Source organism: Rhinichthys klamathensis, unplaced genomic scaffold, assembly GCF_029890125.1.
Source record: "Rhinichthys klamathensis goyatoka isolate OS25496 unplaced genomic scaffold, OSU_Roscu_1.1 h1tg000019l_1, whole genome shotgun sequence".
In the NCBI taxonomy this organism is placed as follows: Eukaryota; Metazoa; Chordata; class Actinopteri; order Cypriniformes; family Leuciscidae; genus Rhinichthys; species Rhinichthys klamathensis.
In genome coordinates, this window is record NW_026606570.1 from 1152550 (window position 1) to 1224638 (window position 72089).

General features: G+C 39.9%; 2 long non-coding RNA genes across 2 annotated transcripts; one reads left to right on the forward strand and one right to left on the reverse strand.

Moving 5' to 3' along the window:
• The first annotated feature begins 16996 nt into the window (after positions 1-16996).
• Positions 16997-19606, forward strand: LOC130072952 (uncharacterized). The gene is made up of 4 exons (XR_008804190.1): positions 16997-17036; positions 17567-17680; positions 18116-18223; positions 18704-19606. It is a non-coding gene; the product is annotated as an uncharacterized LOC130072952 (long non-coding RNA).
• A 7863-nt stretch (positions 19607-27469) lies between these two features.
• LOC130072955 (uncharacterized) lies at positions 27470-29588 on the reverse strand. The gene is made up of 3 exons (XR_008804191.1): positions 29520-29588; positions 27935-28001; positions 27470-27853 (listed from the first exon to the last, which is right to left on the reverse strand). It is a non-coding gene; the product is annotated as an uncharacterized LOC130072955 (long non-coding RNA).
• Between the last annotated feature and the right edge of the window lie 42501 nt (positions 29589-72089).

Consider the following 72089-nt stretch of genomic DNA (forward strand, 5'->3'; position numbering starts at 1 on the left):
CCGCGACTTCGGATTCCAGACTAGGAAAGATTGGTGGCTGGTACCCTAAACTACTCTCAAACGGAGACAGGCCCGTGGACGACACTGGTAATGAGTTATGCGCGTACTCAACCCATGAGATGTGCTGACTCCAAGAGGACGGGTTCTGTGAAGCTAAACATCGCAACCCTCGTTCTAAATCTTGGTTGGCCCTCTCCGTCTGTCCGTTGCTCTGGGGATGAAAACCAGAGGAAAGACTGCCATTCGCCCCCAGCAACCGGCAAAACTCTCTCCAAAATTTGGATATAAACTGGGGCCCTCTGTCAGAGACAACGTCCGTCGGGAGGCCATGAATCCGAAAAACGTGGTCTATGACAGCCACCGCTGTCTCTCTGGCTGATGGTAATTTGGGCAGAGGGATGAAATGAGTTGCCTTCGAGAACCTATCCACCACGGTTAAAACCACCGTGTTACCCTGTGAGGCAGGGAGGCCTGTGACGAAATCTAGCGCAATGTGTGACCAGGGTCTCGAAGGCACTGACAACGGTTGAAGGAGCCCAGCCGGAGGACGAGTGGAGGTCTTACAGCTAGCACAGACGGAGCAGGTCAATACAAAACGACGAGTGTCGCGAGCCATGGTCTGCCACCAGAACCGTTGTTTAATGAGAAAGATGGTACGATTAACTCCCGGATGACAAGCTAGCTTGGAACAATGACCCCACTGGATAACGTTGGACCGCAATCTCTCTGGCACAAAAAATCGACCTGGTGGGCATCCGGGCGGAGGCACTACCCCATGTAAGGCAGTGCGGACCTTCGACTCGATCTCCCAGGTCAGCATTGCCACCACACGACTCTGTGGAACGATGGACTCGGGAGAAACCGGGCGTTCAGATTGGTCAAAAATGTGGGACAATGCGTCAGGTTTGATGTTCTTGGAACCTGGACGGTAGGAGATGGAAAAATCGAATCGACCAAAAAAAAGTGCCCACCGAGCCTGCCTAGAGTTAAGATGTTTGGCGGATCTGATGTACTCAAGGTTCTTATGATCGGTCCAAACGATAAAGGGTACCCCCGAGCCCTCCAACCAATGACGCCACTCCTCCAAGGCTAACTTGACTGCCAACAATTCTCTATTACCAATGTCGTAGTTACGTTCGGCAGGAGATAAGCGATGAGAAAAATACGCGCACGGATGAACCTTGTTGTCTGCGGGGGAGCGTTGGGAGAGAAACGCGCCTACCCCCACCTCTGACGCGTCGACCTCCACCACAAACTGACGAGAAGAATCAGGGGCAACCAGAATGGGGGCTGAAACAAAGCAGTCCTTGAGTTTGGAAAATGCAGACTCCGCTGAACTAGACCACCTGAACGTCGTCATGGTGGAGGTCAAGGCGGTCAGAGGCGCGGCTAGTTGGCTATAGTTGCGAATAAAACGTCGGTAAAAATTGGCAAAGCCCAGAAACCTCTGCAGGGCCTTGCGGGAGTCTGGGGTTGGCCAATCTACCACTGCCTGAATCTTGTCGGGATCCATACGCATCCCCTCAGACGACACGATGTATCCTAGAAAGGGAACAGACTGTGCATTAAAAACGCATTTCTCCGCCTTGACATAAAGCCCATTCTCCAACAGCCTCTGAAGCACTCGTCTGACGTGTTGAACATGTTCCTGGAGAGACGAAGAAAAAATCAATATGTCATCCAGGTAGACATATATGAACTGATCAACCATGTCTCTCAACACGTCGTTGACGAGTGCCTGGAAAACCGCGGGGGAGTTGGAAAGCCCGAACGGCATAACCAAGTATTCAAAGTGCCCCCTGGGGGTGTTAAAAGCGGTTTTCCACTCATCCCCCTTCCTGATGCGGACCAAATGATAGGCGTTACGAAGATCCAACTTTGTGAATAAGGAGGCGCCCTGCAGTCTCTCAAAGGCTGAAGACATCAAAGGCAAAGGATAAGTATTCTTTACCGTGATGTCGTTCAACCCTCGATAGTCAATACAAGGACGCAAGGAACCGTCCTTCTTACCCACAAAGAAGAATCCCACCCCTGCGGGGGAAGAGGAAGGGCGGATGAACTTGGATGCCAGAGAATCAGAAATATATTTCTCCATGGCCTCCCTCTCGGGAACGGAAAGAGAGTATAATCTGCCCTTAGGCGGAGACGTACCTGGCAATAAATCTATCGCACAGTCATAGGGACGATGAGGAGGAAGAGAAGCAGCCCGAGACTTACTGAACACCTCCTTCAGGTCGAGATATTCCTCGGGCACGTTAGACAGGTCCACCTGCTCATCCTGCAACACAGAACAAGACACAGAAGAACACGCAGACACCAAACAAGACGCATGACAATTCTCACTCCAAGACATGATAGAGCTCTGCCGCCAGTTAATGTGAGGGTTATGGAGGGTGAGCCAGGGGTGCCCTAACACCACAGGCACAAAAGCAGAGTCAATGAGGAGAAAATGGATCTCCTCAACATGGTTGCCAGAAGTAGTCAAACTCACCGGTCCGGTGGAGTGCGTGACGGGTGACAGGAGTTGACCACTTAGTGCGTTGACAGATATGGGATGAGTGATGGGAATGATGGGAATACCCAGGCGCTGTGCCAGATCTCGGTCCATAAAACTCCCCTCCGCTCCAGAGTCCACGAGCGCGTCACAGATGTGGTGAGAAGTGGCCCACTGCAGTCTGACCGGGAGGAGCGTCGATTCACGGGAGGTTTTCTCAAAAGTAATGCCACCCGTCAGTAACCTCCTCGCTACTGACGGGCCTTGGCTTTTACCGGGCACTTTGTGGCAAAATGTCCCCCGGTCCCGCAGTACAAACACAGCCCCTGGGCTCTCCTCCGCTCCTTCTCCTCCCGGGAGAGCCGAGCTCTGCCCAACTGCATGGGTTCCGGGTCGAATGTAGGGCCGACCGCATCACAGGAAGGTGTAACAGGATTATTCTGTACGTCTGGAATCAAACTCCTCTGCATGATCAGATCTCGACGTTGCAGTCTTGAGTCCACTCGAATGGCTAAATCAATCAGACCATCTAGTGCTGCAGGTAGGTCCAGAGTGTAGATCTCAGCCTGGATGCGGTCGGCCAACCCATGCAGAAAGATGTCCCACTGCGCCTCGCTGTTCCACTTGCACTCCGCGGCCAGTGTCCGGAACTCGATGGCATAGTCCGCCACTGATCTGTGACCCTGCCGAAGGTCTGCCAAGAACCTGGCCGCCTCCCTCCCTGAGACTGCGCGATCAAAAACCTTCTTAAGTTCTGCGCCGAAGGACTGGAAGGACGTCAAGCACTGATGCCCTTGCTCCCATACAGCGGTTCCCCACAGCGCCGCTCGTCCAGAGAGTAGTGTGACTACAAGGGCTACTTTGGATTCTTCGGTGGGGAACGATGACGGCTGGAGAGCAAAATACAGTGAGCATTTAGTCAGGAATGCACGACACAGTTGTGGCTCACCCGAATAGGCAGCAGGAGGAGGTAGACGAGGCTCCGGACTGTTGGAAGGCTGGGCCGGGGGTGGAACAGCGGGTGGTGGATTAGGCGCAGCGGTCCCGTGGGCAGGCTCGGTTCTCAGCTGCTGTAACTGGGAGGAGAGTTCTGCCATCTGCGCCACCAAGGTCTGAACAGCACGACCGGTAGCTGTGATCTGTTCATCCTGCCGATCGAAACGTGCATTGTTTTCGTTCAGTATCTCACGTAGCTCGGCCATACTTGCTGGATCCATAACGTGGTCAGATCGTTATGTCAGGGTAGGAATCACAGGATCCAATTGCAAGTAAAAAGTATTTATTAATAAACACAGTGAACAGTGAAACTGGAGGGCTGGTGAAGTCCTGAGTCAGACAGCTGAGCCTTGGCAACGCAGATGACTGCAGTGGGTGAAGCGTGGTCCCGGAACCCAGTACGTCCGACACGAGCCAGATAATCCACTGAAGCAGAGTGAAAACGACACAGACCAGAATCCACTGAAGTGAAAACGACACGGATCAGATAATCCACTGGAGCAGAGTGAAAACGACACGGACCAGATAATCCACTGAAGCAGAGTGAAAGGGCTGGCAGAGAGCTGCAGGAATCCGTGAAAACAGGAACTGAGGACGAGACTGAAAACAAACATGAGACCCGAACAGCACCAGGGAAACAACGATCTGACACTGAACATGACAAACACAGCACTACATATAGGACTCACAAACGAGGTACACCTGCGACTGATCTGATTGCTCGTCAGCACAGCTGACGCTCATGGGCAATCAGATCAGAGCAGTAACACACAGAATGAGAGTGAACCTGTGAACCGTGACAGATTACCTGTCTGAACTTGAACAATTACACATCAGAAAGTGTTGCTTGGTAGCTCGATCCGAGGCCAGCTCTGTATTGGCCCAAGTTGAGGAAACAGTCGGTGAAATGTTTGGAAATTTCCAGAGAAAATAAAATTAACCCATTGTTTCTTCAGAGGCTCAGATGAAGGAACTAAAAAATACTTTTCTGTTCATGTGTACATCCAAACACTGAGCAACTGCCATGATTCGGCTGCGCAGTTCCGCCTGGCATTGAGGGCTGGTATATGCAAATATTTGGAGGCATACATATTAATGATCCCGACTGTGACGCAACAGTCGGGATCATTAATATCTACGCCTCCAAATAGGGTATATGTGGAGATTCGCCTGTTTTTCAGGGGTGTTTTTCAAAAACGAGATTTAACTAAGAAGGAGAAAACAATGGTGTTTGAGACTCACTGTATGTCATGTCCATGTACTGAACTCTTGTTATTTAACTATGCTAACATAAATTCAATTTCACATTCTAGGGCACCTTTAATTCACTTTAAGTTTCACTTGTTCTTCATCCTGTTTTGTATTTATAGGTAGAACTCTCTCTTGTGCTGTGGTGATTTGACAGTCATCCCTGGTTGGTTTCCAGCGAGCTGGGTCGTCTGGCCGGCGTTACCAACGCTTGCCATGCGTGAGTCTCGGACTCGCGCAAACTGCGACATCAGCAATTTGGCACTCCAAAAGTAGTCAACCACGCCCGCCGCACACCAGGCAATTTCGGGACAATTACCCGAACCGAGGCCCGCAGAAGGGCCACTCTTTGAACTTCAAGGAGGGTTCCGGGGAAAACCCACTTTGCTGTGCGGTCTGGCAGTTTGACACCTTGGTGTTGCCGGTTGTGTTTAAAGTCGCAGGTTGTTTGAGAGGGCGCACCTTGGTACAGATGAACAGAGGGGCCCGGGGACACTTCGGTCGAGTGTTTGGAGACGACGGAAAGATTGACCACAACACTGGCTCCAACCAGAGTGACCTCAATTCACCCCAGGCAAGCTAAAATAAGGTAAAATCCCATTCACTTAGTATAGGCCACAGAATATTAGATATTCCCCCGATCATTTAAGTGTTTGGCCCATCTCCTCTTCTCCAAGCCACACATAGTAGGCTCAGGCCTCCTTATTCATTTTACTTCAATCTTTTCCATCTTGCTATTTTTCTTTTCTGTTGTGATCTGTTCCTTTCAGTTCACCTAGAGACAGAACCTATGAGAGACACCAAGGAAAGCTAAATAACAGATTGACAACCAAGCCGTTAGCGTCAACAGATGACCCACTAGGCTACTGCCCTGTCAAAATCTTTATTTAGGCCCCGCACTGACCTATGCAAATTGTCCCCACATAACTGTCCAACTGCCTGCATCAGTTAGCCGAAATTCTCATAGACGGCATAGGCCATATTAGTATTATAGCTCGTAAACCGTAGAACGAACTTGCATTGGTCTCTTTGTGTGTGCTGTGTTCCTCTCGCCTACAGTGAGCCAGTATGTTCCGGTCTTCCAGTCCCGCAGTCCACTGGGGGAACCTCGAGACATGGCTGAGAGCCATGACGACCACCTTCCTGCCCAAGGACGCCGGTGACTCAGAGCCCCCGAGCCAAGAGCAGCTGGACGCCAACTTGGACAAGCTGATGGCCCACGATCCGACCCAGAGCTACAACTACAAAGACTGGGCCAAGAGTATTGGGAACCTTGCTCATGCGCTCGTCGCCCAGGCACGTCTCAGCGAAAGGAACAACAACGACCTGGAGCAGGAAAACGCAGAACTAAAGCTTCAAGCTGAGGAGGCCCGGAGGAACCAGGCCCAAACCCAGAGTCGTCTAGATCAGCTACTCCTCGAGACTGAGGACCAGACCGAGGAAGAGGATGAAACAGACCCAGAGCTACAGAAGGAAGTGGAAAGACTTCAAACTGCCCTGTCTGATCTTCGTCTGGACACAGACCGAAGAAAGCAGTCAGAGAAAGAAACCTGAGAGGAACTCAATGAGAAACTCCGACAAGGTGAAGCTCTCCTTGCAAGAGCAGAGACTGAACTAAAAGAAAGAGACGCTAAAGCCAAGGCTTGTGAAAAACACTTACGAGCGGCCCGAGCTTAAATCCATTAACTTATTCAGCACAGAGACAATCTAATTTACGAACTTGACATTGTTCACAGAGAGCTGAAACACTCGTATAGACTGCAGAGTGACCGGGAAGGGGAAACAGAGTTTCCCCTGACCAGCCGGTCCATACCTTTCAGCCAAGAACCCAGAACTGAAAAGGGGGGCGAAAGCCCACTGTTCAAGACACCACCAGCCAGCCCACAAGAACCCCTGCCAGCAGCGAGGGGGGAAGAGTCCTTCCAGAGAACCCCTGCCACTAACCACGGCAGGGCCCCCAAAGAACTTGACAAGCTGGCCAGAAATATCCCTACGTTCACTCCGAACCCTGCAGGAGGCCACGACGTGCCCGCCTACCTGCAAGACATTGACTTTCACTTACAAACTGTTGCCAACGTGACCACTTGGGACAGATTGTACCTGCTCAGAATTGCGTCCAGTCGTGAGGCGCGCAGCTTCCTAGACCGTCAACCAGAGACTGTCAAAACGGACTACCAGCAGCTGCGACAAGCCTTCATCCGAGAATTATCTGATCCAGAATCAGACCAAGGGCTCATCACTGCCATGGACCTTAAGCAGGCCCGACTTGAAACCCCACAGACCTTCTACGGCCGGCTCCGACAAGGCTACTTCGGAGCACGGAACCAGCCAGGAATGGAAGAGGATGTCAATTTCAGAACTCTGATCCTTCGAAATCTGCATCCCACAGTGAGTCATCACTTAGGTGTCCTGGCCTGCCCACGTAGCATGAATACCCAACAGCTACAGGACTTGGCCCACAAAGCTTACACCAAGCAAAAGACTGTGTCTGAAAAGACTGTGGAAAAACCTCACACTCTACCCTGTCTCTGAGGACTACTCAGAGCTGGCTCTAGAGGGCGCCCCACAACACCACAGCCCTTTTAACAGAGACTCAAAACCGTTCCAGGCCAGCAGAGGGCAGCACAACCGTGAGGGTGCTCGTCCAAGGCACCAGAGCGAGCGCTCTGAAAGATTCCGACCCCCATCACCAAGAACCCCAAGCCCAGAAAACCGGCCATGGAATCCCCCCTCTCAACATGCCACTTACGAGCCCAAGTTTCAGCCCACATCAGATAAGAACCGTATGGCCCCGTCAGAGACGGCAGGGATCCTGAAGGTGCTGAAAGAGCTTCTTCACATGAGATCTCACAAGAGAAACAAGAAGGATGAACCCGACATCCTGTGTCTAAGTGTAAGACCAAGCACCCTGAACACTGCTTGTCAGCCACAGACCACAGAGCTAACCGTCACATCACAAAGTGACAGCATCACCCAGCCACCACAGCTGACAACTGCACAGCCTGAGCATGACAGCACAGTGTCCCACAACTGGGACCAAAGTCCCGAAAGACCAGGAAATGCTGATCTGGCTATCCTCCTCCGCAGCGAACCACACGAGACCGGCCCTAACCGCCCATCGATCACCACACCAGCCCCGACGCCAAGACTTCTGGGTAACCTGATCAAAAAGGGGGTGGCCCAGAAACTCTACCTACCCATCACTGTGGACAATGATTTGAGCCTTGAAGCCCTGGTAGACACCGGCACAGACATCACTTTGATGTCAGTTCAACTCTTTGAAAGACTCAATGCTAAAGCTAAGAGCCAAGATCAAACTCTTACATCTCAAGCGTGTGAGCTGAATGTGCAATCCTACAGCCAGAATGACATCTGGCTCAAACAGGTAGCTCCCATTCACCTGACAATTGGTTCTATGAGTCTGATCCACCCTGTGTACATCTCACAAATGAACACCCACCCATTTCTGATTGGCCAAGATCTGCTAGATCGCTTTGAGCCCTTACTGAAACTTTGGGCTCAAGTGCGAGAACCCCTCCCCCTCCAGTCACACAGGTCACCAGAGCCAAACTGGCAGGTCACAGAGGTCACGAGAACTCCCGCAGAGCCAGACTGTCAGGTCACAGAGTTCACGGGAACTCCCACAGCCAGCCATGAAGACACAGACTCAGCACCAAATGGAGGTTCGAACTCGCTATCCTGCACCTTCCAGCTTACCAAAGACTATGACAAGCCAATGAAGACTATGAGAAACCACCTCTCATAACCCTCCAACCACCCACGCACGCCATCTGAACCAACCGATAACCGGTGCCCCAGACAACTGCAGTTCACCAAGCACATGCTGCGTGCACGGGACAACATTCCGTGTTATGCACCTGGTGACATCACTGCGCCAAGGCTTGTGGTACCACAGTGCAAAAGGGGGGTCATGCCAGTGTATGCCATGACGCACCATGTGCTGCACACCGCAGCACCAGAACACCGAAGCAAGTGGCATAGCGGCGTCCTCGAAGCGAAAAGACTGTCCTAACCAACCAAGGACGACACTCGCTGAGATCTTTCCTCCCTTTCTCTCTCCCCTTTGTTTTTTCCAGGATGCTGCTGTGGGTCGCCATCCTGTGCCTCCAGCTAACCAGAGGACAGCCGCAATCGGACATCATCTCACCAGGCCCGGCATCAGGCATCGTCCTGAGGGAACAACCGGGACTCCTGAACACCAACTGCAGGACCCACACCCGGAAAAGTGTATGTTCGACTCGACCTCCGCAACGTCTACAGAGCACATTACCCCAGCACAATAGCCCAATACAGCTGGGCCGGTGCCCGATGGACCGAGGACTCCCTCACTCACACTGAGGCCAATGTCGAGCACATGCTCAACCAACTTGAGAAAATGACTGTCACACAAGCGGAGTTAGGTGCACACAACCGCCGCTCCAAACGGTTCCTGGGAGCTTTGCTCGGAGCCGCCGCTGCTGTCGGAACTCTGTTTAACATTGGCATGTCCAGTGTCAATGCAGTGAACCTAGCCACCGTGAGGCGTCATGTGGCTGAAATTCAAACTGAGATCCCACTGATAAAAGAGCAACTCACAACACAGAGTGCATCCCTGCAGACCATCGGCAAGACATTGAAGGGAACTGTGGTAATTCTCAACACCCACAGCGTTCTGCTGAACCAGACAGTGAACTCCATGAAACAGCTGTTTACTGTCTTCCAGAATGACTTTGCTCAAACTCAGCTGGTCACAGCCTTGATGACAGACATGCTGTGGGAGGTGAGCTCCTCCATTGACAGCCTAGCCATGGGTAGAATTCCACCGCTGTACCTGGTCCCGAACCTGCACATGTGCACCTTGACCAAAGACATTCACTATCTCAGCCCTAGCAAACCCTTCCTCAGAGACAACACTGACGGAATCTGCGGTTTGCAGCCTATGCTCCAAGACACACGCTGCCCTGCTAAGGCCAAACCTCGCACTCAAGTCACCGAGACACAAGCAGAGATTGTAGGCGACAGGTGGCTCGTTAACACTCCTGTGCGCACAGCTACACTCACCTATGAACAACATGACACTGCCACCCGTGTCACCTTGCTCAACCAGAGCATGTGGATTCAAGTACCGAAAGGTGCCATCCTCCACCTGGATGACCTGGCATTGTACCATTTTCCAAGCGAAGAGTACGAATCAGAACTGGAAATCCCATCCTTCAAGAACCACAATTTCACCCTAACTCCAGAACTGGAATTGTGGATTGCAAAAGGGGGGTCCCAGCTAATTGACATTGCTCCTATCGACACAGCCCTCCAAGCTTTGTCTCGACTGCCCATCTTGACTACCTCACCTGTTGTCCAATCCTGGACTGCAGCTGACACTGCGCTGTGTATCTCTACGGTAATCAACTACACCCTGACACTGGGCTTGCCCTTCCTCCTGTACAGGAGGCTCAACGAGATGCGAACATCTACAGCCAAGCTCACGAAAGCCGTGTCTGGAGTTTTCCGACGGAACCCCCAGAAAGAGGATACCACGCCAGAGACCCAGCCCTAATGACCACCTGCTACACGACCATCATGATTCACCTGCCATCCGCCCATTGTGATGATTGTCGTCCGATGATGTCCACACAGGGACTTCGTCCGATGAAAAGGGGGACTGTAGGGTATCTGGACTGTGTCAGTTGGGACTCATTCAATTCTACATGTAGAAAAGCTTTTAACATTTGACTCGTGTCTAGTAATTCACCAGCGAGCGCCAGAAAGTCTGTTCCTAATGGCGTTCATTGACACTTTCATTGCGAAGGTGAGTTAAAACAAAACACCCCTAAAACCAGCGATGAGCCAGCTTCACACGACGTTATCATCTCAAAACCTTCCCCCTTTCCGGCAAGAAGGAATTCCAGGCTGAATGTCATTGGGCAGGTTGCTCCGAAAGAGGTGTGGACTGTTTTTCCTTAAAGGTGACGGTCCAAGCAACTGCTCGCTCTCTTCCTCGGCTCCTTCTTCCGGTGTTGGACGTCTCCAGTTTGTTCTTTCCTTTTAGTCTTATGTTTTATTTTGTTAAGTTTTGTTTTTCCTTTTCGTATTCTACTTTGTTTATTTCCACAGACGAGTAATGAACTTAGCCTGAATTGTTTCTTTGGTAACTTTACGTCTTTACGTCTAAGACCTTTAAATCTTCGTTGAAAGTACGCGCTCCGGACCATCCGCAGACCACGTGACGCTCCGACGGAACGCCACAAACACGAAGACGCTTACTCACGCAGCCTTGTTCAGCAACATAAGAGAACCATATATGCAAGTATATTCGTGTTATCGAGCTTTAATGCGTTTATGATTCGATATCTTGGTGTCTCTCTGTCTCAAGGGTTTACGGTCTGTAATTTGCCACTCTCCTTCGGGATCTCTCTCTCACTCTCTCCCTGTTTCTTTCACTTTCAGTTTCTTTCAGTGTCCTTTTGCTGTTTTGTTGTTTGTATATACATTTATTCCATGTATACGTAGGTTTCATTTTATTAAATACATTATATTCATTGGATTGACTGTCTTGTGCACATTTCAAAGTCCCTTTAATGTTGCGATCAAAGCTACTGATCAAATTTATTGATACTTAAAAAGGTATTGTTATAGAACAGGCAAGTTAATCCTCGTGGCCAGAGGAATAGCTTCTCTTGAAAGTCTATAAAGGAGGATAATTTTGTGAGGTTTGATGGAGATCGAATGATCAGGTTTGCTGGACAAGCATTGACAGAATTCGATTATAAATTAACCCTCTGGGGTCTAAGGCATAGCTGTCAACATTTGGTTGTCAAAATCCGGGAGACTTGTAATCAGCAAAAAGAAAGAAATGCCACCGAAATTTCCTATTTATTAAAAGAAAAAATATTATTTTTAAAGTTTGAGTTTTCCTACATCTTGAAACGTTCAGGTTTATAAATGGGGGTAATCTTTGAAGGATGAACAAATGTTTTGGTCATCACATTAAAAATAACATTTAAATATAGGCCTATATTTATATAATATTTAGATAATATTTGAGTTTTGAAGTGCTGGAAAAAGATGTGTGAAGTACTTGAAAGCATTTCACTATTCCAGCCAAACTTCCATGGTTACAGTTAGTGTTACTACAGTAAATCCATGAATGTTGCTGATCTGTGGACTTAAAGCCTATAACTAGATCATTCACGGCACAATGTTTCTCCTGGTTTCCACGTCAGAGCTGTTTGATCTAATAGAGATCTACGGTTAATAATGGAGAAATTTGAATGCTTCTCGCTAGATCTCGCAGCGATGTTATTACTTCAGTGGCGAATTCAAATGTTTTCTTCACTGGATCTCTTAGCGCTGTGTAGTGACATTGTCGCTTGATCAAGATCGGCTCGCGCTTGCGCTGCACAGATGTTGCTGGTCCGAACTGATAAACGGTCCGTGAAGCACAATATAATGAGTAGCGCAGTTTCGTTCCTCTTTCATTACGCTTGCCATTTGATGTTGCGCAACGTTGTGGTGGTCGCGCCGTCGCGGATTTTGTCGGCAGGAAAAATGGTCCAAGGAATCGTTCGGTTTGTATGCGTACCGAACCGGAAGCCTCGTACCGAAACGGTTCAATACGATTACATGTTCCGTTACACCCCTAATTGTGTGAATATAATGCATTTAATACAAGATCTAGCAACATATTGGTCCGATTATTCAAAAAGGAGTTTGGGCCATGCAAATTACGGGAGTTTCCCGGGAGAAATAACAAACCGGGAGGGGTCTGGGAGATAGGGCTAAAAAAATGGGAGAAACCCGGGAAAAACGGGAGTGTTGACAGGTATGGTCTAAGGGTTTTTTGGGGTCCTTGAGATGTTTGGACATGCACTGACATTTGTGCTTTTTTCAGTTGCTTATAAACAAATTACTGGCAAAGGTGTAATTACACTATATTTAACACAAATAGGGCTACCATCAGTGATGGGAATAACGGCGTTATAAATACACGGCATTACTAACGGCGTTATCTTTTTCAGTAACGAGTAATCAAACGAATTACTGTTTCCCCCGTTACAACGCAGTTACCGTTACTGACAAAATAATGTGGCGTTACTATAATTGAACTCACTGAAGCGGTTTTCATCCGAGTAGGCTCTCTCTCCGCCATAGGACCTGCAAAGTTTTTTCTCTGGTGTGTGTGTGTGTGTGTGTGTTTATAAGGGGCCGGAGTGGACAAAAGCGAAGCGAACGCCGCGAGTGCGCTCAACACTGCAACAATGCGCGAGAGAGACCGAGTGTGTCCGAGAGCGCGCTCAACAGTTGCGCAAGAGAGACCGAGGGTGTCCGAGCATTATATAGTTCGTTTATAAATAAATGACAAATTTCAGCATTAGAATAATCTCTATAGCCTATTGGTATCATGTGCAACGTTTTAATTAATGTACATGGTTATACAAATAAAATAAAATAAAATAACCTGCAGGGAACGTTCTGGGAAGGTTATGAAAATAAAACCTAAAAATAACAGGGAACGTTCTGACAACGTTCTCTTTAGGTTATAAAATAAAACCCGAAAATAACCTGCAGGGAACATTCCCAGAAAACATCTTTGTTTGACCGGTTGTAAACACGTGCGGCAAACATGCCTAGAATTTGGCTTAAATAACCTTTGATGATGACGTTCTCCGTAGGTTATTAAAATAAACCCCAAAAATATTATATTTTATTATTATTATATTTTTTTTGGTAAATTGTTCAGTATTATATTGAGAGAGCACTTCTTGTTAAACAGTTTACTTTTGTGAGGTAGAAAATACTTAGGCTACAGTATGTCTAATAGTTGTGAAGTTGTGTAACAGTTTTAGCATTTTAATATGCACTGCAGAGTATATTTTTTATTATTATTTATTCATTTTTGGTACATTTCTTAAGTAGCATAATTTATTTTTAAACTTATTTGTTGGCCAGTTGTGGTCTGTGCGATATTAAGTATAAACCGTCTATTATGTTTTATTGTTCTACTATAGTAATGATAATATTTAGAATAATATATTGAATTTAACAGGTGTCTCTCACATTGTCCCACAGCAACATTAAAATAGTGTAGATTAGTGTTCAATGTTTTATAATAATAATTTATTCTATTAAGTGTCCATTTCATTCATTTAACATATTTAATACTGGGGGCATCCAAGTTATTTGACATAGGCCTATTTGAACATTTTTTTTTAAAGTAACACAATAGTTACTTTCTCTGGTAATTAGTTATAAGGATATAACTCAGTTACTAACTCAGTTACTATTTGTGAGAAGTAACTAGTAACTATAACTAATTACTTTTTTTAAGTAACATGCCCAACACTGGCTACCATAATATGTGAGCAACATGTATGTACATGTTTGTATTTTTGAGAGAATATTGTTTATGCATGGTTATTGAAAAAACTAAAACTTAAAGTTTCTGAAATAAGGCCACAAAACATACTAAATATGTGTCCACAAGACTTTTGACTAATGGATGTTGTTGCCTAGAGTTTTTTCTTCAAAATGATCTGAAAATCATCATGCCTAATTATTCACATAAAACAATACATTCATTTCAATTTTATATGACACTTTTTGTTTGGAAAGGCTGTAGTGGCAATTTTAATGATATTCATTGATCTTTAGTAAAATATAGATGATTCAAAGAATGTCACATGTGTGTCTCACTTGTAGTGAGAGAAGATTCTGTTTATGTACCTGGGGAGGCAGAAGAGGGAGACACTCCAGAGAACAGACGAACAAGGACCTCTGACCTAGATGTCAGAAGGCCATTTTGGTGCAGGGGGGCTTATTGGGCCAACTAGTGACGTCTATGGAAAACTACTGGGAGGAAGGCTCTGGGGCGAAGAAGGCCTTGAAACTAAGATAAAAGCTAGTTCAGTCTGTCTGGGGGTGTGTCACTCTTCTGCACAGGGTAACAACTGTGTATTAGACTGCTCCTATTCTTGCAAGAATAAATACTTCTATTTTATATAATTTGACTCTGAGTGTCTCTTACGCAGTGATGTTTGTTTGAGATGAATTTTTGCCACAACAAGGCAATATGCGCAGGGGCAGAACTTGCTGTGATTCACACCTGAGAAGACAATGGGCCCGCATAATGAGCGCATAATGGGGCTGCATACTAATGGGGCTGCATACTAATGAGCCTTTCATTCAGGTGTGTCACTGAGCCACAAGAATGCAAGGACAAAATATATATATATATAATACAAAATTGGTTCACAGTTCCAATTTTTTTCTTCTTCAAATTGTGCTTGCAAATTGTATAATATCCAAGGTAAACAAGTAGTAAATACCCTACATTACCTGTCAATTTGATTGATTGACAGGTGGGCGTGTCTATCATTTGATCTTCCCCCGCCCCTTCCGGTCCCTCCCCTTCCTGTCCCGCCCCTTCCGGTTCCGCCCCTACCTGTTACCTTTGACCCAGTTACGCCCCATCCGGTTACCTTTGACCTAGTTCCGCCTCTTCCTGTTAAACTTTCTGTCAAAATGATGGATGGTGACAGTTTGTTTAATCGTTTGAAGTTAGTTTGAGATGTATTGGCCTTTGATGTTACAGTTACAAAGTGATGTGATACTTATTTTTTTCAGCGCATCCCCTCACTATGCCTAAGCTTATCATAGCAGGTGTGTGTGTGAAAGTGATAAGAAAAAACTGTGAAAGTTTATCTGACACAAACGTAAAAAATAAAGGTATTCAGTGAAGCATTTCAGATTAAAAAAACGGAGCCATTAAAATTGTAAACAGTTAAAAATGTATTAGAGTTGAATAATATAAAACATACAGTTTATGTAAAACCTCACACAAAAAGTTGAAATAAAATGATCTCCCTCTGCCTCAAAACATAGGGAGCGCGCGTCTGTGTATTTCCCCCTCCCTCCCACTCTCACTCCCACATTGCTTGGGGCGCTGGAATTTTATCTGACTAAAGTTGAAAAAGCATTGTGTTCATTTTAAATTATATAAAATAAAATATAAAATACAAAATAAATGTCTTACTGAACCAATTATTTCAAAATAAATAAATAAATACATCTTGCATGTTTTACAGAGTTGGAAGAAAAAATCACACAGGTAGTGCCTGCCAGCATGGACAGGGTGCATGACAAATAAGTGATATCATCGCTGTTTTCGTACCACCGGTAATAAATTACTTTTAATTCATAAGACTTATTTTCAGGAGTGACAGTTATCAGTGAAATATGGCGCTCGTGTAATCAAAAGGTCTGCCTAGCCCCTGGGAATGTGAATTGGCCTTGAACCTAAACACTTCCATTCATAGAGTACTGAAAGAATATAGTGGACACACAGCTCCGCCGTTTTCCCATAGTTTTACTGTAAAAGGCTATAAAATAGCCAAGACACATGGACATGTGCCATACCCCATGTCTGGACCAAAAACTTTTGCACCTTTGACCACCTCATCAAAAATGCAAAACAGTGACTATTTTCTCTATACTTCATTTATGCTACGCTGTTTTAAACAATACTATTGCTGTTTATCTGTATTATGCAATGATGTTTAATTTGAAAAATTGTTTATACATAAGGAAAAGACGGTATAATTCATTAGTGTTTTAAATAGCCTAGGCTATGTATTTGTTTTATCCGCATTTCGCTATTGGTATTTTTATCTGCTGTAACTGGTGATACAGATATTTTTATCTACTATATTAATTTATCATAAAGTATGATTTTAAAAATGTACAACATTGTTTATGTTCATTATGCTATGGTTTTTTAAACCATATCACAAAAGTATCAGTTTAATATGACTGTTTTACAGCAATGTTTATTTTGCATTATGCTATGTTGTTTTAACTGTTGTATTTTTTATCTGATGTAACTAAAATCTGCAACATCGTGTATTTAAGCTGCGGGATTTCCATAAAGGACCTTAAAATAAATGTTTTGGATTTTATTCAGTTTTAAATCTTATTTAGATTATTTTAGTCAGACATGCTTATATGTGCATAGGCCTATTTTATTCCTCTTCAGTTACTTACTTTTTAAATTTTGGTAGGCTACTTTTTAATTCTTCTTTTACTCTGTCTTTGATTTTAACTTTTAGCAATTTGCATGATAAATTGTTTAACATGTAAGCTATATGAATGACACTGTCACAATGTGATAGGCAAAACATATAAAAGTCAAGTCAAAGCTATTTATATAGGCTAGCGCTTTTCATTGGCATTTAAAATAACATGGTCTTTCCTTCTCTCTCTCTCACAGCAAACACTGCAGGACAATCAGGCATCCAAGTAACATGTTAGTATGGTTTATATTTTATTTTTAATGAGAAAACATTATAGAGTCCAACAGGCGGTTTCTGGAAGTAAAAACATTTACTTTCTCCATACGGAAATTAATTTTAAAGACAGACCTACTGTGAGCTAAGAGGTTGTTAATACATGGTATTTGCTTCTGATAAAGCCTTCAGCTTATTGTTTTGTAAATAATCGTGTTTCACAGTTGAACTCCTGGTGAAAACTACATTACCCATGAGCCATGATGCTGTATTGAAAATTATGTCAAACATAGTTTTAAAAAAAAAAAAGCAACACACTCCAAAATAGCTCTGCCCACTCCCATGAAGCACTGCGAATGACATAATCTCCCTACCCTCTCAAAATACTGAAATGTTTGTATAAGCTATATATGCATATTTTGCATATTTATATATAAATATATTTTTAAATCACTATGGGAAATAAGAATTAAAAAGGGGGAAGGCACTGTTGCACTCTATGTATAATAAACAATTGACAGATGAACTGACAGATATTTTATGTAAACAGGCAAAATCTCTGCATCTGATGATGGCCATGTGTTTTCGCCGATCATAACTGGTTTAACTCTTGGCTCCTTTGAGATCAATATGACTTCTGCCAAATCAAATGTACCGGCAAATTGTAAGTGTAGTACACGAGAAACTATTAAAACAGTTTTCGCCTATGTAATGTATAAAATTAATCTTAATGAATCAGTCGTAGTTAACTATTTGGGACCAATTTTAAGGAAGGTTACATTGTGGTCTAACAGTGTCATGTGCAAATTTGCAATACAGAATTTGTTTGTGTTTTTGGTACTATTGGATCGAGCTTTGTAGAATTTGCCCAGATGAATTTATTTTATTTAGTGTCATGCTCCTGGATTATTCAGACTCAGAATTGTAACTATTACTATAGCCTTTATCAGCCATTTATTTTACTCCAGACTTATCCAACTTATTTATTTACTGCAGATTTTATCAAAGGCACGAATTAACTCAATTCATGGCATCAATAATAAAAGAAGAAAAAAATGAACAATTGACAGATGAACTGACAGATATTTTATGTAAACAGGCAAAATCTCTGCATCTGATGATGGCCATGTGTTTTCGCCGATCATAACTGGTTCAAGCTCCTTTGAGATCAATACGACTTCTGCCAAATCAAATGTGCCGGCAAATTGTAAGTGTAATACACGAGAAACTATTAAAACAGTTTTTGCCTATGTAATGTATAAAATTAATCTTAATTAAGCAGTCGTAGTTAACTATTGGGACCAATTTTAAGGAAGGTTACATTCTGGTCTAACATTGGCATGTGCACATTTGCAATACAGAATTTTTTTTATGTTTTTGGTACTATTGGATCGAGTTTTGTAGAATAAGCCAAGATTAATTTATTTTATGTGGTGTAATGCTCCTGGATTATTCAGACTCAGAATTGTAACTATTACTATAGCCTTTATTAGCCATTTATTTTACTGTAGACTTATCAAACTTATTTATTTACTGCAGATTTTATCAAAGCCAAATACTGCCCAAAAGGGGATACTGGGAAAGAAGAGAAACAGGTTAATACAAGGTTAGATTCAATCTTTATATTCTTTCCCGTTTTGCCTGCATTTTCCTTTTCCTGTTATTGTTTTAATTTTTATATTCTCAGATCATCAAAGGTTTCTGAAAGCAAACACCAGTCAGTTGGTTGAAAAAGTGAAGAACATTGATCCAATAATTGACCATCTTGATTGCTCAATGAATCAGTTACAAATGTGCGAGCGAATCCAACACACCAGATGAAGATGAGGGAACTGCTGGACTGTGTGAATTATGAAAGCATTGCCAACGACCTGGTCAACGCTTTGTTCAAGCATGAAGAATCTTTCATGAAGAAACTGCAATAACAACTGTTGTAGCCTATAGTTTGGCATTATGTACTTAAACAGTTTTTTAAAAAAGAAATGTTTTTAATAATTGATTGGTGATGGAGTTTTAATTTTTGTATTGAGAACCAAGTATATTGTACAAGTAAGAAGATACCAAACTGTCCATATAATGATATATTGCACATAATAAACAATGGCAAAGTTTGTATTCCTTAAAAAACAGGCAATGTTTGAGAACCCTAATATTGGTGTAATCTCAGCGAGGTCTCAACCACAAACGCAAAACTTTGTGGTGGGTGATACGGGCATAGCTTTACTAAAGGAAAATATTATGGAAGTAATTTTCAAACTATATTTTATTTATTTATATTATGGTTTTCATGTTGATTTAAAGTTTTTGTTATTAACTATTACCTTTACTTCAACATCCAGCACAAAATTAAAGAGATGAATGATCTAAGGATGTTCTCTGACCCCAAATAAACAGATAATGGAATGTTCACAAGCTACAGTTAGATAGTATTCTGCTTAGTATGTGTGTAAATAGTTGTGCTTAAATGTTTGGATGTATTTTTACACGCCAACATATTTTGTCACACCGTAGTGATGCAAAGTTCCACACTCTTGTAAAGACTATGGTCTAACTTTAAAACATAATCTTTATACATGAATTCAAAAGACCAAATCACTAAGAAAAGCCCCGTTTATAATAATAAATACACAAAAGTTCACAAATGATGGTTTTATTACTATTATTATTACTATTCAGATAGCAGACGACACTGGTTCACATTTTGAATGTGTGTCTGTTTTAGGTGAAGACTTTTCTTTGAGAGCCGTCAACATTCATTGTTTATAGGAATAAATGACCATTAATAATTTAAGTGTTTGTACTCTGAAGTATTTCTGTTTGAGAATGTTTGACTAAATTGCAACTTTCCCTCTATCTACGATGTGGAATCACACAAAAGTATTAACATGCTGTTAATATAAGCAAGTATTACTTAAGTTACTTATAAGTAACTATTAACACGAAAAGCAAGCGCATGCTGTTTTACACGTTACACTGTTATTACAACAGAATCACATATGACTATTGCACTGAGAGAGGCCTTTTCATTAAGACTGTTAAACAAAGTTCGGTGTTTAAAATTAAAATTGCACCAAAGTAAATGCTAGTGATCAACTTGCTAAAAAGTAAATACAACATGAGCCATACAGAAAAGCCATTCGTGAGCAGTTTTGAAAGTTTGTAATTGACATCATGTTTCTTTTTGTTTTTGAACAGTTTGAAAAAACTATAGTCTACGAACGTGGTCAAACATAGGAATTTATGAAAAACATGAACAGATATTTCTACATGAGATATTTATTTTAGAACATCTTTCAGCTATGTCTACGAAACATCGACATGAAAGATGAGTATTGCTGTTTTTCTGTTACCTATAAAACTATTATACTTCAAACTCGTCTAGCTATTGCCCATTTCACAGCACAGTCGGTTATTTTTTTCTACCTGGCTAAACAACGGTTAAGCTAATGAATTACCGTTGAAAGGCGGGATGATTCATTTTTTTATCTGTCTACACCGATACTTTGACACAAGAGTTTTAGGCAGGGGTCTTTTAGGCCTGATCCAGAAAACAGACGTTGTGTTTTATGTCTTAATAATCGTTCTTCTTTTTATGAAAAGTAAGCAGTTTTGGCCTCATCAGCAGACGAAATGTTTTAACATATCGTAAATATCAATTGTTATATAAATTATATCTAACTATCAACAGTTATATGTGAAACACGCTCAGTCGCATTAGAGTCGGATTCTTGTTTATATTGAACATTGTTATTGAACCGCTAGTGTTCTTAAATTGTTTACCACGGTTTCATTTTTAACAACACTATCGTAACACTTTTCGTATTTTGTACGATGTTTTCTTTACACTCTCACCCCATGGATATCCGTTTCCTACGGTTAGCTGTAATGTTAGTGAACTCTAGGCCTTCTCTTTTTTTCATATACGACAGTATTTGCATGGATTGGCTTGATTTAATAAAATGATGGTTTAAACCACATTATATTATTATACCATCCTAGTTTTTAAATATCTCTTAAATGTATATTTTATATTCTAACCCTTTATGCGAATGCGGATATAGAATACCGCACAAGGATCTCTGAAATATTTTTTTTTAGTGTAAAACATCATAGATCTATCTATGTTTTTAAAAATACAAAGACATCTTTCTCTAAGTGACCCTTAAAATCTGGGGATACAACAAAACACAGTGCTTCCGTGTAGCTACGATGATTGATCAGAAAATTACTTTTGTTGCTTTGTTTGAAGAAACACTTTAATCAGCTGGTGCTTGATAATTATTAAACAACCCTCAATTCGGTAATGGTGTGTTTTACGCGATATTGATATCGCGGTTTAATTTAAACTCAATGCGCTAAAGTTCTATAACTGAACTTAATATTTGGTAAAGTTAACTTAAAGCCTTACTTTCTCAATGCTTTTTACAGAACTTGTTGCAAACAATTCATCCCCCTTTTTTTAACCTCTTAATCTTTAATGAAAATATCATTACTGGATTAAGAGAAAATATTTGTCTTTGTCAGGAAAACAATGTTTCCTACATTTAGCCGTGATGCTAGCAAGCTCTTGGTTTTCTCGCCATCTCTTTGCTTGTATACAATACTTGATATGCATTAAACCACGGTATTCATTTAAATAGTATATTATCCAAGTTTATTACTATAATTATATTTTGGGGCGGTAAGTGGACATCTCTCTGGCGGCATATGCATAACTTCTCCATGACTTTACTTATGATTCAATGAGGCTTTAATCCTACGTAGCGGTTTACGACGTCATGACAATGACACCCCTATACAACTCCTCCTACGGGGCGGGCTGAGCACTATCAGTTGTCCTGATAAACTCTACACAGAGCCCAGCCTCAGTTATCGCACACAACCCCTGGCTCTAGCTCTAATAGTCGCGGACTGATGTGCTACTGCAACATTGATCAAAAGTCGAAGGAACATTGTCTGGTTGTTACATGGACTGTCAAAGGCCGCTTCAACCTTCTTGTTTGTCAGACGCAAACTACACTTTTTTCGACTCACACTTCTGACCCAAAAACTTTGTTAATGCACAAAGTCTATACGATTGTGCTGTAAGGACTTCCAGGAGACTCCAGGAACTAACAGAATCTTTCACCATCGAATAGGGGACCGAAAAATCTGAAAACTTCAGAAATGGCGACGCAAAAGCTGATGGAGAGCGACTCCCCGTTGAGTTCTGGCGTAGCGGGGACACTGCACCATCCGGCGTGTGAGTGCGCCACAGGGAAAGAGTGTCGTTTAAGAGCTACGCTAGACTCTATGTTTAAAGATCATTTTAGAGGCCCGATGGTTAGCTTGATGCACAGGATCATCGAGGCTGTGTTTGATGAGAATAATGATTATGCGAGGGATACCAAACGTGTGAAAAATCTCAAAAAAGAAATGGATGTCATAAGAGGCTTGGTTGGATCCTGGACAGATGTTACGCCCATGTTTTTAAACGGCAAAGAACCGATCGGCGTAATCCTCAGAAAAGTTCTGGATGTGATGCTTGAATCTCGTGAGGAATTCGAAGTCGACGAACTACTCTGTATGTGTACGTTTGTAACAGATCTCTGTGTGTCACTGTTGTCAAAAAATGTAAAAACAGATATTGATGAAATAGTTGAATGTCTGGTCAGCTATGCCCTAGAGCAAAACATGATTGCATGCCGCGACTTTATATTCTGGCTGGATCACCTGTAAATGTCGTTATTGTTTACATTATGTACAGGATGTAATGCCGGTCTGTCATTTTCTTCACTACTTCAATATATATGATTGTATACTCAAAAGTATAACGTTGAAATAAAAAAATGATAGTTTATTTTATAATCATGTCCGATCTCATTAAAACCTTACATCTAAATTGCATTTTAAATATTTCAAAGACCCTCGCGCCACATTTGATGTCCACTTACCGCCCCAAAATATAATTATAGTAATAAACTTGGATAATATACTATTTAAATGAATACCGTGGTTTAATGCATATCAAGTGTTGTATACAAGCAAAGAGATGGCGAGAAAACCAAGAGCTTGCTAGCATCACGGCTAAATGTAGGAAACATTGTTTTTCTGACAAAGACAAATATTTTCTCTTAATCCAGTAATGATATTTTCATTAAAGATTAAGAGGTTAAAAAAGGGGGATGAATTGTTTGCAACAAGTTCTGTAAAAAGCATTTAGAAAGTAAGGCTTTAAATTAACCCTCTGGGGACCAAGAACGCGCCCGCGCGTTTTGCTGTTTTTTTTTCACATAGCAGCAACATAGACTTAAAATACTCCGTCATTTATGGTCATATAAATAAAATCAATACATGATTATAAACTATAGAGGGTCTTCTTTTTTTGTGTACACTCACATTAACATCAAAACCTTGTGCTTTTTTAAAAATAAATAAAATAAACAGGGTGCGCTTTCAGCTCACTCTATCTCCGCAAAAATCTTTCTGAAACATGTCTGGAAAATTAACGGAAACTCCGCAAATACTTATCACACAAACATGAAACATACGTCTAAAGAACGCTTTAAATTTCTACTTTTAAATAAAACAATTCACATTTAAAACAAATATTCTCCTGCAATGTGATTACATTGCAGGAGAATATTTGTTTTAAATGTGAATTGTACAGATTTGTCAAAAACTAAAGAGAAGTACAGTTTCTCCTGTCTCAGCTCATTATCGTTAATTTGTTCACACCCACTCGCAGAGCGCGCTATTCATAAGATAATGTGTTGAGGCCATTTGCAAAATAGATAAACGCCCCCAGGCAAATGCTGTAAACACACAATATTTTTTAGTCAGATTAAGATTCGTCTTATGAGGAATAATCCTGGGACATTTACCACAGAACAAGTGCTGGTTTCACTTCGAGGAGGAGCAACAGATTCAGCTGAGAAGTGTAAGTGTTTTGTGCTTTGTTCTAATCGCGATATAGAATAACGTTAGTGTCTGTAAACGGACAAATAGCATATCCTACTGTTTAAATGTGAATTATGTTTCTCTCTCTGTGTGTGTGTGTGTGTGTGTGTGTGTGTGTGTGTGTGTGTGTGTGTGTGTGTGTGTGTGTGTGTGTGTGTGTGTGTGTGTGTGTGTGTGTGTGTGTGAATGAATGAATGAACGCACAGATACGCACTGTTACAGACGAAATAAAAGAACATTTCTTTGACTAGTTTTGGATAAAGTTTTTCAAATCAAATAAGCATCAAATAAGCTTCAAAATAAAGACATCAAATAAGCTTATGTTTTGTCAATAAACTAATCAACTAAGATGTTTGTTCCAATGCAAGCTATATCAAAATAATGAATCCTCAACTTTGAAATATGTATGATCAAACTAAGACATTTATGGAAAAAGACTATTTTCTTTTCAAGATGTTTCCAACTGTAACTTTGAACTTTGAACTGAAATAAAACCATGTCTATGGTGAAGGGTGTGTGATAGAAGTGTCCAGACGTATGCACCCTGTATTTTCCTTATATAAATCCAAACAATCTAAAAGCCATTCTTTTTTAAATCTCCTCATTCTTTGTGCAAGGCTCCTGTAATGATATGGCCTGATAGCACCTAATAGGGCCATTATGGGAGGGTCTTTGTCTTTCTCAGGTGTGGAATGCCACAAATATTAATGAGAGATCAAGCCTCCTGCATAAAGCTTTCTCAAACAAAACACGTCATTAAAAATGTAAAAGACTTTATTGACTTATCTGAATGAGCAGTCAGGATGATTCTCACATAGTTTTGGAGCAAATATTCTAGGCTATGTGATACAATTTTCAAAAGTCTTGTGAAGAAATAATCAATATGTGTTTTGTGGTCTTATTTCAGCAACTTTCATTTTTATTTTTTTCAATAACCACGCATAAACATTATTCTATTAAAAATACAAACATGTACATACATGTTGCTCACTTATCATGGTAGTCCCGTCTGTGCTATATAGAGTGAATTTACACCTTTGCCATTAACATGTTTATAAATAACTGAAAAAAGCACAAATGTCAGTGCATGTCAAAACATCCCAAGGGCCCCAAAAACACTCTGGTCCCCAGAGGGTTAACTTTACCAAATATTAAGTTCAGTTATAGAACTTTAGCGCATTGAGTTTAAATTAAACCGCGATATCAATATCACGTAAAACACACCATTACCGAATTGAGGGTTGTTTAATAATTATCAAGCACCAGCTGATTAAAGTGTTTCTTCAAACAAAGCAACAAAAGTAATTTTCTGATCAATCATCGTAGCTACACGGAAGCACTGTGTTTTGTTGTATCCCCAGATTTTAAGGGTCACTTAGAGAAAGATGTCTTTGTATTTTTAAAAACATAGATAGATCTATGATGTTTTACACTAAAAAAAATATTTCAGAGATCCTTGTGCGGTATTCTATATTCGCATTCGCATAAAGGGTTAAAATATAAAATATACATTTAAGAGATATTTAAAAACTAGGATGGTATAATAATATAATGTGGTTTAAACCATCATTTTATTAAATCAAGCCAATCCATGCAAATACTGTCGTATATGAAAAAAAGAGAAGGCCTAGAGTTCACTAACATTACAGCTAACCGTAGGAAACGGATATCCATGGGGTGAGAGTGTAAAAAAAACATCGTACAAAATACGAAAAGTGTTACGATAGTGTTGTTAAAAATGAAACCGTGGTAAACAATTTAAGAACACTAGCGGTTCAATAACAATGTTCAATATAAACAAGAATCCGACTCTAATGCGACTGAGCGTGTTTCACATATAACTGTTGATAGTTAGATATAATTTATATAACAATTGATATTTACGATATGTTAAAACATTTCGTCTGCTGATGAGGCCAAAACTGCTTACTTTTCATAAAAAGAAGAACGATTATTAAGACATAAAACACAACGTGTTTTTTTTACACTCTCACCCCATGGATATGAATTATTATTATTATTATTAACGTCTGTTTTCTGGATCAGGCCTAAAAGACTCCTGCCTAAAACTCTTGTGTCAAAGTATCGGTGTAGACAGATAAAAAAATGAATCATACCGCCTTTCAACGGTAATTCATTAGCTTAACCGTTGTTTAGCCAGGTAGAAAAAAATAACCGACTGTGCTGTGAAATGGGCAATAGCTTGACGAGTTTGAAGTATAATAGTTTTATAGGTAACAGAAAAACAGCAATACTCATCTTTCATGACGATGTTTCGTAGACATAGCTGAAAGATGTTCTAAAATAAATATCTCATGTAGAAATATCTGTTCATGTTTTTCATAAATTCCTATGTTTGACCACGTTCGTAGACTATAGTTTTTTCAAACTGTTCAAAAACAAAAAGAAACATGATGTCAATTACAAACTTTCAAAACTGCTCACGAATGGCTTTTCTGTATGGCCCATGTTGTATTTACTTTTTAGCAAGTTGATCACTAGCATTTACTTTGGTGCAATTTTAATTTTAAACACCGAACTTTGTTTAACAGTCTTAATGAAAAGGCCTCTCTCAGTGCAATAGTCATATGTGATTCTGTTGTAATAACAGTGTAACGTGTAAAACAGCATGCGCTTGCTTTTCGTGTTAATAGTTACTTATAAGTAACTTAAGTAATACTTGCTTATATTAACAGCATGTTAATACTTTTTTTGTGATTCCACATCGTAGATAGAGGGAAAGTTGCAATTTAGTCAAACATTCTCAAACAGAAATACTTCAGAGTACAAACACTTAAATTATTAATGGTCATTTATTCCTATAAACAATGAATGTTGACGGCTCTCAAAGAAAAGTCTTCACCTAAAACAGACACACATTCAAAATGTGAACCAGTGTCGTCTGCTATCTGAATAGTAATAATAATAGTAATAAAACCATCATTTGTGAACTTTTGTGTATTTATTATTATAAACGGGGCTTTTCTTAGTGATTTGGTCTTTTGAATTCATGTATAAAGATTATGTTTTAAAGTTAGACCATAGTCTTTACAAGTGTGTGGAACTTTGCATCACTACGGTGTGACAAAATATGTTGGTGTGTAAAAATACATCCAAACATTTAAGCACAACTATTTACACACATACTAAGCAGAATACTATCTAACTGTAGCTTGTGAACATTCCATTATCTGTTTATTTGGGGTCAGAGAACATCCTTAGATCATTCATCTCTTTAATTTTGTGCTGGATGTTGAAGTAAAGGTAATAGTTAATAACAAAAACTTTAAATCAACATGAAAACCATAATATAAATAAATAAAATATAGTTTGAAAATTACTTCCATAATATTTTCCTTTAGTAAAGCTATGCCCGTATCACCCACCACAAAGTTTTGCGTTTGTGGTTGAGACCTCGCTGAGATTACACCAATATTAGGGTTCTCAAACATTGCCTGTTTTTTAAGGAATACAAACTTTGTCATTGTTTATTATGTGCAATATATCATTATATGGACAGTTTGGTATCTTCTTACTTGTACAATATACTTGGTTCTCAATACAAAAATTAAAACTCCATCACCAATCAATTATTAAAAACATTTCTTTTTTAAAAAACTGTTTAAGTACATAATGCCAAACTATAGGCTACAACAGTTGTTATTGCAGTTTCTTCATGAAAGATTCTTCATGCTTGAACAAAGCGTTGACCAGGTCGTTGGCAATGCTTTCATAATTCACACAGTCCAGCAGTTCCCTCATCTTCATCTGGTGTGTTGGATTCGCTCGCACATTTGTAACTGATTCATTGAGCAATCAAGATGGTCAATTATTGGATCAATGTTCTTCACTTTTTCAACCAACTGACTGGTGTTTGCTTTCAGAAACCTTTGATGATCTGAGAATATAAAAATGAAAACAATAACAGGAAAAGGAAAATGAAGGCAAAACGGGAAAGAATATAAAGATTGAATCTAACCTTGTATTAACCTGTTTCTCTTCTTTCCCAGTATCCCCTTTTGGGCAGTATTTGGCTTTGATAAAATCTGCAGTAAATAAATAAGTTTGATAAGTCTACAGTAAAATAAATGGCTAATAAAGGCTATAGTAATAGTTACAATTCTGAGTCTGAATAATCCAGGAGCATTCCACCACATAAAATAAATTAATCTTGGCTTATTCTACAAAACTCGATCCAATAGTACCAAAAACGTAAAAAAAATTCTGTGTTGCAAATGTGCACATGCCAATGTTAGACCAGAATGTAACCTTCCTTAAAATTGGTCCCAATAGTTAACTACGACTGCTTAATTAAGATTAATTTTATACATTACATAGGCAAAAACTGTTTTAATAGTTTCTCGTGTATTACACTTACAATTTGCCGGCACATCTGATTTGGCAGAAGTCGTATTGATCTCAAAGGAGCTTGAACCAGTTATGATCGGCGAAAACACATGGCCATCATCAGATGCAGAGATTTTGCCTGTTTACATAAAATATCTGTCAGTTCATCTGTCAATTGTTCATTTTTTTCTTCTTTTATTATTGATGCCATGAATTGAGTTAATTCGTGCCTTTGATAAAATCTGCAGTAAATAAATAAGTTGGATAAGTCTGCAGTAAAATAAATGGCTGATAAAGGCTATAGTAATAGTTACAATTCTGAGTCTGAATAATCCAGGAGCATGACACTAAATAAAATAAATTCATCTGGGCAAATTCTACAAAGCTCGATCCAATAGTACCAAAAACACAAACAAATTCTGTATTGCAAATTTGCACATGACACTGTTAGACCACAATGTAACCTTCCTTAAAATTGGTCCCAAATAGTTAACTACGACTGATTCATTAAGATTAATTTTATACATTACATAGGCGAAAACTGTTTTAATAGTTTCTCGTGTATTACACTTACAATTTGCCGGCACATTTGATTTGGCAGAAGTCATATTGCTCTCAAAGGAGCCAAGAGTTAAACCAGTTATGATCGGCGAAAACACATGGCCATCATCAGATGCAGAGATTTTGCCTGTTTACATAAAATATCTGTCAGTTCATCTGTCAATTGTTTATTATACATAGAGTGCAACAGTGCCTTCCCCCTTTTTAATTCTTATTTCCCATAGTGATTTAAAAATATATTTATATATAAATATGCAAAATATGCATATATAGCTTATACAAACATTTCAGTATTTTGAGAGGGTAGGGAGATTATGTCATTCGCAGTGCTTCATGGGAGTGGGCAGAGCTATTTTGGAGTGTGTTGCTTTTTTTTTTTTAAACTATGTTTGACATAATTTTCAATACAGCATCATGGCTCATGGGTAATGTAGTTTTCACCAGGAGTTCAACTGTGAAACACGATTATTTACAAAACAATAAGCTGAAGGCTTTATCAGAAGCAAATACCATGTATTAACAACCTCTTAGCTCACAGTAGGTCTGTCTTTAAAATTAATTTCCATATGGAGAAAGTAAATGTTTTTACTTCCAGAAACCGCCTGTTGGACTCTATAATGTTTTCTCATTAAAAATAAAATATAAACCATACTAACATGTTACTTGGATGCCTGATTGTCCTGCAGTGTTTGCTGTGAGAGAGAGAGAAGAAAAGACCATGTTATTTTAAATGCCAATGAAAAGCGCTAGCCTATATAAATAGCTTTGACTTGACTTTTATATGTTTTGCTTATCACATTGTGACAGTGTCATTCATATAGCTTACATGTTAAACAATTTATCATGCAAATTGCTAAAAGTTAAAATCAAAGACAGAGTAAAAGAAGAATTAAAAAGTAGCCTACCAAAATTTAAAAAGTAAGTAACTGAAGAGGAATAAAATAGGCCTATGCACATATAAGCATGTCTGACTAAAATAATCTAAATAAGATTTAAAACTGAATAAAATCCAAAACATTTATTTTAAGGTCCTTTATGGAAATCCCGCAGCTTAAATAAACGATGTTGCAGATTTTAGTTACATCAGATAAAAAATACAACAGTTAAAACAACATAGCATAATGCAAAATAAACATTGCTGTAAAACAGTCATATTAAACTGATACTTTTGTGATATGGTTTAAAAAACCATAGCATAATGAACATAAACAATGTTGTACATTTTTAAAATCATACTTTATGATAAATTAATATAGTAGATAAAAATATCTGTATCACCAGTTACAGCAGATAAAAATACCAATAGCATAATGCGGATAAAACAAATACATAGCCTAGGCTATTTAAAACACTAATGAATTATACCGTCTTTTCCTTATGTATAAACAATTTTTCAAATTAAACATCATTGCATAATACAGATAAACAGCAATAGTATTGTTTAAAACAGCGTAGCATAAATGAATTATAGAGAAAATACTCACTGTTTTGCATTTTTGATGAGGTGGTCAAAGGTGCAAAAGTTTTTGGTCCAGACATGGGGTATGGCACACGTCCATGTGTCTTGGCTATTTTATAGCCTTTTACAGTAAAACTATGGGAAAACGGCGGAGCTGTGTGTCCACTATATTCTTTCAGTACTCTATGAATGGAAGTGTTTAGGTTCAAGGCCAATTCACATTCCCAGGGGCTAGGCAGACCTTTTGATTACACGAGCGCCATATTTCACTGATAACTGTCACTCCTGAAAATAAGTCTTATGAATTAAAAGTAATTTAATTCGAAAACTATTACTATAGTATTAAAACGAAAACAGCGATGATATCACTTATTTGTCACGCACCCTGTCCATGCTGGCAGGCACTACCTGTGTGATTTTTTCTTCCAACTCTGTAAAACATGCAAGATGTATTTATTTATTTATTTTGAAATAATTAGTTCAGTAAGACATTTATTTTGTATTATATATTTTATTTTATATAATTTAAAATTAACACAATGCTTTTTCAACTTTAGTCAGATAAAATTCCAGCGCCCCAAGCAATGTGGGAGTGAGAGTGGGAGGGAGGGGGAAATACACAGACGCGCGCTCCCTATGTTTTGAGGCAGAGGGAGATCATTTTATTTCAACTTTTTGTGTGAGGTTTTACATAAACTGTATGTTTTATATTATTCAACTCTAATAAATTTTTAACTGTTTACAATTTTAATGGCTCCGTTTTTTTAATCTGAAATGCTTCACTGAATACATTTATTTTTTACGTTTGTGTCAGATAAACTTTCACAGTTTTTTCTTATCACTTTCACACACACACACCTGCTATGATAAGCTTAGGCATAGCGAGGGGATGCGCTGAAAAAAATAAGTATCACATCACTTTGTAACTGTAACATCAAAGGCCAATACATCTCAAACTAACTTCAAACGATTAAACAAACTGTCACCATCCATCATTTTGACAGAAGCTGTAACAGGAAGGGGCGGAACTAGATCAAAGGTAACAATCCATCGCTTTGTAACTGTAACATCAAAGGCCAATACATCTCAAACTAACTTCAAACGATTAAACAAACTGTCACCATCCATCATTTTGACGGAAAGTTTAACAGGAAGAGGCGGAACTAGGTCAAAGGTAACCGGAAGGGGCGGAACTGGGTCAAAGGAAACAGGAAGGGGCGGGACAGGAAAGGGAGGAACCGGAAGGGGCGGGGGAAGATCAAAGGATAGACACGCCCACCTGTCAATCAATCAAATTGACAGGTAGTGTAGGGTATTTACTACTTAAACATTTCTAGTAATTGTGCAGTTAATTCTCATACTGTATTTACAGAAAGTTTGGGAATATATCCCAAATGTGTCACTAATAAAACACAATACAAATAATTTAAAGAGAAGGCTTATATTGACCTTTTAAGATTTTGTTTACATCTACCTTGTACCTATATTTTTGCTATTTTATTAAAAAGGTTACAATTACAACAACAATAAAAATGTTAACTATATTTCAAGTGTAATCTTTCTATATAAACTTAGGTATACATTTTATCATACATATTTCACAGTTACGGATTAATTAGTTTGAATATAGCCTACAATCGAACAAACACTATAATAACATCTTAGTTGATGACTTTATTTTGACAAAACCTAATATCATATGAGCAGAAATTGCCAAACATAAGCTTATTTGATGTGGCAGTATTTTACAGTAAAAACTTTAATCTATTAAAAATTAGTCAACGACATGTTGTCTTTCATATGTAACATATAGTTTGTATTATATACTAGGGCATATAAATATTCATTTGCAGTTTAATACGTTGCTTATACAAAAATATTTTATTTCAACATATTTCAGTCGATTTTTACTCATCTCAGTATAGCAATATAGTTAGGTTAAAGCTGTTCATTCATTCACATACAAAAATGTGATTCATATTCAAACAGTCTTTTTGCGTTTACAGACACTATTCATATCGCGATTAGAACAAAGCACTTGAGAATAAAGAATTTACCTATTCCTCAGCTGGATCCGTTGCTCCTCCAAATGAAACTACCTGCACTGCAGAACGTGCATCATGTTTATTTTTCTTTATTTGTCGAAAAGCACAACACTTTGTTTTTATTGTGAGTTTACACAAAAAAATAGACATTTAACAGGATCGAATGATGTATAACACTTGCCTGTATGACGAAAATCGACGGAGTTATTTGAGTCTCTTTTGCACTGATAAGAAAAAAAGCGAGCTGGTATCGCCGGCGCGACCGCCGACCCCAGAGGGTTAATCCCCTTAAAGATTATCCTGACAATCGATCTATTTTGAATTGACATATCAATATTTAATTATAATTCTTGTGATTGATTATTGATAGTACAATTGTTCGTTGCATTCAATCGTTCATACAGAACATTGGCAACTTATTCCCTTGTAGGTGATTCCTGATCATGTTTCATGATTAGTTATTAAAATTATATTTCCTGTAATAGAGCTAATCCCAAGATTCCCTACACATCTATGTTTCTTCTTTCTCTGTCCAGCGAGCATTGGCCTCCCAGCGGACGTTGCATACATCTATGTCTACTCTTTTCCATCCAGCGAGCATTGGTCTCCCAGTGGATGTACTATGTACTTATGCTGCATTCTATTATTTATGCGTGTCGGAGTTCCGACTAGGAAGACAGACGTTGCCTAGCAACATGCCCCCTTTCCTCGGATTTCCCAGCTCGGAAGTCAGACAACCGTGAGGACACCGAGCAAGAATTCCGATACGGAATCCAAGATGGCTGCACCCTGTGTGACTTGTATGAATTGTTTTCATTGTTTTTATAATTTTTGGACCGCTTTGGTTGTTTAAATGACGATTTTAATCACTCGTATTACTGCAATACCTTACTGCGTCTGTATCACTGCCTGTGGGTATGGGAATCGGCCTTGTTCTGAGTGCAATATTGAATGAAGCCTTGTTTCAAGCGGGTGTTATTAACGTGGCTAGCGTTGCTAACAGAAGATAACTAAAACATGAAATAAAGTGAAAATTTTAGAAGTTCAAATGACTGCGTTTTGATAAGCGCCTGGTACTCGGCCAGTGCTACCATAGCAACAGCTTTCTGGCTGGCGTCCATGTTTTTTCTCCGACTCGGACGCGCAAAACATACCAGAACGCTTGAAGTGTAGAAGTGGCGTCATATACGAGGGCCGAATCGGTTCGTTGACAATAATTGGTTCGTTGACATAATAGAACGCAGTGTTATCTCTACTCTCTCCCATCCAGCGAGCATGGGTCTCCCAGCGGACGTACTATGTACTTATCTCTACTCTCTCCCGTCCAGCGAGCATTGGTCTCTCAGCGGACTCGACACGTATCTATCTTCCTTGCCCAGCCAGCATTTTCAAATTAATTCCACCTCGCAGGCGGCCGGTAGAGCCCAATATCCTGACGCCATCGAGCCGCTCACGTCAGAAGCTACATGGGCCCTCCCGGTCAGCCGTTTTTTCGATTCCCCCTTAACTCACCCGTTACTCACCTGTTAACGCCATGGAGATATACTTGATCAAGCGATCAAGCTTATTGAAAAGCCAGCCCGCCAAATTCGCTGCGTCTTTGTCTTTTTGCTCTTTTGCTTTTTGGGGGGAGTACTCTGGGTTCGGGCAGAAATTCCGAGCTCGGAGCCCTCCACCCGGACAGCACGCCAAGCAGGGATGTAGTGGAGGCTAAACGCACGTAAACGCCGTTTACGCACCTCCCAATATTCGGAAATAGCGTTTACCCACCTCCAAAGTGCGTTTATCCCCCTCTAAATTGCGTTTATCCACCTCTAAATAGCTATAAATTAAGCTTATGTCGTTTTACTTTCATATTGTTCATTATTAGTTTCATAGGTTAAACCTAAGACGAACTCTTTCATATTGCGCTGCATTACTGTCAGTGTTGTTGACTATTACTGACGGTAAGGTTGCGCTGTTGACGCTCGCGCAGCCTCTCGAGGAGAAATCTACACAAATGAGCGCACACACACACAAACAACATACTGCCTATAAAAAATCTAAATGTGGAGTTTTTATATTTTGAACATATGTTAAGCAACCTCAATTATTTTTCCTGAACACCATCACGATTGAAAATATGACATTGATTACCTACAACAGTTCAATAAACAGTTAAGATTAAGTCACTTACATTTTAGATGCAATATTGGCTGTTTTTGTTCTGTTTCAGCAGCGAAAATAGTTCCAAACAAAAATCACAGCAGAACCACGGCGCATCTCACAGGAACACTCAACCTGTTTTCATTACTGAATGATTCAGCATTTTGAACGAATCGATTGAGTCAAAGATTCAATGACCCATTCATAAACATCTGTCTCATTCTTGAATGAATCAGCCATTTGAACAAATCGTTTGAATGAATGAATCAATGACTCACTCATTAAGACGGTCGCCTGCCACCACCTACTGGTGGTTTCGTGTTATGTTTAAAAGTAGATCATTCTTTCCAACGTTTCTTATTTGTAAATTTAAATCAATTTCATAACATTATTTTATGCAATTGTAATTTTTCAGTGTAAATGATTTAATTTGATCAGCCCTATAGTGTCTTATTCGAAATAATTGAATTTATTGATCAAATTTAGGAATTTAAAATGAAAGATGAAGCATACATTTAATAATATTGGGGGAGGGGATGCCCTTTAAAGGTGCAGATATTACAATATGCCAATTTAAATATCAAAGCTGATTGAACACTGATTGAACACTTCCATTTATGTCTAAAATACTAGAAAAAACTGTGTCCGCTCAATTGTGCTCTTTCCTGCAAGAAAATGAGATATATGAAAAATTTCAGTCAGGATTCAGACCGCATCATAGCACAGAAACTGCGCTAGTTAAAATTACAAATGATTTACTTTTAGCTTCTGACCAAGGCTGTATCTCAATACTAGTTCTACTCGATCTTAGCGCTGCGTTTGACACTATCGATCATAAAATACTCTTGGATCGACTACAAAACTACACTGGTGTTCAGGGACAGGCATTAAGCTGGTTCAGATCGTGCTTATCAGACCGTTACCATTTTGTCTGTTTAAATGGGGAAAAATCGAAGATAACGTCAGTAGACTATGGAGTGCCGCAAGGATCGGTGTTAGGCCCTCTGCTATTCTCAATATATATTCTGCCACTTGGTAATATTATAAGAAAACATGGAATTAATTTCCACTGCTATGCTGATGACACTCAATTATATATTTCATCATGACCAGATGAAAACACTAACTTATCTAAATTGACAGAGTGTCTTAAAGATATAAAATGCTGGATGACGTGTAATTTCCTGCTATTAAATCCAGATAAAACTGAGGTATTACTTATTGGTCCAAAAAACTACTCACAAAATCTCTTACAATACAACTTTAATTTAGAAGGATGTCCTGTCACTTTATCCACTACAGTAAAAGACCTGGGAGTTATACTAGACCGCAACTTGTCTTTCGAAAATCATATTTCATGTTACAAGAACTGCCTTTTTCCACCTTAGAAACATTGCTAAATTACGTAACATGCTATCTGTTTCTGATGCAGAAAAGTTAGTTCATGCATTCATGACCTTGAGACTAGATTACTGTAATGCTTTATTAGCTGGTTGTCCTGCATCCTCAATAAACAAGCTACAGTTAGTGCAAAATGCAGCCGCTAGAGTTCTTACTAGGTCAAGAAAATATGATCATATAACACCAATTGTATCATCTCTACACTGGTTACCTATTAAGTTCCGTATCAATTACAAAGTATTACTACTGACCTATAAAGCCCTAAATGGTTTAGCTCCTGTGTATTTAATGGATCTTCTATCGCCCTACAATCCATCGCGTTCTTTAAGATCCCTAAATTCGAGGCTTCTGGTCATTCCTATGATATCTAAGTCCACTAAAGGAGGGAGGGCGTTCTCACATTTAGCTCCTAAACTCTGGAATAGCCTTCCTGATACTGTTCGTTGCTCAGACTCGCTCTCCCAGTTCAAAACTAGATTAAAGACGCATCTCTTCAGCCAAGCATTCACATAATGCTTACCTTTTATACCACTGTTGAATCAGATCAAATGCATTAATATTATGAACAGCAGCTACGCTAATTATTTCCCATCTGCTTTTCTGCTGTTATCTCGGGACGCTAGTCCCGAGGTAAATAGCGTTCGTCAGCTCCAGTTTGTATCCAGCCTCTCACGGAGACTTCAGATGCCCCAACACCTGCGATGAGACGACTCGACGCCTGTGAAGAGACGACTCAACGCCGGCGATATGTTATGCCCTAAATTAATACATGATGATTAACTAACTGTATTTTTCTATGTACATTTCTGAAATGCACTTTCTGTAAAGCTGCTTTGAAACAATATGTATTGTGAAAAGCGCTATACAAATAAATTTGAATTGAGTTGAATTGAACTGATGAGAATATTGTTCAGAATAAATTAACACAAAAAAAAATCCGGACGAGAAACTTTTTTACTCGGACAAGTGAATGACAGATTTACTTGTTCGAAGGACAAACGTATGAAAAGGCTTAATGTCGAGCCCTGCCTATAGCAATGTCATCAGGAGATACAAATACACCGGTAGGCAGTGGCCCACCTTACCGGGTGACCACGTCGTGGTCCACCAGAATTTATAGTTTACCCACCTCTTTTTTTACCACTACACCTCTGACGCCAAGTACGCATAACCTTTACCATAATAATTATATGTAGATGTGAAGTCGTGAAATGTTGTTTTATTAACAAGGTTCGGGAGGAGCAGGTGCAGATAATTAACCCAATCAGCACAAGTGGAGATCAATCAGTAATCAACTCAGGACAAGATAAATAACAGCAGAACCCACTTTTGTTCCTTGACAGTTTATCAGCATCCCACCTCCACCCCATCTCCTCACTTTTAGTTCCATCTACTCTTACCAACGGGGGGAGTACTCTGGCTCGGAGCCCTCCACCCGGACAGCACGCCAAGTACGCATAACCTTTACCATAATAATTACATGTAGATGTGAACTCGTGAAAAGATGCATAATCGTAGATAGACTTTGATTTAAAAAGTCAGATAACACATGCATGTTTTTAGGGGTGCTCCGATTAATCGGCTACGGATCACTACTGGCCGTTATTCGCTTCTAATGATTGGATCGACAATCAATTTGCTGATCTCATAAACCGATCTCATGCTGACGACGCATAAAGACATGCGCCTGCCGTGAGAGGTAGGCCTATGTCATGACATGAGCGGCGCAGTCTCAATCTGTACAGCGCAGGGTAAAATAATTATAATGTTGAACGTGAGGAACAATTCATATTTCTTTATTAAATAACTTACAAAGAAATTTGAAAACTTCTGAGACGTAATTTCATAAAAAGCGTTTTTTTATGAAATTACGTCTCAGAAGTTTTCAAATTAATCAATGCTCTCTCTCTCCCTCTCAAAATGCACAAATGGCTTCACATCACATCTACTTCTATAACAGTTGACGGAATTGTCACTTGCACAATCAAGGCAGTCGCATCGTCACTAAAGTTTATAATTTGTATTTCTTTTCAAGTCTTGTCAGTGTTTAAACCACTCGGCACTCTCCTAGGGTACAACGGGGCTAAAGGCTCCATGGGGTGAAAGGCTCCTTTGATTATATTTTCCTCTAAACCACTAGATGGCACAAAAACTTGCCGCAGCACTTTCAAAACATCCACTTTTCAAGATACATGTGGAAATTTGGCTGATCCTTGATGATCACGGACAGCTTTGCAAAGTTGATTCTGTGCTAATTTGATCTAATATTTTTTTTTTTTTTAAATGTCGTAAATTTAAGTAGCAAATGAGCTTCGCTATAATTATTGAATATATTTTGAGACAAATGTCTTCTTAATGATTTTCAGTTTTGTTCAAGCTAATTAAAGCAAACGTTTTTAAATAAAGGAAAGATATGTATGTGTTGTCCTCACTGCAGTGTAGCAACTGTAGCTATACAACCAGCTAACTCTGATGCAAAATGACGACAAGTCGTAGTGAGCGATTTCTTGCTGTTTACTGTGGCTTCAACATCATCTTACATGACAGAGTGAAAACTGTAACAAAGAAATAAAGTTCGACTGTTTTAACATAAATCTTGTCTACATAAAAATACCTGTATATACATGTAAATAAATATTGTAACTATGTGTAGTCTTTTCTTTTTAAACAGTATTGTAACATTAACTTATTAACATAAAAATGAATTTTGTACTTACGACATTGCCTCTAGTGCTAACAACAAATGGATTACATGTGCTCACATTCTGTCAGCTTCCTTACTTCTGTACAGGAAATAACCTCTAACCCCAAACTCCAGGTCTACATCATATCAAAATAAAAGTCCCTAACATTTTGCCTTAATGGCAACTAGGGATGGGGCCGATCCGATCCAGTATCGGTATCGGGACCGATACCAGCGTAATTCACGTATCGGATTTTCCCGATCCAACCTGCGGAGATATCCGATATCCATGAGCCATGTCTGCGCTTTAACGTAGTCTGCTGAAACGACTCCAAAAGTGATTCCCGCGGCCCGCCGGCTAGTCTGCTAGCTGGCTGCAAACTGTGGAATGGATATCCTGAAAGGAGGTGCGGCTCAATGAGACACAGAGACCCCCCCCCCTCAGGAAATCCATTCCGCAGTTTGCAGCCAGCTAGCAGGATAGCATTGAGCTGCCAACATGTTCGCTGTGTGGAAATCCTATGGTGGAAATACTTCACACTGGAAACACCACAGCAGAGCAAGACAGCAAAATGCAATGTTTGCAAAGCCGTATTAATTAAACCATTTGTCTGTGATGCATGTTTGCTATTCGCAGTCCAGAAGAGAAAGAGAGAGATCTCTCACGCGGTGCCACAGCGCGCACAACACGACAGCCCATCAGCATGATCGGTGATTGTTGTAAAATGCAGTCTCTACTGTTGCTAAATTGCGGGACGCTTTTAATAATAAAACAAGCTATTAAAAGCACAAAAATCTGCGCAAGAGAAGCTGTTCCCGCGTCGCGCGCTCCGAAACAGACCGCAACGAGACAAGCACATTATACTTTGGGCTTCATATGCACGTCTAAACGATCAAATGTAGCCTACACAAAAATGTCAAAATGACCGGCTTGGAGATTCACTTAAACAGTTTGTCTAAAATGGACGTAGTTATGGAAATAGTTGGGAGAAAATATGGTGCACTCGTTCTTAAAGGGGAAGCAGTCTAATAAACATGCTGACGATTGCTCCATTACTGAGAATCAAACAACAAAAGGCAAAGAGAAAATCACTCACAGCTCTTGAATGAATAACTTCAGCTTTAATAAGCATAAATCTATCTATGATAAACTTTGCAGTGCTATTTTACTTTTGATTACTTTATTATAATTATTTTTAGACCATACCTGAATAATGTTAGTAGACCTTCCTGAAATTAAAGCACTGTGTAGGCCTGTATAATGTGTATCTTTGTTTAATTGTCTATCTTTTGTTTATCTATTGTTTAATATATATATATATATATTGACATACATGCATACATACGTACATATCATACTTGCCTGTAGAGAGGAGTTTATTTCAGCATCATATAAAATCAACAATAATGATAATAATAATATTAAAGCAAACACAGCTCTGGTATCGGAAAAGTATCGGTATCGGCCGATATCCAAATTCAGGTATCGGGATCGGATGTGAAAAAATGTGGATCGGTGCATCCCTAATGGCAACACACTCCCCGCCTGACATCTGGGAGGTCACTAGACAAACAAGTTATGTATTAACTAAACAGATGAACATCACTCTCTACTCAGAAGCAAAACAAGTTCTGTCACTGGTCTAAGGTACTTTTTTTAATGTCCTTGATCTGTGGTCTTCAATTCCACCTTACGCACTTTCCCGTCTTTTCCAGGAATAGCCTTTGTGACTATCGCCATAGGCCAGCTGTTGCGGACAACCAACAACTTGGTTGTTCTTGAGGAGGACGACATCTCCTTCTTGCAGATTTTGGTGAGATTTGGTCCATTTCTTCCGGCCTTGTAAGGTTGACAAGTACACTTGTCTCCAACGGCGCCAGAACATGTTGGACAAGGCTTGTACTTGTCTCCACTGCTTGGTTAGGAGGTCTCTGTCCATAAAGTCTCCTGGAGGAGGTGGAGTGCCGACTTTCTGAGTTAACAGCATAGATGGTGTGAGAATGAATGGATCTTCTGGATCATTTGAAACTGGAACCAGAGGCCTTGCATTCATAATTGCTGCCACCTCTGCCATTAGAGTGCACAAGACTTCATGAGTCAGGCGAGTGCCATGTTCAAGAAGCATTGACTCCAGGATCCTTCGAGCCACTCCAATGAGGCGTTCCCATTTGTGAAGAGTTGAGTTAATGAGCCTTTTACCTCCCAAGATCCAAAGTCTTGCAGCTCTCACAGCGCCTTCTGTTAAATTGCGACCCTGATGTTTTACTTGGGTATGATGGTGTCTGATGAACAGTAAGGAAACATGGTTGTCTTTTGGGAGAATTACAGGGTTCTTTTGCTTAATCTCTACGTCTGCGTTTTTCAGACGGCCACCAATGCAGATGAGGTCATTCTGCAAGATAGGGTTGAGACGACGTAGACAATTGTTTAGAGGAATTGGCTTGTCTCTTTCTAGAGCTTCAAATTCCTTTCCAAATGCTTTCCTCTGAACGGCTCTAATGATGACTTCTCTGGCTTGGGAAAGCTCATCCGGAGAGCGAGGCAGCTCACATGTATGCCATCCCCTACACTTGTCCATGATGTTAGGGGACTTGAAAGATCTTGCAATGTGAATTAAGAGTGCCACAACTCGCTGGAGTGTGTCAAAGGTGGAGAACCTCTCAAAACACTCTATGCTGAGACCTTTCTCGTGCAGCTGGGTGGCATAACTCTTCACATCTGGATGAATCTCAGCATCCAATTCTGGTGAGACTAAGCTGAATGACTGAATAGGCACTGGTTGAATGGAAGGCTTACGCAAAAAGGTAGGTCCGCTGAACCACATTGTTTGTGTGAGACGTGATGCTGGTGTTTGCTTTAAATTAAATTAAGATTGTATGTTCATCTGAATTATAAATAATTTATTCCTGTATAAAATAAAAACACATTTGAACTTTCTTTCTTAATCAATGTAGAATGTGTAATTGAAAAATAAACAGATTAGGGCTCTGAAGACAATAAATGAAAATCAATGCGATATGGTGAATGTCCAAAAGATGGCTCCCACAGACTAAATGAGGTTAAATGAGGTTGGATAAATATGTTTTGCTTTTAGACAGTGTGTGCATGTGATTTTAGTTGGGTGACAGTTGTAGGTTACAGTTTGACAAGAGTTTACAGTTTGACAAAAGCACTTTGTTGTGTTTTATTGCGACTGTACACACATATAAGTAAACAATTTGCAGTTTGAATGATGTCCTCTATGAACAAAATGACAGAGTATGTTTTTATGTGTAACAATGTTCAATCTCCCACACACACACACACACACACACACACACACACACACACACACACACCCATATTGCATCATTGCAATCTTGACATCGCAGCCTGTTCATTATAGCCTTAATAATATATAATGATAAAATAGTCAACCTAACATATACAAATTACACTTCTATATTTAAATGGTCAGTAGTAGCCTACAATTCATTTCATTCACAGTAAGCACCGCTCCACTGTGATTTTTCCAAGCACATTTTTCCTTTTTTTTATTTGTGTTCTGTTCTGAATATCATTAAATTTAAAGGATTTGTTGTGGAATATTTTGAGTGTATCATCAAATCAGAATAATTCTTTCAGTTTAGTGATTCCCTAGTTTTTATTTATTTATTTCATTGTTCTAATCAGGTAAGGCAAGTAGGCCTAATATTCTCTGTGTCTTTATATAAATATATATATATATATATATATATATGCCAGAATGTGCTATTCATTCAAAAAATAAATAAAGTAATACATAGGGCTATACTGACCTCTTGTGTTCAAAATCAAGTATTGTATTTATATATTAGGTATGTTTCTCGGTTATTTGACGTGTGACCGCTGGGGGCTTTTAAATCGCTATGGATGCACGAGGACCTGTTTTATCCTAATCATTTTGAACGCGCGTTTATCAAGTCTTATGCCACTCGGTACCAATTGAAGATACTCTCTTATACCGCTAGGAAGGTATTTTGTCATGTCTAATGTATTACAGTAATAATGCCACCAAAATGCAACCAAAGCACAGGATAGCAATAGTTTTAAATATAAGGTAATTAATAATCGTTGGAAAGAATGACCGTTTTAAATGGAACATTAATCCACCAATAGATAGCCCAACATAGAAGTTGCTCGCCAGAAAAGCACCTCTTCAGCAAAAAAATATATTTATATATATATATAAATATATATAAATATAAATTTTAAATGTATTGTTTGCTTTAAATTAAATTAAGATTGTATGTTTGGTAATTGAACCTAAATAAATTTAAAATGAATGTTCTATATTTCAGATCAATATATTTGTTTTCCTTCATTTTAATCAACACTAACTTTATTCTCATCTGAATTATAAATAACTTATTTCTGTATAAAATAAAAAATCCCGAATAATCCAGACCAACCAGAGCGCACTATTTCTACAACATCATCAGTGCTGAAGCGGAACTACCAGAGCCGTTCGGCAGATAGCGAGCAGATATTTTGTGTTACGTCGTGCACAATAACCCTAAAGGCACCAGGGTGGCGGAGGCCACCGGCTTTTTATATATATATATATATATATATATATATATATATATATATATATATATATAAATAAATATAGCTGCGAGCAGCGATGAAGGGCCAAAGCCGGCGGCACCGCCACCCCGGTGCCTTTAGGTAACTAAAGGCACCGGGGTTGCGGTGCCACCGGCTTGGGCCCGTAATCGCTGCTCGCAGCTATATTTATTATTATTATTATTATTCTAACGACTATTCGGGCACTTTTGGGGCTCTTAACGTGCACGAAAACTCTTGAAACTTTGCACACAGGTCAGAACCTGCGGCCATCAGGGGCGGGCTGAAGATGGTACCCATGCGTGGCAGGGGGGCTCGACAGCGCCCCCTGGAACGGGGTGCGAAAACTTGGTCCATAAATCAAACACGCTTGCATGTAATAATATGAAACTCGGTAGACATATAGATCTCATCGGTTCATATATCCTTTGTACTTTTACTTTTTACCCCAGCCCAACAGGAAGTCGGCTATTATGGTTTGTTTGGAAGCGTATGCCCCTGGAATTCGATATACTCCTCCTAGAGAATTCAACCAATCGCAACGAAACTCGGTGTGCATGATGTCAAGACATTGAGGATGAAAAATTGCCAGGGGATTTTTGATATCTCGAACGGTTTGGCCGTGGCGAGGAAACAAATTTATGGCGAATAATGGAAACAGGAAGTGTGTTATATCTTCTGCATACATTAACTGATCTTGATGAAACTTCAGCAGTGTGTTCGCTGTAAGAGGCCGATCACATGGATGTGACTATTGTGAGTCAAAGTTATAGTGCCACCAACTGGCAGCAGGAAGTGTGTCACTTTCAAAATGCTTTGAAATCACCCTCTTATTTTTACCCGATTTGCTTCAAACTTCATCTGTATAATGTAAACACACGGCAGATGTAGAGCTGTGAAAGGATTGTTTAATATCTAAGATAATGTTGCCATGGCAACGCATCAAACTTTAATATTTTTTTTGATGCTTTTGAGACTCTTAGCATGCTTGAAATTGCATGAAACTCGACAGACACATCTCATTTATTAGCTAGTAGACACGTGCAAAGTTTCAGAAACAGGCGTGGTGAGGGGTTCAGTAGCGCCACCTTTAGTCAAAAATGGGGTAGTAGTTTTACCTACAGTAACAAAAATCGGTATGTATATTCGCCTCCTCGAGCCGGACAACTTTCTAATTGACAGTCATTAGCTCCAAACAACACAAAGTCAGATATTTTGGTTTGAATGTGATTTTCAGGAGAATTTTCTCCCTCCCTCTCCCTCTGTCTCTGTGTGTGGGGGGTTTGGGGAATTTGACTATTATTTTAATGGTGTTCAAGGTTTCAGGGGCTTTTGGGGCCCTTAACGTGCTTGAAAACTCTTGAAACTTTGCACACAGGTCAGACCCCACGGCCATCAGGGCCGGGCTGAAGCTGGTACCCGGGCGTGGCAGGGGGGCTCAACAGCGCCCCCTTGAACGGGGTCCCCAAAACTTGGTCCATAGATCAAACACGTTTGCATGAATTAATATGAAACTCAGTACACATATAGATCTCATCGGGCCGAACAACTTACCCTCGGTCAAGTTTTATGCCAGCCCAACAGGAAGTCGGCTATTATGGGTTGTTTGGAGAACGCTTGCTCAGGAATTTGAAGTACTTCTCCTAGAGATTGCTTCCGTTTACCGCCAAACTCGGTCAGATTGAGGTCAACACATTGAAGATGCTAAATTGCGGACGGATTTTTGATATCCTGAACGGTTTGGCCGTGGCGAGGAAACGAATTTACAGCGAGAAAAGAGAAACACGAAGTGTTATAACTTCTGCATACATTAACTGATCTTGATGAAACTTCAGCAGTGTGTTCGTGGTAAGAGGCCAATCAGATGGATGTAACTATTGTGAGTCAAAGTTATAGCGCCACCAACTGGCAGGAGGAAGTGTGTCACTTTCTAAATGCTTTTGACAAAAGTGGGGGGGTTAGTTTTATCTACAGTAACAAAACTCGATATGTATATTGTACTCTTCGAGCCGGACAACTTTCTAATTTACCGTAATTAGCTCGGATCAACAGGAAGTCAGATATTTTGGTTTGAATATGGTGAGCCTCTCTCTGTCTCTCTCTGAGCCAATATGGCAAGCCGTTTTAACATTTAATCATTTTAACCTACTAGTCTCTATTTTCATGCTACTAGTACTTATTTTTTAGATACTAGTATCTATTCCATTAAGTACTAGTACTTATTCATTAGCAACTAGTGCTTATTCTTTAGTACTAGTGCCTATTCTTTAGATACTAGTGCTTATTCTTTAGATATTCTTTTGAATACGTATTAGTAGCTAACGAATAAGTACTGGTATCTATTTAATAGATACTAGTATCTAATGACTTAGTACTAGTATTTATTGAATAAATACTAGTATCTATTAATAGGTACTAGTATCTAAAAGGTCATTTTCTCTTTCTCTCTCTCTGAGCTAATATGGCAAGCCGTTTAACATTTAATCATTTTAACCTACTAGTCTCTATTTTCATGCTACTAGTACTTATTTTTTAGATACTAGTATCTATTCCATTAAGTACTAGTACTTATACATTAGCGACTAGTGCTTATTCTGTTTAGAATATTCAAAGTGCTTATTCAATTTTTATGCTTATTTATATTTTCAGAGCAGAAAATCCGATTTTTCTGCTTATTCAATATTGCATCTAAAATGTAAGTGACTTGACGTTAGGGGTGGAACGGTACATGTATTCGTATCGAACCGAAACGGTACGGGCGTCACGGTTCGGTGCACGAATTTACACGGAGAATACACGGTATAAAAATAAATAAAACTGTAATGCTACGTTCACACCGGACGCGAATAGCGCGTCAGGCGCGAGTGATTTCAATGTTAAGTCAATGCAAAGACGCGTTACACGCGTAAAAAATTCCTGCGGCGCGAATGAGGCGTAATGCGGAACTACTGTTAGATACGCGGGTTCTTTAGTGACACATAATCTGTACCATCGGCTTAGCTCTGAACGCGCGTTCACTTCAAACGTTGGCTTTATACGCGCGTCCTATTCGCTTTGGACTAGCGTCGAACTAGACGCGAATTTGACGCTCTATTCGCGTTTGGTGTGACCGTGACCGCATAATGGACAGACTGCGATGTCAAGATTGCAATGCTGGAGTGTGTGTGTGTGTGTGTGTGTGTGTGTGTGTGTGTGTGTGTGTGTGTGTGTGTGTGTGTGTGTGTGTGTGTGTGTGTGTGTGTGTGTGTGTGAGAGAGAGGCGCGCGATCGAACAGTGGAAACATAAAAAACATACTCCGTCATTTTGTTCAAACAGATCATTAAACCTGCAAAGTGTTTACTTGTGTACACTCGCAATAAAACACAACATTGTGCTTTTGTCACACTGTAAACTCTTGTCAAACTGTAACCTACAACTGTCACCCAACCAAAATCACACACACACACACACACACACACACACACACACACACACACACACACTGTTTTAAAAGCAAAACATATTTATCCAACTCCATTTGAAAACAGTCTGTGGGTCCCATCTTTTGGACAGTCGTCATTGCATTGGTTTTCATTTCTTGTCCTCGGAGCACTAATCTTACACATTCTACATTGATTAAAAAAAGAAAATCGAATGTGTAATGGTAGTATTATTTTATACAGAAATCAATTATTTATAAGTCAGATGAGAATAATGTTACATTGTCAATTAATAATGTTAATTAAAATTAAGGAAAACAAATATATTGATCTGAAATATAGCAAAATAATTTTAAATTAATTCAGGGACAATTACCAAACATATCGCTAGTCTTTTTGTCTTTTTATTAATTTAATTAATAAACTTATTATATAAAACAATTGCAAGTGCACTACAAATAAACTGGTTCTATGCCTTTATTAATAAAACTTATTCAAAAACTACAATGCCTTCTGCATTTTTGTTTTGCTTTTCCCTCCATTGTACCGAAATGGTACCGAACCGTGATGTCTGAACCGAGGTATGAACCGAATCGTGACTTCTGTGTACCGTTCCACCCCTACTTGACGTGTGTGTGTGTGTGTGTGTGTGTGTGTGTGTGTGTGTGTGTGTGTGTGTGTGTGTGTGTGTGTGTGTGTGTGAGAGAGAGAGAGAGATTGTGTCTGTTACAGTGACAAGAGTTTAACCCTTTAAGGCCTTGTCTTTTTGGATATATATCTTTTTTTTTATTTAAAAAAAGTGCATACAAGCCATATATTTTAAATGTATTGTTTGCTTTAAATTAAATTAAGATTGTATGTTTGGTAATTGAACCTAAATAAATTTAAAACTAATGTGCTATATTTCAGATAAATATATTTGTTTTCCTTCATTTTAATCAACACTACTTTTATTCTCATCTGAATTATAAATAACTTATTTCTGTATAAAATACAAAATCCCGAATAATCCAGACCAACCAGAGCGCACTATTTCTACAACATCATCAGTGTTGAAGCGGAACTACCAGAGCCGTTCGGCAGATAGCGAGCAGATATTTTGTGTCACGTCGTGCACCATAACCCTAAAGGCACCAGGGTGGCGGTGCCACCGGCTTTATATATACATATATATATATATATATAAATAAATATAGCTGCGAGCAGCGATGAAGGGCCAAAGCCGGCGGCACCGCCACCCCGGTGCCTTTAGGTAACTAAAGGCACCGGGGTTGCGGTGCCACCGGCTTGGGCCCGTAATCGCTGCTCGCAGCTATATTTATTTATATATATATATATATATATATATATATTTTTTTTATTATTATTTTTTATCAACCTTTCGGGCACTTTTGGGGCCCTTAACGTGCTCAAAAACTCTTGAAACTTTGCACACTGGTCAGAACCCGCAACCATCAGGGCCGGGCTGAAGATGGTACCCGGGCGTGGCAGGGGAGCTCGACAGCGCCCCCTTGAACAGGGTCCGAAACCTTGGTCCATAAATCAAACATGCTTGCATGTAATAATATGAAACTCGGTACACTTATAGATCTCATCGGTTCATATATCCTTCGTGCATTTTTGGCCGTGCCCAACTTTTTACCCCAGCCCAACAGAAAGTCGGCTATTTTAGGTTGTTCGGAAACGTATGCAATGGAATTCGAAACACTTCTCCTAGGAAATTTGTCCAATCACCACCAAACTCGGTGTGCATGAAGTCAAGCAATTGAGGATGAAAAATTGCCAGCGGATTTTTGATATCTCGAACGGTTTGGCCGTGGCGAGGAAACGAATTTATGGCGAATAATGGAAACAGGAAGTGTGTTATAACTTCTTCATACATTAACTGATCTTGATGAAACTTCAGCAGTGTGTTCGTTGTAAGAGGCCGATCACATGGATGTGACTCTTGTGAGTCAAAGTTATAGCGCCACCAACTGGCAGAAGGAAGTGTGTCACTTTCAAAATGCTTTGAAATCACCCTCTTATTTTAACCCGATTTGCTTCAAACTTCACTACTATAATGTAAACACACGGCAGATGTAGACCTTTGAATGGATTCTTGATATCTTAGATACTGTTGTCGTGGCAACGCATCAAACTTTAATATTCTTTTTTTATGCTTTTGAGACTCTTAGCATACTTGAAATTGCATGAAACTCGACAGACACATCACATTTATTAGCCAGTAGACATGTGCAAAGTTTCAGAAACGGGCGTGGTGAGGGGCTCAGTAGCGCCACCTTTTTTCAAAAGTGGGGGGATTAATTTTATCTACAGTAATAAAAATCGGTATGTGTATTGTTCTCCTCGAGCCAGACAACTTTCTAATTTACACTCAATAGCTCCAACCAACAGGAAGTCAGATATTTTGGTTTGAAAATTGTCATTTTATGTCTCTCTCTCTCTGAGCCTACGTCTCTGTGTGTGTGTGTGTGTGTGTGTGTGTGTGTGTGTGTGTGTGTGTGTGTGTGTGTGTGTGTGTGTGTGTGTGTGTGTGTGTGTGTGTGTGTGTGTGTGTGTGTGTGTGTGTGTGTGTCTGTGAGTGTGTGTCTGTGAGTGTGGGGAGGGGAAGGGGGGCTAGATTAACCATTTCACTGCTGTGTGGTTTGGCCTGCATTAAAAAAGAAAGTAAATGTCTTACGCCTTGTATTTTTTAAATAAGTTGTATTAATAAGTAAAGGCATATAACCAGTTGAATTGTAGTGCATTGAAAATAGTTTTATATAATTAGTTTATTAATTAAATTAACTTGGTCCATAAACTTGGTCAGAAAATTTGGTCCATAAATCAAACACACTTGCATGTAATATTATGAAACTCGGTACACATATAGATCTCATCAGGCCAAACAACTTTAAGCCAGCCCAACAGGAAGTGGGCTATTTTGGTCTTAATGTGGATTTTTGGCAAAATCAGCCTCTGATTTTTTTACCCACTCCTCTTAAGTGGTTTATTTAATTCCCACCAAACTTTTTCAACATGATGAAAATACATTAAAGAAGCTAAATTGTGAATGGCTTTTGAATATCTCAAATTGTTTTGCTATGGCGAGGGATTAAATTCATGTCAAAAAAGTAAACACTAAAAGCCTCATATCTTCTAAAAAATTAATTATACACCATTTATTTCTAGATAAAATGATACAAATATCAGAACTAAACCCATTTTATTCTTGTTTTCAATTTAAGAATAATGTACAAGTTTAAAAACAGCCAGAATGCGCTATTCAGTTAAAAAATAAATACATCAAGTAAAACATAGGGCTATACTGCCCTCTTGTGTCCAAAATGATATCAACTCAGTACATAAAACTTTTTATCAGGTATGGGCTTGTAATTAAATATAAATATATTAGGTATGTGGCTGTGAGGATCTTTTCCCACCGGTTGATCGAAGTGTGACACCAGCGAGGGCTTTTAAATCGCTAATATAAAAGTGAAAGTAAAGTAAGGACGTCCGCACGGACATTTATAGTAGTGGCGCTCGCAGTGCGGTCGAATGAATTTCTATGGAAGTAGAAATGAAAAAACATTCGCTCTGTTCTGCTCGCTCGTCGCCATGGACGCGCACCGACCGTTATGAATGCCAGTGCAGCCGCATACTTTTTAGTGTCACTTTAAAATTAGCGCCATATCGGGGGCCGATTGCTTCCGGTTTTCAGGGAAAACACAACAACAAAAGAGTAAATGACAGATTCGCTTAAATAGGTGCTTTTACACAAAATATTCCGTCATCATTTTTTCAGTCAGCTCTTCACTCTCGTGATTAATGAATTTTGACTCCTGTTGCTGATCTTTGCTGCAACTTTCGTTCAGCTCACAATTTAGTAAGCAAACACGTTCAGGTTTTAATTGTAGTGACTAAATGATTTTATTAAACCCACACACACACACACACACACACACACACACACACACACACACACACACACACACACACACACACACACACACACACATCAAATTGACGGTGGGGGGCAATGGTATATTTAAATCTGCAAATTGTAATATATGCAGGGCACCCCAGTCCAGTCTTATTAAATGTATGCATCTTTCATTTTTAATTTGTAAATTTGATCAATAAATTCAATTATTTAGAATGATAAGACACTATATGGCTTTTACCCTAGGTAGTGCTGATCAAATTAAATCGTTTACACTGAAAAATAACAATGCATTAAATAATGTTATGAGATTGTTTTAAATATAAGTCAATTAAAAATCGTTGAAAAGAATGATACTTTTAAACAACACTAAACCACCATTAGGTGTCGCCAGGCGACCGTCTTAATGAGCGAGTCATTGATTCATTCGTTCAAACAATTCGTTCGAACGACTGAGTCATTCATGAATGAGACAGGATGTTTATGGATTGGTCATTGAATCTTTGAGTCAACCAATTCGTTCAAAATGCTGAATCATTCAGTAATGAGAAAACACGTTGCTGTGAGATGCGCAATGGTTCTGCTGTGATCTTTATTTAACTATTTTCGCTGCTAAAACTGTAAAAAAAAAGTCAATATTGCATCTAAAATGTAAGTCACTTGACGTGTGTGTGTGTGAGATTGTGTCTGTTACAGTGACAAGAGTTTAACCCTTTAAGGCCTTGTCTTTTTGGATATATATCTTTTTTGATGGGTGCATACAACCCATATATTTTAAATGTATTGTTTGCTTTAAATTAAATTAAGATTGTATGGTTGGTAATTGAACCTAAATAAATGTAAAATTAATGTGCTATATTTCAGATCAATATAGCCTATTTGTTTTCCTTCATTTTAATCAACACTAACTTTATTCTCATCTGAATTATAAATAACTTATTTCTGTATAAAATAAAAAATCCAGAATAATCCAGACCAACCAGAGCGCACTATTTCTACAACATCATCAGTGGTGAAGCGGAACTACCAGAGCCGTTCGGCAGATAGCTAGCAGATATTTTGATATTTTGTGCCACGTTGTGCACAATAACCCTAAAGGCACCAGGGTGGCAGTGCCACCGGCGTTTTATATATATATATATATATATATATATATATAACTAAAGGCACCGGGGTTGCGGTGGCACCGGCTTGGGCCCGTAATCGCTGCTCGCAGCTATATATATATATATATATATATTTTAGTTTTGTTGATGTTGTAAACTTAATGTATGTATTATATGTATGAAAGACAGTGTTAGCTATCATGAATCAGTAACACTTTACAGTAAGGTTTCATTTGTTAAATTAGTTAGCATTAGCTAATAATGAACTGCACTTCTACAGCATTTATTAATCTTAGTTAATATTAATTTCAGCATTTAGTAAAACATTAAAATCAAAAGTTGTATTTGTTATCATTAGTTAATGCACTGACTGTGACATAACATGAATAAACAATTAACAGTTGTATTATTAACTAAGATTCAGTAACAAATGTGTTGCTCATGGTTAGTTCATGCTAGTTCATACATGAGTAATGAACAAATGAACCTTATTGTAAAGCGTTACTATGAAATCAAAGATATAAGTTCCTTACAATTTAGAGTTGGACATAGACTTAATATTTCATTTAACTAGATGTATTTCCCCTTGCACTTTTATTCCTTGGATAAAAACGAAAAACATTGTCACTCAGAATGCGTCTAAAATCGAGTTATACTTTTATTATAGTTAAGAATAACTCGCTTGCTGCCGCAACTTTTAGAGTAGCATGGTGATCGTAGGATAAATGTAATTTTCCGTATTAGCTTTAACGTTACCTGCTGCTCGTTTGAAGACTCGCGCGAACTGCTGCGTAGTTCCAGAACCGTTAAATGCGTACGAGGCGCTGCAAAGGAAACTCCGCCTACCACTTCTCCGCCAATTTTTTTTTTTATATAATATTTGTTTGTATTATTATTGTTAGTGGCAAGGGTGTGTAAGTGTATTGTTATTTATTATAATATTTATAATAATAATTATTATTATTTACAATGATCAGAAAAGGGCACAATACATTTTGCCACATCATTGTTCTTGAACCATAAGAATCTCAAATAGTTTGTATGTTTTTCTTCTACGAGGAAGCAGTAAAACATCTGCTGTATGTCTGCCATAACAGCCACCTTTTCCTTTCGGAACCGCATGAGTACTCCCATAAGGGAGTTGTTAAGATCAGGGCCAGTCAAAAGCACATTATTTAAGGAGATTCCAGAGTGTTTGGCGCTCGAATCAAACACCACCCTGATTGTACCTGGTTTTTGTGGGTGAAACACTGCAAAGCCTGGTAAGTACCAACACTCTTCATCTTCCCTTAGTTCTGGTGCCACCTCAGCATGATCATTTTCCAGCAGTTTGCCCATGAATGTCACATATTGCTGTTCCATCTCTGGCTTTCTCCTCAAGTTGCATCGAAGTGATTCAAAATGTTTGAGTGCTTGGCTGCGGTTGTTAGGCAAACGTTCTCTAAGCTGTCTGAACGGTAGTGGAGCGACCCAACTGTGTGAATCATTTCTGTAGACTTCTTTGTCCATGATGTTCAAGAAAGTCTCATCCTCAATTGATGGTGCCAGCTTGTTGTCCTGTTCGGTGCGATCGAATACATTTTTACCCAGCCTGTCTTCTTTAGCCCTGCTGGGCCCTAAGACACTCTTCCTGGGCTCTTTGCCATGAAGCTTCTCCCTGACATGCATAAGACTTGTGCACGGTTGGAGGAGCGAGGGCCGTTGACAATCAAGCACTGTTGTCCTGTAAATGCTGACACTTGGCTTGTGCGCATTCCCTAGGCAGACCTCTCCAACCATCACCCAACCTAGGTCAAGACGTTGAGCAAAAGGGGCATTGGGAGGGCCATTTACTTGTTCCCTTACCTTGTGCACTCTAATTATATCTCTACCAAGTAGCAGGAGGATCTCCGCAGTAGGGTCCAACTCGGGAATGTGTTCTGCTACCTTGACGAGGTGAGGTTGATGAAGAGCGGCGTTAGGCGTGGGAATTTCAGCCAGGTTGTCAGGTAAGTCGTTACATTCAATAAGCGGGGGAAGAGGGATTGTCACTTTCCCATCAAGTGCTTTGACCATGAAATCTTCAGCCCTTCTGCCAAATGTTTCCTCTGTGCCGGAGCACGTTCTCAGTAAGTAAGGATATGGCTTACTCTGAATGTTGAAAAGGTCAAAGAAACTGGACCTCGCCAATGACCGGTTGCTTTGGTCATCTAAAACGATATTTGCCTTGATGGCTTTATCTGGACAGCCCTTGTGATACACCTTTGCTAGGCATATCTTAGAACATGACGTCCCAACTTGACCTGCACCACATACTTCAGTGCAGCTTGAGCTGACGACTTCCCTGCTGTCGTTACCCTCTTCTCCCTCCCCGCCATTCTGTGGCGAGGTATCAGGAGCAGTGATCTTTGGAGGAGGGCCCGGATGCAAAGCTGAGACATGCTTGGTGCTGTCACACTCAGAACATTTCACTACTGCAGTGCAGTCCTTCGCCACATGACTATTTGAGCCACAACATTTAAAGCAGAATCCTCTCTCCTTCAGAAAGGCTTTCCTGTCTTGAAGATCTTTGGCTCTAAAGGCTTTGCACTTCTTCAGTGGATGTGGCTTTGCATGTATTGGGCAGCTCTTATTTGGATCACTGGAAGTGCTCGTCTCTGCTGGGGAGACATTGGTCTTATGAACAGCAATGGGGTTCTTGATGCTTTTAAATTGGGGACTTTCAGCCTTTACAGCAGATCCGCTAGCATTTAAAAGGGCAAAACTTGGATCATTCCTTTTCTTTGCCTCATAGCACATGAATCTGGTAAAGAATTCAAATGGTGGAAACCGTCCTCCATTTTCTTTTTTATACTTAGAACCTGCAGAAATCCATTTTTCCTGAAGTCCATAAGGCAGCTTGGCTACTATAGTTTCAATGCCTCGTGCAGTATCCAGGTAGGACAAACCTGGAAAGTAGCCGTCTTCCTTAGCACACTGCACTTCCATCAGCAGATCTGCTAACTCCCTTAGCTTCAGATTTTCTTTCGCCAAAACCTTGGGGAACTTGTCAAGTCGAGTGAAGAGGGCCTTTTCAACTACCTCTGGTGCTGCATAACATTCCTGTAGACGTTCCCAGGCTTTTCTGAGTGCTATGTCTGGACTTGCTACGTGCACTGAACGCAGGCGTTTCACTTGGTTGCTGGATTCTTTGCCAAGCCATCGAGTCATTAAGTCTAGCTCTTCAGTAGCAGTGAGACCCAGCCCTTATAGCATTTTTATATGAAGACTGCCAAGCACGATAATTTTCTGGTTTATCATCAAACTCATACAAGCTTGCACTCACCAGGTCATGTCGCGCTAAATATTGCGCAAGATGTTCAGTTGCAGACACGCTCTGATCAGTTTTTAGCTGGGGGTAATAGCACGGAGCAGAAATATTCAAGTCAGTATGAAACTTTTTTGAATCGACTTGAGCATCCTCACTGTCAACTAAAGTCTGACCATATGACAGTTTGGCTGCCGGTGGAACATAAACATCGTCTAGACCATCCAATTCCCATTTCCTATGTTATTAGCCTGTCGTGGCTCATGTGAAGAAACAGGAACCTGCTGGAATGAAGAGAAGGGATTGTTCGGGCTGAAAATGAGAGTGCCATCTGTAGCAGGCTGAAAAGCCTGAGAGCAAGCGTTCATAGCTTCTCGCTTTGGGGAGCTAGTTGGGCCAAAATGAGTTTGGACGTATTCGCTCGTCCGCTCCATTTTATCTTCTCCTGACGAGCCTGTTTCATCCAACAGAATACACTTCGCAATTGAGTCAGCCGATTCCCAAACGGCTGCTTCAGCTTCAGCAGCCGCTGCTTCACGACACATGGCGAGTGTTTCAAGCTCAGTCTCTCTTTTTCACCTTCTCCAACTGTGATTCAGCTTCTTTAGCTGCCTTTTCTATTTTAGCTTTAGCCTCTTTTTCTGCATATTCAGCACGTACTTTAGCAGCTGCTGCTTTAGCCCGTGCATGGATTACTGCACTCCTTGATGACGCAGATGAGTGAGAACTTCCACTTGCTACGGAAGACGCACGTTTTCCTTCCATCTTGCCACAATGTTCAACACTAACTTTTCTCTGTCTTTTCACTGTGTTGTCCTCACTGCAGTGTAGCAACTGTAGCTATACAACCAGCTAACTCTGATGCAAAATGACGACAAGTCGTAGTGAGCGATTTCTTGCTGTTTACTGTGGCTTCAACATCATCTTACATGACAGAGTGAAAACTGTAACAAAGAAATAAAGTTTGACTGTTTTAACATAAATCTTGTCAAAATAAAAATACCTGTATATACATGTAAATAAATATTATTTTATATTATTTATTAAATAACTATGTGTAGTCTTTTCTTTTTAAACAGTATTGTAACATTAACTTATTAACATAAAAATGAATTTTGTACTTACGACATTGCCTCTAGTGCTAACAACAAATGGATTACATGTGCTCACATTCTGTCAGCTTCCTTACTTCTGTACAGGAAATAACCTCTAACCCCAAACTCCAGGTCTACATCATATCAAAATAAAAGTCCCTAACATTTTGCCTTAATGGCAACACAATGTAAAAGTATGGTTTTGGGGGCTAAAGGCACAATAATTAACATGAAAATAAATATCTGGCTGACTTTTCTATTTGTTGACATGACATGGTTAGATTCAGATGGCAAATATCATATGAGAAGGAAGGCTTGCTGCGCTACTGTGATTCCCAAACAATCCGGTGCAACCAGGGCAGGACAAGACAAGGCAGAAAAGGAAAATCGCCGGTGCAACACATAAATCTTCTTAGTAATCCATTTATTTGAGGTACAAACCAGTGACTAACGTTTCGATGTAAAGTTACATCTTCATCAGAGTCCTTGGAGATCATGGGTAATGAAACCATTAATAAGGATCATCAACAGGTGTGTAAAGGGGGCGTTAACCACCCAAGACGCACCCATCTACAACAAGGTGCCACACTCAAACAATCAATCATTAAAGGGTAAATGTCCAAACACAAGAAACATACATGAAATGCGCACAGTATAATGGGAATCGAAATGTCTACATCTCACAAAATGCACTAATATGTTTAAAATATTCAGAGAAAACATGATAGGCTCAATTCTTCATTTAAACCTAGAGGTTCAAGAGTGTTAAGCGTATGTATCCAGAACGCTTCCCTGCATAGAAGTTTATTGATAATGTCACCACCTCTAGATGGGGGTGTAATTTTCTCAATTCCCCAAAACTTCAAAGATGCAGGGGAACCATGATTGGCCTGCTTATAATGCCTCGCCATGGCATATGTTATATTCTGGGTACGAATTGCTGTTTTATGTTCAGCTATTCTTAATTTCAATTGACGTTTTGTTTGACCTATGTATACCAGTCCACAGGGACACTTTAACATGTATATTACGTGAGTACTATTACAATTAATAAATGAAGAAATAAAATATTTCTTACCAGTACGTGGATGTGAAAAGTCCTTTGCATTGGTCGAATTGGAGCATTGCGCACAGTTGCCACATTTATAAAAGCCCAAAGGTGGGCTAGGGAGCCAGGTGGTCGGCGGTAAAGGAGTCATATCTGAGTGGACCAATCGGTCACGAATGTTACGTGCGCGTCTGAATACAAACCTGGGTGACTCGGCGCAGATGTCTTTAAGTGTAGGGTCACTGTTAAGAACATGCCAATGTTTGCGAATTATATTTTTTATTCTTCCTGCTGCTGGAGTATAGCTAGTAGAAAAGAATATTTTAGATGTCGTGTGAGGCTTAGATTTTTTCTTTAACAATGAAGCGCGATCTGTATTTAGAGCCCTATCCCATGCTTTACTAATGTCAGATTTATCATAACCTCGTTGTTCAAAACGACGCGCTAGACCGATTGCTTTAGACATAAACTCACTTGTAGTACTACAATTTCTTCGGACTCGCAAAAATTGGCCCACTGGTATATTACGAACCAGATGAGGCGAATGATTACTGTCTGCTCTTAACAGGGTGTTCCTGCTGAGAGGCTTGCGGTAAATAGTAGATTGTAAAATATTATTTTCATCCTTAGAGATGGTACGGTCTAAGAAATCAATGGACAGCTTATTATATTCCATAGTGAAAGACAAATAGTCTGCGGTCGAGTTTACATAAGTCAGAAATTGAGACAACTCACTCATTGTGCCCTTCCATATTAAAAAAACATCATCTATGTATCTGCGCCAAAGTGATAATTTAGAATGGAACGGGTTATTTTCGATGTTCTATATGAATTTTTCTTCCCATAGACCCATTACCAGACAAGCATATGAAGGTGCAAACGAAGACCCCATTGCAGTCCCTTGGAGTTGTAGAAAAAATTTGTCACAATATTTGAAAAAGTTATTAGATAAAATAATCTCGACCAAGTTTATAAGAAATTCTGATGGAGGTAGGTAGAACATTAGTGCGACGTTTAGTAAGATAATGAGATATGGCTTGTAAGCCTATATGATGAGGTATACATGTATATAGATTTTGCACATCCAACGATACAAGGACATCAATACTTTCACACTTCCAGTTGTCAATCAAATTTAAAACATCAGTTGAATCTCCAAGGTAAGATGGTAAGCTATAGACATATTGTCTTAGAAAAAAATCGACAAATTGTGAGAGAGGCTCTGTTAAGCTTCCTATGCTAGATACAATGGGGCGCAAAGGAGGATCATCAAGTCATTTGTGAATTTTGGGTAGACCATAAAATACTGGACATCGAGGGTGGTCAATTAATAAAAAAGCCTTTTCTTTATCAGTAATAAAATCAATAAAGTCATTAATCATATTTTTTGTGCTGGAAGTAGGATTACGAAGAAGGGGCTGATAATGTTTTTCATCTTTTAATAATTTGAATATACCACAATCATAATTCTTAAATCCCATAACAACAACCGCACCCCCTTTATCAGCTGGGCGAATTATGATGTCATGTTTTGCTTCTAAAGAACGTAGCGCATCCAGTTCACTTTTTGTCATATTCTTATTACTAATAGTACAAGGTCTACTTAATTTAGCCATATCTTGCTCAACTAACTGACTAAAAGTGACAATAGTAGGATTTAAATTAGAGGAAGGCAGAAACCTTGATTTCTTTTTAAATGGAGTAGCTTCTCTAGGGGTCTCTCTTGTATTAGAATCATAGTTTCTACAAACAATGCGACTGTTGCATAAGACATTGGACCTAGAAAAGAAATGTTTAAGATGAAGCTGTCTAAAGAATTTAAATGAGTCCACTTTAAGCGAAAAAGAGTCAATATGATTAACCGGGGCAAAAGATAGTCCTTTACGAAGCAATGCTTTCTCTGCATCCGTCAGGTCAGAGTCCGAGATGTTAATTACAGTCTCCTCTGGAGGTTCCGCGGGGACCAGCGCGTCGGTGGGAGGGCGTCTCTTCTTCTTTCCCCTTGAGCCCCGCCTCGTCTTTGTCTTACGCGTTTGTACCCCTGATCCACAAAAGAACTGGAATTGGAATTTGATAAAGCACCACGTCCGGCGTCACTCAAATCTTCAGGGGAATCTCTCTCACTCGCTGTGGAAAGAGGTGTGTACCTATTCATTTTAGGCATAGGTGGACGATTAATCCTAGGGAACTTCCTTCTACTTCTGGCAAATATCATATATTAAGTTGGGAGTCCACCTTAGAGATAATCATCTTATTTATAATGAAACCATCATATTTAAAAATATATTAAATCAAATTAGGGATGAGTCGCGATCTTTGAATAGTCGAAAATTCGATCATCATAAAATAGCTTTTTCGAATATCGTTATATTTTCGTGCAATTCCAATGTGTTCTACATAATTGACGCCACTCCTACTGTCACAGATCGCGCAGCAGGGTATTTTCCTGTCGGGGACACAAGATGTTGCTAACATGAATGAAACAAATGCGGTTGATTTTGTGTTGTGGCTGGTAAACTCGCTTCACCTACCAGCCACCGTGACGGGTAAATAAAAGTAGCATTCTGTTTCACCTGGACACTTTTAGAGGAGGCACACCTTCAAAAAAATGTGGCGTTACATCGTAGGTGTTAAGAGGTCTGCAGAGAAAACATCTCAGGAGACAGTGGACAAAGAGGCAATGGGGAGTCTCGCGATTGGTTAGTTTAGGACGAGACAAGTCTGACAATGCTCTGTTCAGTATGTCGTCAACACGCTTTAGAAGATGCCAATAAGAGAACTAATAGTTTCATTGTTGGGACTAAAAACCCAGACTGAGAGGAAGTAACATGCATGTCCTGGGTATTCACTGTATGGCACACTGCCTGGAACTAGCTTTCAAGGATGCCATTAAGAGCTGCTCTATGGCAAAACAGCTTGAAGATGTGCTGTCAGGGCTGCATACATTCTACTGTTAAAGTGCTCTCAACAGGGCAAACCTAAAGCACAGTTTCAAGATTCTGGGCCAGAATCCCCTTGTACCAACTTGGGTTGGAGGCACCAGGTGGGTTTCTCACCTCTTCAGGGCCATTGACAATTTTTTGAGGGGTTACCAGCGACTTACCCAGCACCTAGACTAGGTAGGCTAAATAACAGTGTAGATAACTTGAATGTTAAGTTAAAATGTTAGGTCCGTTTACTGTCAGGAATTTGTTCAGTGTAATTTAATAAATCGAACTAACTTACACTTTATACAAATGGCAATTGAACTAATGACTTTTCTTGTTTGATTTGATGGATTTTGTATAAAGATTCAGTCACCAGATGCTGAAAGGGTGAATGCAGTGCAGAAGAGCAAAGCACGCCACTACTTCCAAACCTGCCGGGATCCAGCATTTTTCATGTTTTGCAACTTCATGTATGATTGCCTGACCCACCTCAGCAGCCTCTCTCTGACTCTTAAAACCTCAGCTATCACAGTGGCTGAAGTACACAGCTGCCTGACAGCCACCCAAACAGTGCTCACAAAATACAAAACCAGGTGAGTGTCAGAGAACTGAAAAGTTGTGGTAATGTGTTTGCTGCTTAGCTGAATATCTTGATGTACCACAGACCTGGGCCCAAGCTGAAAGCCTGTATGAAGCAGCACGAGAATGATGACAGCGCCCTAAACCGTGTCATGAAGGCCAAGTTTGAGCTGCTCGACAAACTCTGCCAGAGTCAGCAAAGTCGTTTCACCGACATGACCATAGGGATTATCCATGCTACAAAGTTAGTGAATCTGAACAGTTGGCCTGATGCAGATCACTCTAAAGGTATGTGGTTTAGGTTCATACATAACATTTAATCTACAAAGACATGAAAGCATATAAGAAAGGAGGGATTTCTAAGCGGGAGATACCTCTGTGGGGAGGATTTATGACACTATCTCAAGTGTGGTTAGACATCTGCCTTCCCGTTTGTGTCCATTAATGCTCAGCTAGATATAACAAACACACACTGCATTCTAAAGCCAAGTTCAGACTGCACAATTTTCAAAGTAGTCGGGTCACTGTTCTTTTCACACTGCGTGACTATCTGAGGTAACATTCTGTTGCTGCTATGTTCACACTGAACGATGGCTCGGCGACAGGAGGTTTCACACTGTATGACTTTACAAAAGAAAGTATCGCCGACAACTTCTGCCTGGTCCGCAAACTACGTTTCACAACCAAACACAACCTTATCAGAAGTGATAAGGAAATAACACAAGATCACGCGTGCGTGAGACCGGAGTTGTCGCGCGAGACTCAAATTGTTATTAAAAATGATAGCCTGCAAGAAGCTTGCGATCCCAATTGTCTGTGCGCTGATTTGCAGTGAAAATGAGAAAAGAAAAACAGATTATGCAGGAGGAAATGGTTGGGGAGACGAGAGCAAGGATTGTGTGTTCTGCAAAGAGAGTTGGGGGTAAAAAAATAATTTTGCAATGTGCTGCTGGTCAAGCATATGTGTTGGCTACTTTGTTTCTGTTTGATTTATTTTATTTATTTATTTATTTGATAGGGACAAGTGGGAACAATCAACATGCACCACACTACAACATTTATAGCCAAGGCTAATTTGCAATGTCCGTCCCCAGATGGGCTTTTCACACAAGTACATACAGAAAGTACAAAAGAATACATTTACATATAATTGTAAATATATCTATTAAAATACTGATATTCTGGTCTAACTCCTCCCTGAACATTCTGCTGTCCTGTATCTTGCTCTCTCATTGGCTGTCGGTCATCGCCGATGTAGTTTTCAGTCAGAACACTTTTCACACGGCAGGATTTTGAATCGCTGACAGGTCCAGATATTTACCATGCCAAATATCTCATGGTTGTCGGCGATTCTCTCAGATCGCGTCTTTGCTCATTCACACTGCGTGATTGTCAATCGCGTGAACGAGCATTTCGTTTTTGCCTGTGATTTGCCTGTGATTTCGGGCATTTGTCGGCGATTTCTCAAAACCTGTCAGCGAGCCATAATCGGGGCTAAAATCGTGCAGTCTGAACTCGGCTTAAGAGAAGGTGATGCACATTAAAGTGTGAGTCATTAAATGAGGATTAATTAGATAGGAGACATGATACAGGTGGGGTTACATTGACCGTTGGTTGTATAATAAAATACATACCGTAGTATCAAATACATAATATACATAAAATACAAGACAGTAAATCATTCACACAGTTTCTGGGATGCATGTTCATTTATAGATCATTTATAGTTTGTCTATGATTAATGCAGCAAAGTCTGTATTAAAGGCTGTTTCTGTCTTCCCCAATATCTCTATCTTGACCATGTAACCACATTTTTAACAGCAATAAAACCAACTTATCTGATCGTGGTCATGGTAACTAAGACCTTCTTGCCCTTGTTGGGGGGATGGGTACACAGATCCCAGAGTGAGTTTTAAATATTTTTGTTAATTATAACAAATACTTGTGTCTGATTTGTCTCAGTCGTTACAATATGATTACGATAATGAGTGGGTCCTGACACGTGTTGTCTAACTACAATAGAGTTTAGAATGTCTCTAAATGCCAATCCCAATGCGTCTTTTCCGTTATCTACATGTATATTAAAATCACCAACAATTAGGACTTTATCTGCAGCCAGTACTAACTCTGATAAAAAATCAGCAAATTCTTTGATAAAGTCTGTATGGTGCCCTGGTGGTCTGTATACAGTAGCTAGCACAAATGTCAAGCGAGATTTATCATTTACACTAGATAGTGTTACATTAAGCACCAACACTTAAAAAAAAGAATTATATTTGAAACTAGACTTCTCAGTAATTCTGAAGATATTACTACAGTATAGATTACAGCAACACCTCCCCCTTTTCCTTTCAGACGTGGCTCGTTTTTATAACAGTAATCTTGGGGGGTGGACTCATTTAAAGTAATGTAATCGTCTGGCTTTAGCCAGGTTTCTGTCAAACACAGCACATCTAGGTTATAATCTGTAATCATATCATAAACAATAAGTGCTTTTAAATAGGGGTGCGCCGATCCGATATTCGGTATCGGTATTAGTCCGATACTGGCCAAAATCACTGGATCGGATATTGTATGAATCGCGGGAGTATAACCCGATCCGATACGATCACGTCCCTTAGTCCTAAATTGTCATACAAATGCTTAACAACACCTGAGAGGCATGCCGTAAAGAGAGATCAACATGCGTCACGCTGCAGCTGCACGCAGGGTTGCCAGATTGTCACATAGAAATCCCGTCCAAATACTTCTTAAAAATAGCCAATCGTGTTTCGGGGTGGGAGAGACCGCGGACTTGGCAACACTGGCATCACGTGAACGGTAGCTAGAAGGTGAGTGAGGTAAGCCCTCTTTAGGAATTAAGTTATCATGTCAGCTGTGTGGAATTATTTCAAACTCAAGGACGACAAAACAAAAGCCGAATGCAATTTATGCAATGTAAGCGTTTCGAGAGGTGGCAGCATCGTTGGAAGCTTCAACACCACAAACTTGATTAAACACTTGCAGAAGCATCATGGAAAGGAGTATACTGAATTTACACATGCGACGAGTGCCAAGAAGAAAAGTGTGCCGCAACAACCAACATTGCAGGAAACATTTCAAAAGCGTGAGAAACTCCCCCCAGACAGCAACAAAGCAAAGCTGATAACGGAGAAAGTGACTGAATTCATTGTGCTGGATGACCAACCCCTTTCTGTTGTTGAGAATATGGGTTTTCGACGCTTAATGGAGTTTTTGGAGCCTCGCTACATGATGCCAAACCGGCATTTCATCTCCGACACGGCTGTCCCAAATAAGTACAAGCAAGTGTGTGAATTCATTTCGAAATGTTTGGAAAATGTTGCCATGATTAGCTTCACAACTGACATTTGGAGCTCAGACGTGTGTCCTATGTCATTACTAAGCCTGACTGCACAGTGGATAGACTCGAGCTTTATTTTGCAAAAAGCAGTGCTGCAGGCTAAACACTTTCGTGGCTCACACACAGGAGAGTCCATCGCTGTAGCAACGGAGGAGATGTTAAATACATGGAAAATTGAGAAGAGTAAAGTCCATGTCATTTTAAGAGACAATGCTAGTAACGTAACAAAAGCAATGGGTCGCCTTGGAGTTCCCAGTTTGGGATGCTTCGCGCACACTCTGCAACTTATTGTGAATGAGGGACTGCTAGCACAGCGCAGTGTTAGTGATGCACTGGCTATCGGCAGAAAAATCGTGGGTCACTTCAAGCACTCTCCACTTGCCTATTCACGCTTAGAGGACATTCAATTGGAGCTGAATATGCCGCCCAAGCGCCTTCAACAAGATGTACGAACGAGGTGGAACAGCACCTATTATATGGTCGAGAGCCTTATTGCACAGAAACGGGCTCTGGGTGCATACACAGCGGAATACGACCTGCCCACCACATTGACTGCAAACCAATGGGGGCTACTGGAAAAGACCATCGCAGTTTTAGCCCCTTTTGAGGAGCTGACAAGAGAGGTAAGCTCTTCATCTGCCTCTGCATCTGATGTCATCCCCATTGTCAGTGTCCTTAAACGGGTTCTCGCACGAGAAAACGAGGCCGACGAGGGAATTAAAACCATGAAAGGCACCCTCCTTCAAGCTGTGAACAGACGTTTCATTGATGTGGAATCTGAGCCACTATATTCAGTTGCAACGCTACTGGATCCTAGATATAAAGACAGGTATGTGGGGTCTCTGTTAACTTTTTTTAATATTGTGTGTGTGTGTGTGTGTGTGTGTGTGAGAGAGAGAGAGAGTGAGATTGACACACAAATGTGTCTGTGAAGGTTTTACTTTTGCACATCTAATGATTAGGTGTGTGTGTGTGTGTGTGTGTGTGTGTGTGTGTGTGAATGAGAGAGATTGACACACAAATGTGTCTGTGAAGGTTTTACTTTTGCACATCTAATGATTAGGTGTGTGTGTGAGAGAGAGAGAGATTGACACTAATGTGTCTGTGAAGCAGATTTTACTTTTGCACATCTAATGATTACATAATATTGCACATAAGTATTTAATCTCAAGCAGAAGCATAATTTTAAATGTTACATATGTGTATTTTTATTTATACAGGTACTTTGCAAATGCAGAAACCTCAATACATGTAAAGGATGCATTAATGGCAGAGGCAAGAAAGATGGAAGAAATGCTGAGGAGGACCATATCAGAAGCCTCAGAGCCAGCAAAGAAGACTCCACGGGTGGAAGCTGCAAGCAAGAACAGACTTGGGAGCATTTTTGATGAAATCCTGGAAGAAAGCACAGTAGAATCTGATCCTCAGTCAACCACCACAAATGCACGCACTGAAATTCAAACCTACCTCCTCGAGCCAACTATTCCACGTTCGGACAATCCACTGCTGTACTGGAAAGTCAACCAACCTAGGCTGCCCTCCCTGGCAGCTGTGGCAACTAAATTTCTCTCTGCACCTTCCACAAGTGTGGAGAGCGAGAGACTCTTCAGCACAGCCTCTATTATTATTGATGAAAGAAGGAGCAGCCTGACAGCTGAGAAAGCTGAAATGCTAATTTTTCTAAAGAAGAATTTGCCTCTCATGTTAAAGTGAACACACTTATTGGAAGTCAAAGAGTTTAAAAACATGAGTCAGTGGTTTTTGTGACCGTTTTAAAGGTCAGGCAGTTACTGCGGTTTCTTTTCATCTTATGGGAAAACTTGAACCAAATATTTTTGTTAACATTGCAAGTATCTTTTGTTGTATTCATTCTAATGATTATTTTTATACAGGTGTTTTACAGTTCAACCTCAGATGTTACATGTGAAAACTTTATAGCTTGCTCTGTCTACCCTAGATTTTTTTCCCCCTTTTTTAGGTGTAATAGCCTAGGGTCTAATTTGTGAGTGCCTTATTGCACTGCGTTCTATTGCACATTTTATAACGGAGATACCTTTATTTTTATGTTAGGTTATACTTAAAGTTCTGACTACATAAGAGTTTTGTGTTACATCCAGTTTTTGGGACTGGAATTATATAATTTATTTGCACAGTTGCGCTTTAAATTTCATTAATTGAATGGTGCTGAATAATAAAAAATGCTGCTACAAGTTCTGTTTAAAAATTGTTTTAATAAAAATTAAGCAGCAGTATTGCACAACTGAGTCATGTTGTGGGCTACTTATTTCTTCCTTTAGGAAAGTAGAACATTTATTGCACTGTTTGAGCATGATGCTTTTTAGATGGCTAGGTTAATCACAGTGCATCCTCCTCCTGACAAATGTGTTAACATCTTAATCAAGAAAAAAAATATGGTATTGTATCGGACGGTATCGGTATCGACAGATACTCAAATGTGTGGTATCGGTATCGGTATCGGACATGAAAAAGTGGTATCGAGCCACCCCTACTTTTAAAGTAAGGGATAGAATATTCAGCAACCCAAGCTTTATCATTTGTTTATCTGTATTATATCTATGTTTTATTTGTTGAACATCAATTACATTTTTACCCTTAAATGGGTTTGGGAGTTGTTTGTATTTCCTAATTCGGGGAACAGACACAGTCTCTATATGATGATATCTTGGTGAAAGAGTCTCTATGTGATTGGATTTATCTGACCTCTGTGACGTGAGACAGCTAGCAGATGGTCGGTTTAGCCAGTCTGTCTGCTTCCTGACCTGGGCCCCAGAATCAGATAGTCAAGGATCAACTCTGAGACTATGTGTATCACTAGAGAGAAGAGCAGCACCATCCCAGGAGGGATGAATACCATCTCTTTTCAACAGGTCAGGTCTGCCCCAAAAACCTTTCCAATTGTCTATGAACCCTATATTATTTTGCAGACACCACTTAGACAGCCAGCCATTGAGTGAGGACAGTCAGCCATTGAGTGAGGACAGTCTACTAAGTATCTCATCACTCCGGCGAACAGGAAGGGGGCCAGAGTAAATTACAGGGTCTGACATCTTATTTGCGAGTTCACACACCTCTTTAATGTTAATTCTAGTGATCTCCGACCGGCGAAGTCGAACATCATAAGTGCCGACGTGAATAATAATCTTACAATTATTTTGAGAATTTACAATTAGCATTAGCTTGCAGTTTTAAATTTGCTTTGATGTCAGGCACTCTGGCTCCCGGCAAACGTGACTATGGTGGCTGGTGTCTCTATTTTCATGTTCCATGTAATAGAATCGCCAATAACTAGGGCACTTTCAACAGGATTATCAGTGGGTGCGTCGCTGAGTGGGAAGAACCTGTTTGATGTTGTAATCGGAACGGAAGAGCAGTGTTTTGTTCCGCGACTATAGCATCTCACGGTCACCCAGTTGCCCTGCTGCACGGGCTCTACAGCCGGAACCGAACAATGTACAGAGTTCACTAAGCTAGTCGCATCCAAAGCAGTATCTAAAGCCCTTGCATTCTTACTATCCTCGATTAAAGTTTGGATGCGTGTCTCTAGTTCTGAAATCTTCTCCGTCAGCCTGACTATCTCCCTGCATTTATCACATGTGAAGCCCTCGGAGCTGACAGAGAAGGCTATGCTATACATGTGACACAAAGTGCAAGTGACAATAAGAGGAGAAGATGACATGACTCATCATGTTTGTTGACTGATCCTACTCACCACAGAGACAGAGCAATTCATCTTCGTCAAGGAAAGGTTTTAGGTCTCTGATTTTTGAATTTGCGTTCAGGGTCTTACCAGCTTTCAGCAAATTGATTTCATGACTAAAACTGCAATCTTTATCCAGTACTTCTCAGCCTCAAACATTTCATCAGCATTCAACTCACCTTGGATCTTGGAGCTTGAACTTGCATTGTTCAAGGGGACTCTAGCGGCTGCATTTTGGACCAGCTGGCGTTTAATAAATAAACTACAGCTGGTCCAAAATGCAGCCGCTAGAGTTCTTACCCGAACCAGGAAGTATGTCAACACTGCATTGGCTGCCTATTAAACATTGTATCAATTTTAAAATATTGCTGATTACTTACAAAGCACTAAATGGTTTAGCTCCCCAGTACTTGAGCGAGCTCTTAACGCATTATAGTCTTTCACATCTATTGCGATCTCAAAATTCCGGCCAGTTGATAATACCTAGAATATTAAAATCGACTGCTGGCGGTAGATCATTTTCCTATTTAGCACCAAAACTTTGGAACAATCTTCCTAACATTGTCCGGGAAGCAGACACAGTCTGTCAGTTCAAATCTAGACTAAAAACACAACTCTTTGGCCTAGCATACACATAACAGATTATAGACTTCTATAATTCAATGTTAGGCTGCATAGTTTAGATCAGCCGGAACCAGGAACACTTCCCATAAATCCTGATGTACTTGGTACATCATAAGAAGGATGGCGTCTACGCTAATATTTGTCTCTCTGTTTATCCCAAGGATTACCGCCGTATCCCAGTTAAAAGCGCTTTATAAATGAAGGTGACTTGACTTGACTTGACATTGTGCACAAACCGCTTGATCCAAGCGGTGACTCTCAGAACTCGCTTCAGCTTACTGAACTTCAGTAAATCCAGCACAGGTTCCATTCCCTTTACGTCACTGCTGCTACTGAGTTGCACGGTGATCTACTGACCTTGTTTTAGCTCACTAGTCACGTCTTCATCGCTTTGATCTTCATCACTCTCTTCCAATAGATTCGGTGCAGTCAGAAATGAAGGTCATTTCCACCACAGATCACTTTTCTTCAGGTTAGCTGCAGTCTGACCTCTGGTGGGGAGGTCTCCAGGATTGAACTTGCCTTTACAGTGAGACCACATTGCAGGATTGGTTTACCAAATAGCCCTATTCTGCCTATTTTTAAACTTATAAATACTTCTTAAATTGAAAAAATTCTGTTTTTTCTGTGTTTTTTTCTGCCCGTTTCTGAGACTTCGCCCATGTTAACTGCCTGAGAAGCATGCTAAGTCCCTCAAAAACACCCAAGAATATTATTAAAGTTTGATGTGTCGCCATGGCAACAGTATTTAAGATATTCGGGTCGGCCTACTCTCACGTTGATCCTGAGACTCCGTCCTGGATATGTGCCCAAAGTTCCCATCACTCATTTCAAGGGCCAGGTGGTGAACTTGCAAGCACTGCCCCTTGAGAAAGAAAACCCAGCTCTAGTGTCTCTGTGCCCGGCATTGGCTCATGGAGCCTCGCTGGCAGACATCTACAGAGCTGCGGGCTGGACGACACCTAACACATTCGCGAGATTCTATAATCTCCAAGTAGAGCCTGTTTCTTCCCTTGTGTTTTCTACAAACAGGGATGTACGGGGAGGCTGAGTCGTGTCCCGCTTGCAGTGCCATTCCCCTCCTGGGACGGAATATGTGCGCGATTCGCTCAGGTGAGTTCCCCGGCTTTCGAACCCTGCGTGGGGTTCCTCCAGCACCTTCGGCACTCAGATGTGGCGGAGGGGTCTGACGCCAGGTCTAGTGCTTGCAAGCACTGCTCGTTTAGCCTACAAATTCCGCTGCTTGCGCTTGCACAGCTCTTCGTGGTGGTTATAAATGGTATTATATGGCCTGTATATGAACACAGTAAGGCGAACCACATGATTTCTTCCCGCTTTCTCTCCATACTTAACACACGCGAGAAAAAAAAGCATTTGTTACATTATTGCGTTACTGATAACTAAAGTAACAAAACACATACCTTTACTTTTTTATTTAAAGCGCCAGTGCCTTATTCCATGCATTAAAAAATGCCGTTTTCTCATGTCACTTGGCAGAGTGCGCGCCTGCTCTCTCTTTCTCTCCCCCCCACAAACATGCGCGCATATCCAAAGAGAAGAGTGAATCCGTGGATATGTACAGTAGCCTAGCCTAGTTGTAAAATCAAAGTTAAGAGGCTAGGTTTACATTTTTTGTTCTTTTTTTTATCCGTCAGTTTTTGTTTTGTTTTTTTTGTTTACCTCTGCTCCCACCTGAGACAATCAATTCAAGATTTTTATACAATGGTAGCCTATAATATGACATTTCATAAAATAGCATAATCCATACTCCTGATATTCATTTTAATTTGATTGACTTAATTTGTATGTGCAGTATATTTTTCAGCTGTGCCTATATTTTTAATATATATATATATATATATATATATATATATGCTGTATCACACAGAAGTGCGATGGCTCTCACGTGGTAAAGTTTTGTAGCGAGAGTTTGAGCTATGCAGTGAGATGTCAGAATTTATGAGAGTGGACAAACTCGACATCGCAGAGTTTTTTTTCGGACCCGGAGTGTGTTGCCAAACTGGCATATCTTGCCGATGTATTCAACTTGCTCAACATTCTAAACCTTTCTATGCACGGAAGCTATGCATCTATCCTGGTAGTCAGTGATAAAATCACTGCCTTCATGAAGAAAACAGAGCTATGGAGAAAAAGGATACAAGACGGAGTTAAAGACATGTTCCCCCAACTGACCGAGTTTCTCCACACAATCTGTCTGTTGCTATAGTGAGAGAGGTAGTTACCTCTCACCTCACTGCACTGAGCAAGCACTTCAGCTCATACTTCCCATACAACACAGATGCCTGGGACTGTGTGCGAGATCCTTTTGCCCCAGATGCAACAAGTGACCTTACAGAGAAGGAAGCTGTTGGACTTATCCTGTGATAGGACACTGAAGGTCCGATTTCAGCAGATGCCTCATGCAGACTTTTGGACCTCCCTCTAACATGAGTATCCTGAACTCACTGCCAAGGCCATGGGAATATTGCTCCCCTTTCCTAGCACTTACCTATGTGAATCATCATTCTCAAGTTTGGCTGTAATGAAAACTAAGTACAGGGCTCCTTTGAATGTGGAGAATGACCTTAGAGCCTGCCTGTCATCCATCACTCCAAGAATAAACAAAATTTGCTCTGAGAGAAGAGGCACCCCCATCTCATTAGTTCATGTTAATTCTGTTATGATTTGTTGATTGTTCTGCCATTGATATAAGGTGCAATGAGTTCATAATTTTAAAGTTGATGTACGTAAAGTAACATTAAATAATTTAAATGTTAATTTAAAGGGATAGTTCTCCCAAAAAATTAAAAGTCTGTCATCATTTGCCCTCAAGTTGTTCCAAACCTGTATTAATTTCTTTCTTCTGCAAAAGAAGATATTTTGAAGAATGTGGGTAACCAAACAGTTTCTGGTACTTTTCTTTAAACATATGGAAGTCAATGGGGTCCATCAACTGTTTGGTTACCCACATTCTTCAAAATATCTTCTTTTGTGTTCAGCAGAAGAAAGAAATTCATACAGGTTTGGAACAACTTGAGGGTGAGTAAATGATGACAGAATTTTCATTTTGGGTGAACCATCATTTTAATGTAAAATGATAATGTTTTAAACTCAAAAACATGTGACAGCATATCCGTGTTTTCAGCATCTCCATCTAAATATCTAAAGACATGAACTTCTCCAGAGCTGTTTCTGAGAGTCACTACTTTTTACAGTTTCATTTGAGAAAAACTATACCATCAAATACAAGTTGAAACTGATACTAAAAGATCGTCATGACAAAAAGTCAAAATACAGGTTTAAATTATGACAGAAATATATTACTATTGTATATTAAAATGTAATTCTTAAAGTAATTTAATTATAAAAAAAATACAGTAGGCTACAACCAAGATTTTTTCACCCATGTTTTAATTTATAATTTTATCTTATTTGATAAAAAATAAAAAACACGTTTTGTTGTAAATTAATTGTTATATTTTCATTTGATAATAAATTGTTACAGTTTTATTAATCAATTTACACAATTATTATGATAAATTTGTATTAAATCATAAAACACAGAGACCAGAAAAAATAAAATGGAAAACCGAATTTAGGAAAAATAAAATGGACTTCATGAGACCCTAAATTAAAAAGTAGCTTACTATGTTTTAATTTATAATTTTATCTTATTTGATAAAAATTAAAAACACGTTTTGTTGTAAATTAATTGTTATATTTTCATTTGATAATAAATTGTTACAGTTTTATTAATCAATTTACACAATTATTATGATAAATTTGTATACATAAAACACAGAGACCAGAAAAAATA